At 53.5% G+C, this 68,564-nt stretch overlaps 3 protein-coding genes across 3 annotated transcripts in view; 1 reads left to right on the plus strand and 2 right to left on the minus strand.

Annotated features, from left to right (window-relative positions):
• NAXE (NAD(P)HX epimerase) overlaps positions 1-2,320 on the minus strand; it is a 2,465-nt gene extending 145 nt beyond the window's left edge. The window contains exons 1-6 of the mRNA XM_055324515.1: positions 2,125-2,320; positions 1,920-2,028; positions 1,721-1,831; positions 1,532-1,645; positions 435-582; positions 1-110 (exon numbers count right to left, since the gene is read on the minus strand). The exon at positions 1-110 is cut by the window's left edge and continues 145 nt beyond it. Of these exons, the coding sequence (XP_055180490.1) occupies positions 1-110; positions 435-582; positions 1,532-1,645; positions 1,721-1,831; positions 1,920-2,028; positions 2,125-2,306 (774 nt within the window). The 5' untranslated portion in view covers positions 2,307-2,320. The remainder of the gene's footprint in view (positions 111-434; positions 583-1,531; positions 1,646-1,720; positions 1,832-1,919; positions 2,029-2,124) is intronic.
• Positions 2,321-6,802: 4,482 nt separating this feature from the next.
• Positions 6,803-12,534, minus strand: TTC24 (tetratricopeptide repeat domain 24). Its single transcript, XM_055324382.1, has 9 exons — positions 11,838-12,534; positions 11,443-11,646; positions 10,735-10,863; positions 10,492-10,604; positions 10,056-10,154; positions 8,793-8,881; positions 8,534-8,640; positions 7,828-7,949; positions 6,803-7,045 (listed from the first exon to the last, which is right to left on the minus strand). The coding sequence occupies exons 1-9, from the start codon at positions 12,532-12,534 to the stop codon at positions 6,944-6,946; spliced, it is 1,662 nt and encodes a 553-aa protein (XP_055180357.1). The 3' UTR covers positions 6,803-6,943.
• A 5,106-nt stretch (positions 12,535-17,640) lies between these two features.
• Positions 17,641-53,484, plus strand: IQGAP3 (IQ motif containing GTPase activating protein 3). Its single transcript, XM_055324201.1, has 38 exons — positions 17,641-17,717; positions 20,194-20,281; positions 25,338-25,494; positions 26,089-26,166; positions 27,389-27,465; positions 28,398-28,465; positions 28,551-28,664; positions 28,878-29,056; positions 29,441-29,519; positions 30,023-30,186; positions 30,619-30,706; positions 32,332-32,495; positions 33,476-33,633; positions 34,947-35,068; positions 35,154-35,317; positions 36,250-36,340; positions 37,118-37,285; positions 37,380-37,519; positions 37,686-37,856; positions 40,642-40,725; positions 40,895-40,966; positions 41,067-41,136; positions 42,279-42,487; positions 43,179-43,331; positions 43,557-43,720; positions 44,058-44,282; positions 45,130-45,270; positions 45,952-46,036; positions 46,440-46,672; positions 46,911-47,043; positions 47,139-47,241; positions 47,796-47,922; positions 48,772-48,859; positions 49,413-49,625; positions 50,279-50,445; positions 50,690-50,791; positions 51,191-51,299; positions 52,360-53,484. The coding sequence occupies exons 1-38, from the start codon at positions 17,681-17,683 to the stop codon at positions 52,471-52,473; spliced, it is 4,899 nt and encodes a 1,632-aa protein (XP_055180176.1). The 5' UTR covers positions 17,641-17,680; the 3' UTR covers positions 52,474-53,484.
• Positions 53,485-68,564: the final 15,080 nt, after the last annotated feature.

Below are 68,564 nucleotides of genomic sequence, written 5' to 3' on the forward strand. Positions count from 1 at the left end.
CAGATAGTGGTAGCGACCAGTGAATTGGGTTGCAGACTTTTTGGGTGCTGTCAGGGAGATGAGCAAGTCTGGCTGGATCCCTCCAGAGTTTCCCTTCTCCACATCCCATCCTGAAAAGAAGGTGGTATTCAGGAGAGGAAAAGGCCAGATAGGTCTCCTCCTCTTCCATACCTTGCTCTACCCTAGTTCTGAAGGAGTGGGAGGCCCTGTGTCCCCACCCAAGAACTTGCATCCTTGAAGGTCCATGTACGCACACAAGGTCACTCCTAAACTCTGCTCCCTGGCCCTTTTGGGGAATCCATAAAGCAATGTTCTGCCCCTCTAGACACACCTACCTTTAACTTAGGCCTGAGCCTTGCCTATCTCAAGACAGGGCAGGGCTGCATCCACATCCTCATCCCCACTCTCACCCCCACCTTCCTTGGACACAACACCTGAAGGAATGTCGATGCTTGCAATGGGCACAGTGAGCCCATCCAGGACACTCAGGATGGTGCGGAATGGCTCTCGAACATCACCTTTGAAGCTGAAGCCAAAGATGGCATCCACCACTAGCTCATACAGCTCATCAATCAGCATGGGCTGTGGAGCAGAAAGGAGAAAGCACGTCAGAGCCAGGTGCTGCACAGTTTCCTCAACAGGAAAGGGCTGTCCCCTGCATGCACTATTTGCAGAAGCATAAATACTTCATCTCATTCAGATGGTATTCTGGGGCCTAGACATCAGTGCAAGTTGGTCACTGATTTAGGCTGAGTCCAGAGACGCTTTCTGTTCTCAGTGCCTGCCTGCCACTGAGAAGGTATAGTGTAGGACCACCTGAGGCTGGGACTCCGGACAAACCACTTGCCTTCTCTGGACCATCTCAGTCTCTTCATCTAAAGTGTGTTAAACTTAAAAAAAAAGTTCTAGGGATCCCTGGGTGGCTCCGCGGTTTGGTGCCTGCCTTTGGCCCAGGGCGCGATCCTGGAGTCCTGGGATCGAGTCCCACGTCGGGCTCCCGGCATGGAGCCTGCTTCTCCCTCTGCCTGTGTCTCTGCCTCTCTCTCTATGTCTATCATAAATAAATAAATAAATCTTTTTTTTTTTTTTTTAAAGTTCTTTCCCATCCTTAAACCCATGTCCCTGCAGGAAGGGTTTTTAGGATGTGGCAGTCACTTCAGCCCTTGAAAAGTGGATGAGTGCAGCGCCGGTGGCTCAGGACTTTAGTGCTGCCATCAGCCCAGGGCCTGATCCTGAACACCCGGGATCGAGTCCCACGTTGGGCTCCTTGCATGGAGCCTGCTTCTCCCTCTGCCTGTGTCTCTGCCTTTCTCTGTGTCTCTCGTGAATAAATGAAAATCGTAAAAAAATAAAAAAAAAGACAGCATGTTTACTGCTTGCAGGACAAGACCTGCCTTCGAAGGGAAAGGTCCTCCTGCTAGGAGTCCACCCTCCAAGGGAAGGTAAGCAAGTGAGCTCGGCCTGAGTACTCAAGGAAGAGCAGAACATGCACCGTGTTTCTGGAAGAGGGCACTCAGCGGGCACCACCTACCTCTGGGGGCATTTCACCGAGGAAAGGGATGTCCATTTTCTGACACTGGGTCACCAATGCGGTGAAGAGTGGCTTGTTCGGCCTTTTGGGATAATAAATGGTTGGCTGGTAGCCCTGGAGGAAAGGAGGGGGTCGTTGGAGCCCGGAGCCCAGAACCCCCGCCGCCCTGGCCCCCGCCCACATACTCACAAAGAGCTTGAGGTGCCGAGCGCAGACCAGGCCGTCTCCTCCGTTATTTCCAGGTCCGCAGATGACCAGGACCGCGGGGGGGCTCCGGGACATGGACGTGGGGGGGTAGGCCTGGGGTGGGGGGTCGCAGGGGGGTTAGAAGAGCTCCGGGCCAGACTAGCGCGCTGTCCCCGCCACTTGCCGTGCCCAGGCCACTGACCTTAGCAATGGCTGTGGCGCAGCTCAGCCCAGCCAGCTCCATTAGCTGGTCCACGCTGAACTGGTACTCGTTGAACAGCTCCTCGTCCACCGCCTGGGCCTCCTCCTGGCTGCGGACACCCACCGCCTCAGTCTGCGCCCCCGGGCGCCCGGCGCGCGGCCCGGCCCAGTCCCCGCCCCGGAGCAACCCGCCGAGCCTCGCCTACCTCAGGTACTTCACCGCAGGGCTCGCCATGCCTGCCGGCTCCCCGCCGCCGCCCGAGTGTGGTCGCCGCGCCTCCCACCACGCGGACCCCGCAGGGCAGGCTCCGGCCCGGCCCGGGACCCGCCTCAGGCGCGAGCCGGCTGCCAGAAGCCCGAGCCCGAGCAGCGCTCGCAGCGCGGACATGAAGCTCGCCCGGCGCATGCGCAGCGCCGGCAACGCCCCCTGGAGGTGGGGCCGCAGGCTCGCCCCGCCCCCTCGAGCGGGCGCCGGGCCGCGCACTCCCGGGGCCCGGACGCTTTGCTGAGGGCCGCGTTGGTAACAGTAGCTCCTGGGTCGCGGGCGGCCCCTTAGGGGCCGCTGGTGGCAGGGCGGGAGGCCCGGGTCCCGGCCCTGGGACTTCCGGCGGAGTGGACACCGGCACCCCTGCCTCCAGCGCCCTGTAGCTCGCGTTCTCCTTTACGCTTTAGGCTGGGCTGCTCCCGCGACTCGGTCCTCACCGGAGGGACAGCGTGGTGGGTAGGAGGGGTTCCCATCCCAGCGGGGCGTTAGAAACGAACGGGCTCGGTGCGGCGGAGCCGGTGCCCAGGCGCTGGGTCGTTTGTGCACCCGACCCTGAGCAGGTGGAGTCCGCCGAAGGAAAGAGGTGTCGTGCCGCGGAGCAGGGCTGTGCGGCCAGCGAGCAGCAAGCAGCAAGCGAGCGCAGAAGCTGGGAATAGCTCAGCCCCGAGGCCGGCTGCACTGCTGTGTACGTGTCGTTTAGGGCCCCCGCCCCAACTGCATTGGGGGCCGACCTGCCTCCGCCCGCCAGGATAGCACGCTGCTGCATTTCCTTAACCGGACGGAATGCCCATCCTCCTTTATCCGGATTATACCTGTGGAGAGGTGCCTGGCCGGCTCAGTCAGGAGCCTGCAGCTGGTCATCTCCGGGTCATGTGTTCTAGTACTTAGAATCTTTTTTTTTTTAAGATTTTATTTATTCATTCATTCATGAGAGACACAGAGAGAGAGAGAGGCAGAGACACAGGCAGAGGGAGAAGCAGGCTCCATGCGGGGAGCCCCACGTGGGACTCGATTCCGGGTCTCCAAGGTTGCGCCCTGGGCCAAAGGCAGGCGCCAAACCGCTGAGCCACCCAGGCTGCCCAGATTACTTAGAATCTTAAAAAATGAATAAAAGTAATCTCCACACCCAAGGTGGGGCTCAAACCCATGATCTAAGAGCAAGAGTCATAGGCTCTTCTGACTGAGCTTTCCAGGCAACCCCCAAAGACTTATTTCTAAAATACAGGGTGGGCACGCCTGGGTGGCTCAGTGGTTGAGCGTCTGCCTTTGGCTCAGGGCTGATCCCAGAGTCCGGGATTGAGTCCCACATCGAGCTCTTTGCATGGGGCCTGCTTCTCCTGTCTCTGCCTCTCTCTCTGTGTCTCTCACAAATAAAAAAATAAATAATCTTTAAATAAAATACGGGGTGAAGCATGCTTTTTTTGAGATGACATTTGGATATTTACATGTACCATGTGCTAAATGAATCAGTTCATCGTATCCTTGTGGCAACCCTGTTATTCCCATTATTCCCGTTTTACAGATAAGACAACAAAGACTCAGAGATATTGAATGACATGCCCAGTGATACAGTGGTAACTGCTGGTGGTAGAGGTAGGGTCCAAGCAGCTTGATCTAGAGTCTGCACTCTAAACCATTACTGCACTGCCCCCTTCCCAAGTGCGGAAATATGTAATTAAAGTGCTGTCGCTGCTGACTTCATTCTGAAGGATGTGAGAGTAAAATAGTGACACAGATATACCCCACTGCGTGCCCCCCAGAATGCATTAGACAACCACATGAGGGCTATCCCCAGGAAAGTGGAGCCAAAGACCTACTCCATCTCATTGCTGCCTTTCACACTTCTAGAGTTTTCTTCCAGGGAAATGCCTTAAAAACAAATCTAGGAAGGGCACATGAATTGAGCCCCTGCTGAGTTCCAGATGCTTATAAAAATCGTCCTGTTGGGGATCCCTGGGTGGCACAGCGGTTTGGCGCCTGCCTTTGGCCCAGGGCGCGATCCTGGAGACCCGGGATCGAATCCCACGTCGGGCTCCTGGTGCATGGAGCCTGCTTCTCCTTCTGCCTGTGTCTCCGCCTCTCTCTCTCTCTCTCTCTGTGACTATCGTAAATAAATAAAAATTAAAAAAAAATTGTCCTGTCTATCCTATGACATATTTTCACCCTCACATTATAGATGAGGAAATTGACTAGCACAGGGAAGTCATTTCCTAAGATAATACAGCTATTAAATGGTAGAGCCAGTGACAGTTGATACGGGGTTGGCCCGACCAAGTGACAGTATTCCCATGGCAGATGCTGCTACTTGTCCGTCAAAAATCCATTCTCCTCTCTTCCTTTGGCAGCAGAATCCCTGATTTATCTGGTCACGTGGCTGCCTAGTTCAACACTACACTTTCCAGTCTCCCTTGCAGCAGCTGCACATACATGTGATTACACTCTGACCAATGAGGTCTGAGCAAAGATGACGTGCCATGTCCTGCCTTTTAGAAAACGCGTTTTCCAGCACTTCCTCTTTTTCTTCCCCTGGCTAGGAGGAAGGTGCTCTGGCGCAGCCTGGCAGCCATTTTAGGCCAGGGCATGGGAATCCCGTGTGGAGGACTGCAGAGCACCCCTCATACTTCCCCAGCTCTGAGCTCTGAGCTCCAGGAAGCCACCACATTGCCCGGGGCTGCTTTCTTTCTTTCTTTTTTTTTTTAAACATTTTATTGGGGGATCCCTGGGTGGTTCAGTGGTTTAGCGCCTGCCTTTGGCCCAGGGCGTGATCCTGGAGTCCTGGGATCAAGTCCCGTGTCAGGCCCCTGGCATCGAGCCTGCTTCTCCTTCCGCCTGTGTCTCTGCCTCTCTCTCTCTCTCTCTCTCTCTATGTCTATCATAAATAATAAATAAATATTTTTAAAAAACATTTTATTTATTTATTCATGAGAGACACAGAGAGAGAGGCAGAGACACAGGCAGAGGGAGAAGCAGGCTCCCTGCAGGGAGCCCGATGTGGGACTCCATCCTGGGTCTCCAGGATCAGACCCTGGGCCAAAGGCAGGCACTAAACCACTGAGCCACCCAGGGATCCCCTGGGGCTGCTTTCATAAGAGAAGAACAAAGTTGTCTCTGCTTACAGGCACAGTTACATTGGGCTTTGTTACAGTAGGTGAACCTGCATCCAAATCAAGACATCTTGAACCCCTGACAGGATTCCAAGGAAGGTGAGCAGTTGTGTCCCCAGCTGTTAGCTCCATGCTGGACCCACAGGTCCTCTACAGATATTTCAATGAATCCTCAAAAATCTCATGGTGAGGTAAAGTAGTTCACAGTGTCGTAGAAGCCCTCCCCTCTGACATGACTAGGAATGAATTATTTTATTTCAACTTAAAACAAAAAAGTAGGGGCAGCCCAGATGGCTCAGCGGTTTAGCGCCGCCTTCAGCCCAGGGCCTGATTCTGGAGACCAGGGATCGAGTCCCACATCAGGCTCCCTGCATGGAGCCTGCTTCTCCCTCTGCCTGTGTCTCTGCCTCTCTCTCTCTGTGTGTGTGTCTCTCATGAATCGATAAATAAAATCTTAAAAAAAAAAAAAAGAAAAAGTACATTCATTTGCCATCTGTCCAAGTGTGGCCAGGGTCTTCTCTCTGAGGACGGGCCCATGATTGGAGCTCCCCATCCTTCCTGCATAAACCTCATTACAGATTGCCTACAATTTCCAGTCCGCTTCCTTAAGCTGGAACAACTGATGGCATGTTTGGAGCAATCTGAATGCAAAATTCATCTAGATTTTTACTATTTTGCCCCAAGATGTGATCATTGTCTTGCTCACATCTAATTCAATAGCAGTTTTTGAATTGACTCACCTTAATCAAGACCTCTAAGGATTCAACTTCATTTTCATACAAACAGTGCTTGTTTTCACACTTAGGTCATCAATTTATATAATATTTAATTAAAGCACAAAGTACAGTTACATATGGCATAAGCACATTTGGTACCAACACAATCAACTCTTGGTGAACATTAGCATAAGTAGGGGGTAGCAGAACCACACGGCATTCTAGAGGGTGCTCACTGTGCAGGTTTGAATCCCGGCTTCCCCATTCATTAGCTGTATGGCCTGGGAGGAAAGTCATTAACCTTTGTGCTGTCTTTGCCTCATCTGTGAAAGGGGGTCATCTGCTGCGAGGACTGCAGGAGAAAACATGCGTGAAGCACTCAGAACAGGGTGTGGTGTGTGCTGAGTGATCATCATGCCTTACAAAACATGGTGGCCACTGACAGCAGCGGTCCCAATGGGCCTGAGGCATTGCCTCCCCCACCCACAAGGAAGTGGAGAAAAGTGGAGCACATCAGTGGGTTAAGATGCATCCTCTGTAGTATTAGATCCTCATTTCCCCTTCAAGAAGATGGAGGTCAGTCAGGAGACAGTTCACAATGGCAAAATGTCCTGACTACTATGTCACAGCCAAGCTGACAAGAGCCTTCGCAATCAAGAGGTTTGGATCAGGAAGGAAAAAAGGGGAAATTCACTGTCCACTTTTACTTTTTCTTTTGCCCATTGAGTCTGAAACTCCCAACAAGGAGCAAACTGCACACCTTGGCACCCAGACTGCAAAGGCCCTGTTCAGCCTACACAGGAGCCCACTGTTTGGTGATGTTACATCACCTGTCCTTAGAGCACTGAACAACCAGGAAAAGGCTTGGTCCTGGAAACCCCTAATGTTTGTGCGTCAGGGAGGTACCAAGGAGGCCACGTTCACGGTCAGCTGAGTGGAGTCATATGATGGCACAGAAGCCAGACTCGGTGGGTCTCCTCTGAGAGTTCCCGCTGGGGGTCTCCCTGGACCAGCTGGATGACCTGCAGGAGGCAGGGAGGGGCTTGCCAGTGGGGCTGACTGGGGAAAGAGCAGAGGGCAGCTTCCCTGGCCTTTATGTCAGGTGCTGGGCCCCAGGGCAAGAGGGGGAGGCTTGAGCGCCCACCCCAACCCTCAACTGTGTTGAGGTCAGCAGGATTCTCCCTCTCTGGGAGGCATCCAGTCAGGCTGCACAGGAGACCGGGGACACCCCAGACTTCCAGAACTGGGTGAGTGCTGTTCTGATTGCTCAAGGCTAAAGACAAACAGGCTCCAAGCACCAGATCCCCCAGGCACTGGGCCAGACTTCCTCCCAGTTTTTTTTCTTTTAAGATTTTATTTATTCATGAGAGACATATATATATATATATATATAGAGAGAGAGAGAGAGAGAGGCAGAGACACACAGGCAGAGGGAGAAGCAGGCTCCATGCAGGGAGCTGGACGTGGGACTCAATCCCGGGTCTCCAGGATCACACACTGGGCACTGGGCTGAAGGCGGCGCTTAAGCCACTGAGCCACCCGGGCTGCCCGTTTTTTTTTTTTTTTTTTAAGATTTTATTTATTTATTCATGAGAGACACAGGAAGAGAGAGACGCAGAGACATAGACAAAGGGAGAAGCAGGCTCCATGCAGGGAGCTCGATGTGGGACACAATCCCGGGACTCCAGGATCACACCCTGGGCCAAAGGCTAAACTGCTGAGCCACCCAGGGATCTCCCCCTCCTCCCAGTTTGAATGGTGATCATGTTCCCTTAAAAGCATCTGAAGCCACAACTCCCCCACCCCTTTTATCTATCTCCAGGCCTCCTCTGCTTCCCCAGGAACCCACCTATTGGCTTGGGGGCCATTGGGCACCAGAGTGCCAGGCTGCTCCATTCGGAGGGGGTGTTGGCCTCCAAGTGGGAGATGGGCCCTGGGTCCTAGACCTGGGTGGGGAGGGACAGGCACATTTGTCACAGGCCTCTGCACCGAGAACATGGGGGAAAGAGAAAGCTTTGGGAGAAGAGCAAGGGTGGTGGGTGTTGGGATGGGTGCACTGGTCACTGACTCAGAGGAAGCACCAGAGACTACACTCTGTACAGGGCAGGTGTTCAGAGCAAGCCTGGGGGACTCCCTGCTGCTTTGGGGAGAACACTAGACAACAGCAAGTAGCCAAGAGCTCTGCCCCAGATGGCAAAGCCTTTGAGGAAAGAGGCTGGTAAATAGTGAACTAGGGCAAAAAATCACCCCATACTTGGCATGGAGTAGGCTTTCAATGAAACTTGGTACTCTAATTGCAAAGTTCTAGAGGCTAGGAAAGCCACGGAAGCCAGGAGGCAGAGGTGACTGTGGGAGGGTTTGGGGAAACTGGCCAGGGCCTGGAGACATGACCTGGGCAGGGGAGAGGGTCGTTGGGCCTAAGCGGCTGTTGGGGTCCTGGCTGTCCAGGAACCGAAGGGGCTGGGACAGGGAAAGCGCTCCCATTTTCAGGGAGGAGATGCCCAGCTGGGGATGGCCTTCTCCCACTCACACTCCAGTCTCTGTGCCCAAGATGCCACGGGGACATCCGCCGGCAGCTGGTCCTCTCTCTCCTCCTGGCTCTCCTCGCACGCTTCTTCTTCACACCTACCCCAAGACCTGGAGGGACAGAGAGCAAGGGGGAGAACGGAACCTAGGACAGGTCCCCTCCTCTGTGGGGTGCCTGCAGGCCCCAACCCCCCCACCGGGCAGCTGCACACCTCCAGTGTACCTCCTCCCCTACGCTGGAGCTCCGGCCCCACCCCACTTACCTGTGCCACACTTCCGCTCTGCCCCTTCCCACCCCAGCTGGGGGCCTGGCCACTCCACCTGGAGCCTGGGGTCTCCCTGGAGCCGAAGTCTGGGAATGGTGGGGAGCAAAGGAACCAGTGAGGGGTGTATCCATGGGCATATGTTCCCTCCACAGGCCATGCCCCACAGAGACAGACATGTTACAGACTGGGGTGTGCCACCCAGCTAAGAGTGGAAACCCACGGAGAGATCTACACTAGCGACTCTCAAATTAGAATCAGGCTCTGGGACCATCAGGCCTGGCTGGAGCCTGGTCTCCAACCCACCCTGCCTGGGGCCTCTGGAGGGAAAGTCACAGAAAGCTGGTGGCCGCCTTCAGATGGACCCCAGCTCTTCTACCCCCCCACCCATCCAGTTTTCTGCCTGGAGTAGACTAATTTAATTTTGCTTGCAAATTATAAATAGAGTATCCTGGTCTTTAAGAGAAGACATAAACCTCATTAAATAAACAGAATAAATATTAAATATTAAGGTATAATTTAAATTCCTGGGTGGGAGGTTGGTTCCCTGAGATATCTCAAGGTGAGGAGAAATTGGACCTGCTGAGAGGCTAGGAGGCAGACAGAGAGTTGGGGGGAGCCAGAGAGGAAGGGGACGGTGGAGACCCACACAAAGAAGCACCCCCCCAGGATGGCCTGGGAGGGGACCCTCCCTGGAGCACTGCCCCCACCCTGTGGCCTTTTGTGGAACTGCAGCCAAGGACTTAAGAGTTTCCACCTCCTCCAGGTAGGGCTCGGCGTCCTTTTTTTTTTTTTTTTTAAGATTTTATTTATTTATTCATAGACACACAGAGAGAGAGGTAGAGACACAGGGAGAGGGAGAAGCAGGCTCCATGCAGGGAGCCCGATGTGGGACTTGATCCCCGGTCTCCAGGATCACACCCCAGGCTGCAGGCGGAGCCAAACCGCTGCGCCACCAGGGCTGCCCTAGGGCTCAGCGTCCTTGATTGCATCCCTTGGCTTCAAGTGCTTGGTTAGTTACCACTGAGGCAAGGAGCTGGCACAGCCTAGTCCTGGGAGACGTGCCACAATCCCCTGGTCCCCTTCCCACCTCCCCGGTGTCCTTGGAAAAGTGATATACGTGTCCCCTCTGTGGGCTTCAGGGCAGAGAAACACACAGGGGTTCTCTGGTGCCGCATCTCTGCGGACCTGAGCTGTTTACCACCACTCCTTCTCTGGTCACCTCTCCCCACCCCCAGCTCCTCGTCTCAGGTGTCACCTCACCAGACTGTAGGTCGGTACAGGCCCCGCCTGGGCCAAGTGGGTTCTCATGGCATCTGCCAGCTTGGCCACCAGCCGATCCCGCACAGAGTCTGGCTCCTTCTGGGGAGTGGGTAGAGAATGGGGGATGGGAATGCCTGGGCTAGGAGCTCCTCTGGGGATTGGAGAAGCAAGAGACTGGAGAAGGGGAGGGAAGGCGGCTTTGTCTTCTCTCTACCCAACCCCCGGGCCCTTGCAGCACCCTGCTACCGCCTGCCCAGAACTGTGAACAGAGACCAAGGCCTCCTCACAACAGTACCCTGGGACCTAGCCCACGGTGTGCCCGATACATGTTTGCTGAGTGGAAGGATGGCAAGAAGACAGAAGGCAGGACTGTCAGCAGAGGAGGCTTCCTGGAGGCACAGCAGGAAGAGTGAGGTTCTGGGGTGGGTGGTCCTACCTGACTCCGGGCCAGTGCTTCCTTATAGTACCACAAGGCCTGGTTGTGCTGCCCCAGCCTGGCTGCTGCGGCCCCCAGCCCCTCACAGGCCTGCCACTGCCCCTTTGTGTCCCCTGGAGAAGAGAGCCCAGGAGGTCCTCTCATGGGTCCCTGCATCACCGGCCCTCCCTTCCAGCCATACCCCCACCAGCCCCCAAGGACCCTCAGCCTGGGCCCTTGCCACACCACCTGCTAATGCCTCACCAGTATCCCGGGCAGCCTGTAGGGCATGCAGGTAGTTGTCTCTGGCTGCTCTGTGGTTCCCCAGCTGACTCAGTGCAAATGCCAGGCTGCCGAAGCTGCGGCCCTGCTCCTGCCGCTGCCCCACGGAGCCTGAGGACAGAGCCGGCCCCATCCTAAGAGGGGTCTTTGGCTGCAACCAGGGGTGGCTCCCAGGAGTCCCGGTGCTCAGCCCTGGCACACCTCCAGGTGTACCACAGACACCTCCACTCTCAATAGCCTCTCTTCAGGCCTGAGTGCATGTGTCCCTCCCTGCTCCGCCCCACCCCTCACTAGTATGAGCCATGCAACAACCCTGCCAGGCAGGCAAAGCAGGTGTCAATAGTTCTCCTCTTACCTGTGTGGAAACTGAAGCTCAGAAAGCCACAATGAATGTCAAGTCACACAAGTATTTGGTGGGAGGAGGCGCTGGCCTCACTTCAGGCCTCCTCTTCCGGCTGGGGCTCTTCCAGCTGCCCACTGCTGCCTCCCCAATCCCAGGATTCAGCCTCTGAGCCCTCAACCCCCTGTCCCGCCTACCTACCCAATCTCCCACATTCCCAGCCCTTACCCCCTGCTTCGGGACTTCCCGGTCCCATGCCCGTCCCTAAAGGTCTGCCCACTCTTGGGCCTTGAGCCCCAGCTGGAGCCTTCTCTTAATCCGGATCCCTGGCTCCGGGCCCTGGTACCCACCATGCAGGTCAGCTGCCTTCCGGTGAACATCCCGGGCTTCCTGATAGTTGCCAAGGGCACTGTGGGCTGCTCCGAGATTTGTCAGCACCATGGCCTCCTCTCCTGGCCCCCGGCACAGGGGCAGGGCCCGCAGGAAGGCTTCAGCTGCTAGCGAGAACAGTTGGAGCTGGGAGTAGCTCAGGCCCAGGTCGTTATAGAGCTGCCCTGAGGGTGTGGCCAGGGGCACAGGTAGCCAGGTCAGATGCTGCTGAAGCTGTATTGTGGCCCCCTGTCCCACTCTCCCAGGGTCCTCCAACCCCCTACCCTCAGAAAAGTCCCTGTATGTACCCCACCTCTCAGTATCTCCTGGTCTGAATGTCCCCAGACCCCACACCTCCTCTGCCCAAGGGCCTCACCCAGCAGTCCCTGCTCAGGACTCCTCTCAGCAAGCCTCTGGCTCTCCTCCAGCACCTGTACTATGTCACCCACCCCGTGTTGCCCACTCTTCAGCATACAAGCTGCTGCAGCCCCCAATGCCAGGGCTGCATCCTGGGGCTGCCCTGCTTGGACGTAGGCCTGGCTTGCTTCCTGCAGACAGTGGGCTGCTAGTGCGGGCTGTCCCAGAGCCCGGTAGCAGGCTCCCATTTTTGCTTGGGCCTGCCCCTGGTCACCTAATGGGTGGTAGTGACCCAGGGCCCTGTGGTACCAGGCCAAAGCTTGGGGCAGCTTTCCCAGGGCCTGGTAGGCCAAAGCCACGTTGAAACATTGGTCCCCATGACCCCTGCCCTGTGCCTTCTCTTCAGGTTGGGCTCGCAGGAGCAGCTTGAGGCCTCTGGCTGGGTCCCCCGTCTCCACATAGGCGGCCCCCAGGTTGAAGGCACAGGCCCGGAGAACAGAGGTGTCCTGAGTTTGTGGGGCCTCAGAGGCCAGGATGAAGGCCCTCTGGAAGCTGGTCAAGGCTTCATGGTTCCGGCCAGCCAGTAGGGCTCCATGGCCAGCCCTGGTGAGGGCTTGGATGCTGGCCTCTTGCTGTGGCCACTTTTGCTTCTTTTTCTTCTTGGAGGTTGAGGGTTCAGGCTCTTGGGGGACATCTTCAGGGTTGGAGAAAGACATAATGCTAACAGTGGGGAGCAGAGGGGTCAGTGTGTCACCCTTGGCTTCCTCCACAGCAGGATCCCTGTGGAGTAATTCAGCCCTACTCCTGCCCTGCTGTGACCTCTGCCATCTGACTCTGTGTCATGGATCCTGCTGGGTGCCATATCAACCCTTACTCCAGTGTTCTGACTCATTCATTCTTAGTCTTTTGGGACCCAGGTCAAGGAACAGCTCCCAGAGAGCTTCCTCCCTCAACCATCTGTGTCTTTCTGGGCTCCCAGAATGCCTCACACCCATGTCCTTTATAGCACTTGTCATGCCAGGCTGAAATTGCTGACTTTCTTGTCTATCTCTACTAGATTTGGAGGAGTATGAGGGTCTGGCACATAATAAGTCCTCCATAAATGTTCATCGAATGAGATGGGCACAATAATGCGAGTGTACCTAATGCCACTGAGCGGTGCACTTAGAAATGGCTTAACAAGGAGTGCCTGGGTGGCTCAGAGGTTGAGCGTCTGCCTTTGGCTCAGGTCGTGTGATTCCGAGGACCTGGGATCAAGTCTCATGTCAGGCTCCATGCAGGGAGCCTGCTTCTCCCTCTGCCTATATCTCTGCCTCTCTCTGTGTGTCTCTCATGAATGAATAAATATTTTTAAAAAATGGCTTAACAAGGTAAAAGTCATGTTATATGTATGTTACCATGATACAAAAAAAAAAAAAAAATCCTCATTAGGATGCCCGGGTGGCTCAGAGGTTGAGTGTCTGCCTTTGGCTCAGGGTGTGATTCTGGGGTCCTGGGAGTGAGTCCCACATTGGGCTCCCCACAGGAAGCCTGCTTTTCCCTCTGTCTATGTCTCTGCTTCTCTCTGTGTGTCTCTCATGAAAAAAATAAATAAAATATTTTAACTAAATAAAATAAAAATTTTAAAAACCACCCCCCCCCAAAAAATCCTCATTGAAGGAATAAACAAATAGACAGGTGAACAGAGCACATGCAGGGCCTCACCCCCATCACCTCCTTCACACTGTTCTCCCATGGACACCCATCCGCTCACAATCTGGGCACTCCTGCGCCTGATCTCAAGGTGTAGATCAAGTGGGCTCAGCAGACACCTGGTGAGCGCCTGCTGCATACCAGGGGCCTGCAGGGCACTAGGGATACAAAGCTGAGCAGGCTATTGAATTGGCAAGGATTTGGCTTTCAGGAAGGAGGATGCTGCCTTTCATTCACTGCCCTCTCCCTATCTCAGGAGACCTCTTTCCCCATAGCTGGCCAGTCTGGTCTCACCAGCACCTGCTCTGGTCTCAAATATGCTTCCCTCATCAGTATGTATTTCCTATAAGGGTCTCTCCCCTAGGAAGGCAAAGCCTCTTCCTGATTTCTCCTCCCAGGAGATGCGGGAAGGGGTGGCAGACTCAGGCCTGGTCTCTCAGCACCTCCTCTTTTCTTTGTCCTTCCCCCTGTTTTTTAGAAGAGGCAGGCAGAGGTGATTGTCTTTTTAAAGAAATTTCCCTTGCAAGTAGGAATACCAGGAATCCTGCCTTCAAGGCCCTCCTTCCTGGGGCATTCTTGGCTACCCCCGTCAGGCGTTGGGGCCCAGCCATGGGAAGACTTACCTCCCTCCATCTTCTCTGCTCTCTGAGGCTGGATTTCTGGAATGGTCCCTTTGGCTTGGGTTACCTGGCCAAGCTCTGAGCTCAAAGCCCTGGGGTTACCAGACAGTCAGGTACCGCCCTTCACTCCAGGGGGATTTTTTGATGGACAGCTCAGGTGCCCTATCATAGTGCTGAATCACTGATGGCGGCTGGGGGCACAGTTACCTGGATTCCATTGCCCTTCCAGCCCCACCATTCCCCACCTCATCCCTGCACACACCCCTCAAGTCCTGCACTGTGAGCAGGGAATCACAGCATGATGGCTTGTTACTAGTTACAACCTCAGGGATCGTCTCTCCCATACTCTCACTTTACGGAGGAGGGGAATCAGAAGCAAGTGGGACTTGACTGAGGTCACAGAGCAGCCACCGAGCTGGGATCAGACCCCAGGTTTTCTGATTCCTGGCTAATTAGCCCAGGGTTCCTTCCACCCTACTATGATCACAAGCTGTAACGAGGACTGTCCTAGAATGAACCCTTTCTCACACACACGCCCAGAGGCACATACCTACACACTGTGCTCCTGTGTGGTACATCTCACATTTGGGAATGGGGTTAAAGGTTGATGGTCAGGACAGTCTGGAGATCAGAAGAGTCTTTCTGCCCCCGAATCTTCTTCCCAAGCAGAGCTCCACGTTCTGCTTAATGAGAGGACAGCAGATCCCAGGACAGTGGGCACCTATTGTACTAACTCACCCAGGATGGCCTGGAGCAGAAAGCCAATCTCCTCATTTACCCTGGGGGAGTAGAGGGGCCTTTGCCAGAAACAAAGTTATAGGAAGTAGCAGGGCTCCCTTGCACTGGCTAGTGTGCCGGCACAGTGCTGGGTGCCATAGATGGGGCTTGTGTCCAAGGCAGGCTTTCTCAGCTGCCTGCAGTTCCTACCCACGGGCTGACCTCCAGGATGCCACCTCCATATGGCCAGGGCCAACACTCAGCTCAGTCCGTGGCCACTCGGTAGGCTTCCCTTCCGGGGAAAGGTTTGGGGAGGGTGCAGGGACTGAAACGACTCTCGCTGAGGTTCCAATGACCTCTCAATGGCTTGGTGATCATTTCTGAATCATTTGCTTGTTTGATTTCCACTTTATCTGACATATCCTTGCCACTGTCTCCTCACTTGGCTTCCAGGATCCACTGTATCCTGGCTCTTTCTCTTCCTCTGACACTTCCTTCTCTGTCTCCTTTGCTGGGCCCTCTGTCTACCCCTTAAATGCAAATAGTTTCCAACCCTCAGCCCTTTGCTTTTTTCTTACTTTACATACACTTTCATGAACATTCCATCCACTCGTCTGATTTTCACACCACTGATCAGCCAATAATTTCTAAACATATGAAAAAAAATTTCTAAACATATGTCTCTAGACTTGGCTTTTGTCCAAGCGACATTCCTGTTTCCTGCTATCTGCCCATCCCCCATTCCCAGTGTTCACTGGTTCACCACCAACTAGTCCAAGAGCTAGAAACATGGGAGGCAGCCACGACCTCCCCTCCTCCAGCTTATTCCTACTCGTTCTACCTCTGAGACTTCTCCCCTGCATGCCCTCTCCTCTGCAGCATCCTAGCCACAGACGTGGAGGTGGTGGTAGCACATGGTGGTAAGGAACTCAAGCTTGAAGCTACACTATCTGAATTTGTGTCTTGGCTCCACCAGTTTAGCTGTGTGACATTTCTAAGCCTCATTTCCCTCATCACTATAATGAAGATAAAACAAGATGATGCTAAATATAGTACCAGCATACCATAGACAATCAGTGCATGTTATTGCTGTGTGTGGTATCTAACCCCAGCATGTGAGAAGTACATCTCTCCTCAGGCCCTGTTTCCAGTCCCTGTTGCACTGGGATGGAGAAGACAGTGTGAGTCAGTTTGGTTCACCCCCTCCCTTCTCCCAGGGTGGAGGCCAAGGTGGAGGGAGTATGGGATGCTCCGACTTGAGAGGGAAGGCCCATTGAGTCCTTAGTCATCTACTTACTCTCCACCTGGCCCTCTCAGGCCCAGGAGCCCTTAACCCAAGGAGAAATGGGGGTAGCTCATCCATGTACTTCCTTTCTAGCTGGGGTGGGGGTTTCTGTACATCAGGGCCTTGTTAGCAACTGTTCCTTGTCAGGTCCTATGCTGCCATTGGCCTTCCCAGAAAGCAGGGAGTGGGCTTCTATCACCAGCAGTCTAGATTCCCTCTACTTTTCTGCGTGGTGAGCGAAGGGGAGCCACTCTCTACAAACCCCACAACTCCCACAGTTTTGTCTCAGCCCTGCATCTCCTCTGTTCCTCGGAAGGTTTGGATGATTTCTGTGTTCTACCCCTCTAGTGCCTCCCCTGAGGCTATGAGCATAGGCTGCAGCTTGACTGGGGCACTGGTAGGAGGGAGGGAGGGCAAAAGGAGAAATACCAGGTGGGGGAAGCCCATTAGGTAATATAGCAAAACAAAATTTTAGGACAGGTGTCATTATAATTATTCTGACTAGTTCAGGCCTTACTAGCTCTCACCTGTGCTTCTGCCTTACACTCTGGGTTGGTCTTTGGCCCTAGTGTCACCTGGCTCCAAGCCTCTGCTGCAAAATGAATCTTTGTAAAATGTGAACCGGGACTCGACCTATATGTAAAGTGTTCTTGAGCTTGTGGCTGCTCCCCAGACCGCATCCTGCTCTTCAGCCTGCTGTCTGGCATTGCAGCTGCTGCCAGCGTGTCTCTAGAGGTGCTCTTCCCGCCTCTCCCTGTCCGAACTCTGTTCACCTACAGAACTGCACCAATTTTCGTTTCCTGGGCTCCCTCCTTGGTCACAAGTGCTGTTTGCGCTAAGATTCCTCTCTCCTTCAGGCTGATGAAGTCTTGTTCCCTTTCCAACAAACATCAGCTATCACCTCCACTAGAAAGTCCTCCTGTCCTTCGCTGCCCTTAACTTCATTACCGTAGTAACTTCATTGCTGTAGCGACCTCATTCCTCTGAATATCGCTGACCTCTCATGTATTTTGACTGTCACTCATTCCAGAATAGCAGGTTATATATAGGGCATCAACTATGCTGATTTTTTAAGATATTTTATTTTTTAAGCAATCTCTACACCCAATGGGGGCTTGAACCTACAACCCCTAGATCGAGAGTTGCGTGCTTTACCGACTAAGCCAGCCAGGCGCTCCTGACTATGGTAATTTCTCTCTGCATCCGCACCATCTAGTTCACGCAAGCTGGCCCGCAAGTTAGCGGGAGCCAAGAACGCAACAGGAGGCGCAGCGGAGTTCCTGAGAACACTAGGGCAAATGATGGAGGAGAGGGTAGAGGAGGATCCCTAGAGGAACAGCAGCCCACCGCCGCGCGGAGAGGGAGATGCCGCTCCCACTGTGCCGCAGCACCTTCTTCTCCGCACCTGGCGGCGTGCCTGCGCCTGCACCGTCTGGACTACACATCCCAGCTGCCCCCGCGGTTCGGGCCGGAAGTTCTGTCGGGCTGCTGCAACGACGAGGGCGGCGGCCCGGCGGCGGGAGATTCAAACCTGGAAGGAGGAGGAACATGGAGCCGCGGAGAGCGGGCGCGGGCTCGGCGCTGTGTGAGTGCAGAGGGGGCCAAGGAGGGGGTCCAAGGAAGGGGGCGGGCCTGCGCGGCGCGGGGAGGGAGCCCCCCGTCGGGTCTCCGGCGGGCCCAGGTGGAGCCGGAGCGGCGAGACGCCGGACTCCGCCGCGCTTCAGACCTTCCAGGGTTTTCTCCCTCGTGCCCGCCTTACGGGGGCTGGGGCTGGGCGGCTGTGGGTGGTGTGGATGGCCCCTGGAGCAGGCAGCAGCTACGGATGGCGGGCATGCTTGCCACGCGCCACCAGGGGCCGGGACTCCCGTCCGATGCCGCGGGGGAGACGGTGGCCCTCGAAGTGTGCCGGGGATGACCGGAAGTGACCGGCACGCTCCTCAGCCCTGTGTCGCAGCGCCAGCTCGCTGGGTCGGGGCCCATCGTCTGCGTTGGTAACAAGCACTGCTGTGCTGCTGCCTCGCCGCACGTAACCGTGCAGGTAGTCCGCGGACCACACTTGCAAAAACACTGTTTTGGAAAGACAGTGGGGTCAGAAGGATTGGACGGCAGAAAGGCTGCTGCTGCCTGACCTTCTGAACAAAGGCAAAATCTTCTTCCACCCCTTCCCCTTTCTTGCCATTAGGGCTCAAAAAAACAAAGTCCTTGTTCTCGGATCTGTTGAAGGAAAGTTAGTTCTAGACCTGTGAAGCGCAGGAAGATTTTTTTTTCAAATAAAAAAAAATTTTAAATAAGACTGTGTGGGGGACGCCTGGGTGGCTCAGCGGCTGAGCGTCTGCCTTCAGGTCAGGGTGTGGTGATGGGGTCTGGGATAGAGAGTCCCGTATCGGGTTTCCCGCGGGGAGCCTGCTTCTCCCTCTACCTGTGTCTCTGCCTCTCTGTGTGTGTCTCTCATGAGTAAATAAATAAAATCTTAAAAAAAAAAAAATGTGTGTGTGTAGGGAGGAAGCCCTGCCCGTCTCACACAGCCCTCAGTTCATAACTCCGAGGTGATGTCATTTGCTTACTGGTTTATTTTCCATGCTTAGCAACCAATGCTTGTAGACGTTGTGTGTGTGTGAACTTGCTTAACTGCCAATTCCAACAAGCCCCGCCCCTGGTCCAAATCATGTTGCAGGATGTGCAATATAGGCAAATAAGGGAAAGGGTGGGATTAACATTACGTGTTGCCTCAAAGACAGACGTGTCTCTTTCCGAGCCCTCTGTTTTGTTTATTCCTCGTGTGTGTACCTGCTCAGCCTTCTCTCCCCCCATCTGATTTTTTAAAAAGATTTTTTAATTTATTTATTCATGAGAGACACAGCAAGAGAGAGAGGCAGAGGGAGAAGCAGGCTCCATGCAGGGAGCCTGACGTGGGACTCAATCCCAGATCCTGGGATCACACCCTGGGCCAAAGGCAGACGCTCTACCACTGAGCCACCCAGCCCCCCCCCCCATCTGATTTTGTATTGTCTTCCAGAAGGCCACTCCAGAGGTGGGAGATGGGAGAAGGGGAGGTTGAAGGGAGGTGGAGGCTAAGGCAGAATAGTATGTTGACTCACCTAGGGGATTCCCCGCTCTCACGTTTGGGGGTCAGCCTATTGTCTGCATTTTATTTAGTGTGAAGATTGTTTTCCTCCTCAGATGACTTATACCCAAAAAAGTAAAGATATCCTTGTGATCTTGTAAGACTCTGTCCTACTTCATCCGAAGTGAGTGCCCTCCTTTTCCACATGGTTCTCTTTTTTTTCTTCTTCTTTTTTTTTTTTTTTTTAAGATTTTATGTATTCATTCATGAGAGACACAGAGAGAGAGGCAGAGACACAGGCAGAGACACAGGCAGAGACACAGGCAGGGACTCATCCCTGGTCTCCAGAATCACGCCCTGGGCTGAAGGTGGCGCTAAACCGCTGGGCCACCGGGGCTGCCCTCCACATGGTTCTCTTTGTTGAGCTGCCCCCTCCTGCTTCATTCTTTAAGATTTTACTGGTGGGAAGAACCCTTTGTCTCCTCTGCTGCTTGCCTGTCTGTGGCTGTAATCACACTTGTCACTTCAGGTTGGAATTTGTCACTTACACGTTTTTCTTTTCTAATGCTAATCTGTAAGGATCCACTGGCCCAGGGCCTGACAGATAGAAGGTAGGGTACGAATGCATGGAGATTGGATGATGAGTCCCAGTTGGTCCTGTTAGCCCCAGCTTCTGGGAGGGTGCCTGAGGAGGATGACACGGGCCAGGTCTTGGAGAACACAGAGACTACGTTCCCAGCCAAGAGGGGTCTGGACGGACAGGAAGGAGGGGTCAGGAGATGGCTGGAGGGAAAAAGAAAGGAGCTCCCCGTGAAGGGGTCCTGACCAGGGCAGCTTTACGAGATGGGGGCCAAAGATTGGAGCAAGGGGTGTTAGGAAGAGGGGGACAGACGTATGAGTGGTCTCTGGGCAGAGCTGCCCTAGCAAGTCTTTTGAGAAGCACTTCAGCACTCTGGCCCTTTGTCTAACACTTCTCACCTTGACCCTCACTCCTCAGATGAACGCCTCACAGCTGAGGAAATGGATGAGCAGAGGCGGCAGAATGTGGCCTATCAGTACCTGTGCCGGCTGGAGGAGGCCAAGCGGTGAGCAGATGGCTGCCCCCTTCTGGTCCCCCTTTCCCACCCTGCCCACCCCAGGCACCTACCCCCTCACCGATACAAAAGGACAAGAGTCCATTCTTTTCTCTCTCTCTCTCTAAGACTTTGTTTTGTTAGAGCAGTTTTGGGTTCAACATCAGGAGGAAGACAGATTTCCCGTGTAACCCCTGTGCCCACACATATACAACCTCCGCTGTCAGCATCTGCAGGAGTGGCGCGTTTGTTACAACTGATGAATTCACCTTGACACATAGTCTCCCAAAGCCCATACTTGACCTTAGGGATTACTCTTGGTGTCATGCACTCTGTGGGTTTGGACAAATGGCAAATGACACATATCCACCGTTAGAGTATCTTAGAGTGGTTTCATTGCCCTAAAAATCCTCTGCTCTGCCTCTTTGTCCTCCCATCTCACCCCTGGCAACCATTCCTCTTCTCCTGTCTCTAGAGTTTCTCCATAGTTGGACTCGTACAGCACAAGCCTTTTCAGACTGTCCTCTTTGACTTAGTAGTATATGTTTGATGTTCCTCCGGGTCTTCTCGGGGCTTGACAGCTTATTTCTTTTTAGTGCTGAGTGATATTCCGTTGTCTGGGTGGACCACAGTTTATTAATCCATCACCTACTGAAGGACATCTTGGTTGCTTCCAAGGTTTGGCAGTGAGGGATGAAGCTGCTATAACCATTTATGTGCAGGTTTTGTATGGACATGTGTTTTATTTTATTTTTTTAAAGATTTTATTTATTTATTCATGAGAGACACACACACAGAGAGGCAGAGACACAGGCAGAGGGGGAAGCAGGCTCCATGCAGGGAGCCCGACGTGGGACTCAATCCCAGGTCTCCAGGATCACACCCTGGGCCGAAGGCGGCACTAAACTGCTGAGCTACCTGGGCTGCCTTGGACATGTGTTTTAACTCCTTTGGGTAAATACCAAGGAGCATGGTTGCTGGATCATATGGTAGGAGTATGTTTAGTTTTGTGAGAAATTATTAACTTGTCTTCAACATGGCTGCACCATTTTGCATTCCCAGCAGCTGTGACTAAAAGCCTGTTGCTGCATTTCCTCTCAGCGTCGGGTATTGTCAGCGCGGCCCAGAGTTTGGTCGTTCTGATAGGTGTGCAGTGATATCTCATTGCTCTAATTTGCATTTCCCTGATAACGTATGATGTGGAGCATCTTTGCAGATGCTTAGTTCCCATTTGAGTGTCTTCTTTGGTGAGGTGTCTGTTAATGGGAGTCTGTGGCCCATGTTTTAATCCATTACTTTTTCTTTTATTGTTGAGTTTTAAGAGTTCTTTGTGTGTGTGTGTTTTTGTTTTAGTAATTTTTACGCCCAACATGGGGCTCGAACTCACAACTCTGAAATCAAGAATCACATGCTTCACTGACTGAGCCAGCCAGGTACCCCGTTCTTTTTGTATTTCAGATACTAGTCTTAGCAGATATGTGTTTTGCATATATTTTCTCCCACAGTGTGTTTTGTCTTCTCATTCTCTTTTCTAGAGTAGAAGTTTTTTTGTTTTTTTTTTTAAGATTTTATTTATTTATTCATGAAAGACACACAGAGATAGAGAGAGGCAGAGACACAGGCAGAGGGAGAAGCAGGCTCCATGCCAGGAGCTGGATGTGGGACTCGATCCCGGGACTCCAGGATTGCGCCCTGAGCCGAAGGCAGGCACTAAACCGCTGAGCCACCCAGGGATCCCCCTAGAGCAGAAGTTTTTCATTTTAATTAATTCCAGCTTATCAATTATTTCTTCCAATGATTGTGTCTTTGGTGTTGTGTCTAAAAAGTTATTGCCTAGGGTTGAGGTGGGGGATTATGGCCAGGGGCCCCTGGCTGGCTCAGGCTATGGAGCATGCAACTCTTGTTTTGTTTTGTTTTGTTTTTTAGATTGTATTTATTTATTTGACATTGCACAGGCAGGGGGAGCAGCAGATGGAGAGGGAGAAGCAGGTTACCCACTGAGCAGGGGAGTGCCAACCAGGTGTACCAAGCATGCAACTCTTGATCTCGGGGTCATGGGTTCAAGCCTGATGTTGGGCATAGATATTTTTTTTTTTTTTAATAAACTTAAAGGGCAGTCTGGGTGGCTCAGTGGTTGAGCGCCACCTTCAGCCCAGGGCCTGATCTTGGAGACCTGGAATTGAGTCCTGAGTCGGGCTTCCTGCATGGAGCCTGCTTCTCCCTCTGCCTATGTCTCTGCCTCTCTCTCTGTGTGTCTCATGAATAAATAAACAAAATCTTAAATAAATAAATAAACAAACAAATATACAAACAAACAAACTTGAAAAAGTAAAACAAAAGTCATTGCCACACTGAAGGTCACCTGGGTTTTCCCCTGTGTTCTCTTCTAGGAGTTTTACAGTTTGGCATCTTACATTTAAATTGATGATACATCTTGAGTTGATTTTTGTGACGGGGTAAAGTGTATGTCTGGATTTATTTCTTTTGCATGTAGATGTCCAGTTGTTCTAGTGCCATTTGTTGAAGAGATGATCTCTGCTCCATTGGATTGCCTTTGCTCCTTTGTCGAAGATCAGCTGACTGTTGTTATGTGGGTCTGTTTGTGGGCTCTCCATTCTGTTTGATACGTCTATCTGTTTTTTCACTGAGGCCATACTATCTTGATTACTGTGGCCAAGATGGGTGGTGTCAGTCCTCCAGCTTTGTTCTTTTCCTGCGATATGGTATTGACTATTCTGGATCTTTTGGCTCTCCATACAGACTTTAGAAACAGTACCTTTGATGTCCACAAAATAATTTGCTGGGAGTTTGTTTGGGATTGCACTGAATCCGTAGACCCAGTTGAGATGAACTAACATCTTGGCAGTATGGAGCCTTCCCATCCACGAGTGTGGGTTATCTTTCCATTTTTTTCTTTTTTTTTAAAGTATTTGGAACCCAGTCACAAGTCTCACAAGTCTGTTTTTTTTTTTTTAAGATTTTATTTATTCATGAGAGAGACACAGAGAGAGAGAGAAAGAGAGAGAGAGAGGCAGAGACACAAACAGAGGGAGAAGCAGGCTCCATGCAAGGAGCCTGATGTGGGACTCAATCCCGGGTCTCCAGGATCACACCCTGTAGCACTAAACCATTGTGCCACCGGGGCTGCCCTATCTTTCCATTTAGTTTGGTTTTCCTTTGACCTTATTCATTAGGGTTTCATAGTTTTCCTCAGAGGTCTTATATATGTTTTGTTGGATTCATACCTAAGTGTTTCATTTTTGGGGTGCTAACAGAAACAGTATTGCGTTTAATTTCAAATTCTAAATTCTTCACTGCAGTATATTGGACCGCAACTGACTTGTATAGTAACCTTATGTCCCATGGCCTTGTGTGGTCACTTATTAGGTCCCTGAGGCTGTGTCACCTTCTTTCAGATTTTCCACATAGACGGTCATGCCATCTGTGAGTAAAGGCAAAACCACATCCTTTTATCCCCGTACACACTTCAGTGTCTGTCTCTAAATGTATGGACATTTGCTCACATAATAACCACGATGCCATTTTAATACCCAGAGAAGTTATCCATTAATCTTTGGAAAATCAACACCAAGCCATTTTCAAATTTTCTTGATTGTCTGAAAAAATAACCTGTTTTTCAGTTGGCTTATTCAAATAAGGATCTAAAAAAGCTCACATGTTATGTTTGGTTGCTGTGTCTCTTGAATCTTCTTCAATCCAGAATAGCCCACTCCCCTTTCCAGTTCTTTATGTCATAACTGGGTGAAGAAACTGGCTCATGTGCCCTGCATTCTGGATTTGTCTGTTTGCTTTCTTGTGTCAAACAGTTTGTTTCTCTGTACCCCATGTTTCCTGCAAAGGGATGTTGGCTCTAAAGGCAGCATAAAATGCTTAGTTCTTTCCTCTTTTTAAAAAAATTTTTAAAAAAGATTTTATATATCCATCCATGAGAGACACACAGAGAGAGAGAGAGAGAGAGAGGCAGAGACACAGGCAGAGAGAGAAGCAGGCTCCACGTAGGGAGCCCGATGCGGGACTCGATCCCAGGACTCCAGGATCACACCCCAGGCCAAAGGCAGGCGCTCAACCGCTGAGCCACCCAGGCGTCCCTAGTTCTTTCCTCTTTTTTTTTTTTTTTAAGATTTTTATTTATTTATTCATGAGAGACACAGAGAGAGAAAGGCAGAGACACGGGCAGAGAGAGAAGCAGGATCCGTGTAAGGAGCCTAATATGGGACTAGATCCTGGGTCTCCGGGATCACGACCTGAGCTGAAGGCAGACGCTTAACTGCTGAGCCACCCAGGTGTCCCTAGTTCTTTCCTCTTAATCAATAGTATATTTTTAATGTTCTCTAGAAAAGCAGATCACATGAGTAGACAGGAAATCAGTGGGGAAGTTTGGAGAACCCCTCTGAAGACCCCAATGCTCTCTCACACCACCATATTAACAATAGGCTTCCTGGGTCTACTCCCAGTGTGTTCACACTTGTTAGCTCAAGCAGCCCCTGCCGCTGCCTCCTTGGTGGGGGTGCAGCCCACGCTGTCTTCAGTGTGCAGGTCACACAGCAAGGCTCTGAGGGGTGAGGTGGAGGAGATGGTGTGCAAGGCAGATCTTCTGGTTCTGTGGCCTTTCTGTCCTTTTGTGCTGCTGCCATCAACCCACAACTTCTATCGTCATCAAAGCTGGGTTAGGGCTGTGTAGGTCATTCAGACAGATGTTACCCTCTAGGCCTGGGTTCTCAGAAAACACGCAAAATGAGAAAAGTGAGCAGATTTGGTATGGTGGGATAGGTGTGCCAACCAGACTGAGGCAGGGTCTAGCATGCAACAGGTAAGGGCCTCTCCAAAGCTGCGCCAGTTCAGGATCTGTCAGGGGATTTTCAGGGATGGGCAGGGGCTGAGGACTGGCCATTCCAGTGTTTGGGGCAGCTTGGGATCAGGTGGGGACAGCCAGACAGGGGCAGAAAGGGGAGTGGAGAGTAGGGCAGGAGCAGAGGCAAGACTTGAAGGCCCCTCTCTGCCCAGGGAGGGGCGGGTGACAGGCACTCTCCTGCTCTTGCACTTTCAGCTGGATGGAGGCCTGCCTGAAGGAGGAGCTTCCTTCCCCGGTGGAGCTGGAGGAGAGCCTCCGGAACGGAGTATTGCTGGCCAAGCTGGGCCACTGTTTTGCACCTGCTGTGGTTCCCTTGAAGAAGATCTATGATGCGGAGCAGTTGCGGTATCAGGTAGGGAAGGGAGAGCTCTACCTTCCAGCTGCTTCTTCCCAAACTTCCCCTTCTCCCCAAAGCTGTGAGAGCAGGGTGACCACATAATTTATTGTCCAAGCCTGGACATGTTTGAGGATGAAAGGGGGTGCTAGCAATACCTGCATGGGGCCCACAGGAGTGGTGGGTGTCCCCCAGCCGGACACTGTGTGCTGTCTTTAGCAGCAAGGGACTCCTGCTAGGTGGGCCCTGAGATGCCCCTGAAGGACACTTCTAAGCAGACTTTTCTGTCCACGTGGACACTCAGAGGCTTGTGGCCTTGCCACCCTGATGGTACCCCTGGGCCCGCTGCCCCTTCCCTGTGCTGGGCCAACCCAGCCTGTCTCTTCCTGTGTCACCTCCAAACTCCTCTTTACTAGGAAGCCTCCCTGGGTTGTTAATCCCACCTTCTCAGATGTCCTGCTGTGTCAGTCATTCCTGGTGGTTTCTGTCTGTGTTTCTCTGGCCCAAGGGGCTAGGGGACAGAATATGGGAAACCAGGGTGCTCTAGGCTCTGCCCACAGGGAACCCTGAGAACTGTGGAAATAGATTCTTATCTCTTTCCTTCCCTTTCAGGCAACCGGCTTGCACTTCCGGCACACCGACAATATCAACTTTTGGCTGTCGGCAATAGCCCATGTTGGCCTGCCTTCGGTAACACTGGGCCTCAAGATTGGGGTTCATCTTTACTCTCCACCAGCACCTCACCCCTACATGCACACTTTGTCTCTCTGGCGCCCTCTGCCCCCACCACGTGTCTCTTAAACTAGCGTAATCGGAGGATTTTGATTGCAGATGCCCATCTCTCAACCATGCTCCTTGGCTCTGCCTCTCCTTCCTGTGGATGAGGGACGTGGAGGGAGGAGGAGGCTCCCTGACCTAAGCTGTGTTGTTCCCATTAGTGAGCCCCCATGTGGTGCAGGAGATGGACTCATGTTAGCCAGCCTTCTTCCCACCAGTTTCATGGCATGAAGCAAGGGCATGCCATAGGCTGCATCCCTCAGTGGTGGATTCAGATGCCTAGGCTCAAGGCCCCTGCTGGACACCTGTTGCATGTTCTCTCACTCTTTAGACCTCGTGTTTCTTGGTTCTAAAATGGGCATGGTGACCCCTGCCCTGTCTGCCTGGTAAGGTTGTCAGAAGGACCAGATGATCTGCACAGTTCTCCTTTGTGCATTGTAAAGAGCAGTACAAGTTAAGGCATGATAGGACTTTACAGGGTTTCTTCTTCCAGGGAACTGTGAGACTAGGGGGCGGCAGTAAAGAAAGTCTTGGTGGGAGGCAGGAGCAATAGAGGCCATCTGTCCTCAGTGAGACTGGAACACCATTAAGTCTCTAGATTTGGTCCTTCTTGTGAATCTAAAGTAGCCAAGAAGTTTTGGGGTCAGACCCATCATAGTCCCCAGGTAATGTGGGACACCATGCTTCAGAGGACTCGGTTCTTTGAGAGGCTCCCGCTGATCAGAGGCCTCTGGCTTAGAGACAGGGATGCATGCCCTGCCCCCTCTGTGATCCTTGACAGTGTGTGCCTCATGGGCCCTCTGTGGGGCGAGAGTCCAAGGCAAGGGGCAATAGGCTGGGTAGGGAGCCTCTTTCTCCTGGAGGATATGGCCTGCATCCTATAGCCTTGATAACCCTGCCTGGGGCTGTGTCTATCGCTGGGCTTTTGTTCAGTCTGTGGCCCCTGGGCCCTTCTGTAACACTTAGTGTGTGGGGGCAGTGCTGGCTGTAAATAGCTGGGGTGATTGACCCAGAAGCCCCAAGTGACAAAGGAGCACAGACCCAGGTAGGAGAGGAAGACCACTGCTCAGCCCAGCCTTCTGTAGCTGGTACTATGACCTGTCCAAAGGCAGTAACCAGCTGGCTTCCCCTCCAGACCTTCTTCCCGGAGACCACAGACATCTATGACAAGAAGAACATGCCCCGGGTGGTCTACTGCATCCATGCACTTAGGTGAGAGACCCCAGACTTTTGTCATCGAGTTTCCTCTCAGTGGATGCAACCATTGGTTGGTAACAAATGTTGGAGTGGGAAGGGGGGTGGGTACTCCATGAAGATCACTTCTTAGGAGAGTGAGACTTCAGATTTTTGTAGTTGTGTTTAGATTTATGTGCATTTTTAAAGAAGATTTTATTTATTAGAGAGAGAGCACGTGTGCATGTGCACAAGCAAGGGGGAGGGGCAGAGGGCAGAGGGAAAAGCAGGCTTTCCACCGAGCAGGGGGCCCAACATGGGGCTCCCTCCCAGGACCCCTGGATCATGACCTGAGCCCAAGGCAGACGCTTCACCAACTGAGCCCCCCAGGGGCCCTGATGTGCATGTTTGTGGACATGTCTGTTTTGTGACCTGTGGGGCTGAAGGAAAGGGCAAGAGGAGGGAAGGGTCTTTGCTTGTGACTGGGGAACAAAGAAATCAAAACGGGACCCATCAAGAGTGTCACATGCAAGTCATTTAGTTTGAATGGTGACAGCTGTGTGGTACTACCCATGGCCAGCCCTTGGCAACAAGCTGGCTGAACCTTAAAGTACCCAACCCGTTCCTTGGTCAGCATGTTGCCTCTTCTTGACTTTATGTTCTATGTCCTTTCAAGGGGATGGGTGTGCTTGGCCCTGCAGTCTCTGCTTACTATGCCCTCTGTCTCTGAACGGTGACCTGCTCCTGCCACGTACACTTCTCTGTGAGGTCCTGATCCCCCCCACCTCTTGAGCATCCCATTTATCTTCTGTAGCACTTATCTCAGGCTGGCTTCCAATAACGTCGCTCCCTGTGGACGGGAGGGCCTTGGTGGCAGCTACAGTGGTCCCCACATTCCAAGTCCCCACGTCCAGACCTACGTGTTCAGCGTGTCACCATAAAGAGGCCCAAAGCCTTCCCTTCTCTTCCAGTCTCTTCCTTTTCCGCCTGGGACTGGCGCCTCAGATACATGATCTGTATGGGAAAGTGAAATTCTCAGGTGAGCCCCCTCCTTCCGCAGCTGCTCATGTGGGCATGGTCTCGGGGACTCTGGCTCTGAGGAAAGGCATCTGTGCTCTTTGCAGCCGAGGAGCTCAGCAACATGGCCTCTGAACTGGCCAAATATGGCCTCCAGCTGCCTGCCTTCAGCAAGATTGGGGGAATTCTGGCCAATGAGCTGTCGGTGGATGAGGCTGCAGGTAGGGTCTGGGCTCTACCATGCAAGGGGTGGGCTCAGTGAGAATAGGAGGATGCCGAGCCTCGGATGGATTCTGGATGCCTCTCATCTGTTGGCAGGGCTGCCAGGCCTCCCGGATGGAAAAGGGGGTTGATGTCATTGGCCTGCGGCTGGTTGTACTGTAGTGGCCTGGGGTTTGTCTGGCCCCCTGACCTTGTTTCCACACTCCTTCCAGTCCATGCAGCTGTCCTTGCCATCAACGAGGCTGTGGAGCGAGGGGTGGTTAAGGATACCCTGGCTGCCTTGCAGAATCCCAGTGCTCTGCTGGTGAATCTTCAAGAGCCTCTGGCACCCATCTACCAGGAGCTGCTGGCCCAGGCCAAGGCGGAGAAGGCTGCCAGTGCCCAGACCCACGTAAGGAGGAGCCTCAGGTGCTAAGAGCCAGGTGGCCTAAAAAACCTCCAGGGGATAGGACTCCTATCTGTCCTGTCACCACGCCCCAGAGTTGCTAAGAGAAACTGTCGCTTATGGGTTATCGTAGAGAAACAAGAGAAGCACCTGGGAGGATAATGAGGATTCAGAGGAGAAGGCAGGAAGGGCTTCTGGGGGCTGGACGTTCAGGACAGGATGATACCAGACAGAAGATGCTGAAGGTGGGCTTGGAGCCCTGGGTTCTCCAGATTCCTTCTGACCACACTGACCTTTGGCCTGGGAAGGCCCCAGAGGAGAAAAAAGGTATAGTCAGGGAGGGAGGAGCAGAAGATGGGGCTGGTTTCCCAGGTCTCACTCTTTGTGCAGGATGGCGGGGAGAGCTGGGACCTGTATGACTGCTTCCTGACTCAGGCTGAGATCCAGGGCAACATCAACCACGTCAACGGTAAAAAAGAGATGGCCAAGAGGGCTTTGGGGTGCTCTCGGGGGTGGCTCTCAGCCCAGAGGCCCTATGGCCTTGCTTAGGCCAACCCTTGTCTCAGGGAATGATCCAAGGCAAAAAGCAGCATGTACTGTTTTATGGCTATGTGTCTAGAGAGGTGTCCCCATCTAGGGAGTTCTGTTTGAATGGAGATCTGTGGAGAGGGTAGAGGCAAAGGGCAGGCCTTCCAGCCCCAAGGGCAACTGGACTAGCGTCCTCAAAAAGGAGATGTGAGGAATGGATGGAGGAGAGGAGGTGGCAGGAAGTGCTAGAAGGCTCAGGATGGAGGGGGCATCTGCCTGTTTGGGGCAGTATGTCCTCAGGGTCTAGGGACCCTGTGTGGGAAGGCTGTGGAGATCCCACTGAGGATTTGGGACTGGAGTGGGGTGGAGGGAGCTCTGGACTGGCAGGAAGAATAGGGCTGGGTTTTCACACGTTGTCCACTGTGGAGTCTTGGTCTTTTGCAGTCCATGCAGCTCTAGAAGTTGTTGATGATGCGCTAGAAAGACAGAGCCCTGACGCCTTGCTGGAGGCCCTTCTGGACCCTGTCCTGGCCCTGCGAGGGGTCAGGAAAGACTTCACCAACTGGTACTTGGAACAGCTGAGCTCAGACAGAGAACAGAAAGCGCAGGTCAGGCTCTATTACCTGCCACCTGCTCAATCGGCTGTGGGATGGGGGTGAGCCTCTTCCATAGGCGTCACCTCTGTCACCTCCTGGTATTCAGTCAGTGCTGACTATGTGTGTAAATGATTACATCACCGCAAAGCCTAGTGGCCTAGACTGACTGGGGTGGAGGGGTACCCAGGGGCAGCCCGATGAGCAGTGACAGGCTCCCCTGTTACCAAAGAAGGGCCTCAGCTTGTCAGTCCCGTCTTCACGGCTGTTGGCTTTCTCCCTGATGTGATGTCCGTGTTGTCTGGGTAGTTATTTCAATGCCTGCTGGGTAAGGAGGAGACAAAGGCTTGAGGCAGGGTGTTGGGGGGAGCTGAGAGCGTGTGTTGGCAGCTCCTACAGGCGTTCATGGCCCAGCACTCCCTTCTGTTTCATTCCTTCCCTCCCCAGGAGTTGGGCCTGCTGGATCTTCTGGAAAAGGAGGAGGTCCAAGCTGGTATAGCTACAGCCAACATGAAGGGTGATGAGGAACAAGCCAGTAAGTCACCTCCAGGCTGAGGTGTGGACGGGGCCCATCACTGCCGCCTCTGACCCTTGACTGGCTTCTATGCAGGGTGGTGCAGAGTGCCATCGGAGTTTGCAACCCCAGCCTAGTGTGGGGTTGTATGCCCAGGCCCAGGCTGCCTGGAGGCACATCACAGTTAGGTTCATGAAGGCTCTGGGGGTGACGACAGTCCATCCTGCCTGCTGGCTCTGGGGCTCTGGGGCTCTGTCCCTGTAAGTGGACACTTTCAACCTGCTTGAATCCATTGGCTTCTCAAATGTAGCGATTTCCCAGATGAGAGAAAAAATCGTGATCCCACTCAGTTCTCCTTAAAAATCGACGTGTACAAATATAATTCTTTATTGGAAGAGCATGTTGGTGATGTGTTCTGCCTGGGGGTCAGCCCACCCACAGCAGGAGCTAGGCCACGCAGAGTGCAGGGACCCAAGCCCTAGCCCAGGGCCGCCAGCCCTGTTCTAGCCGCTAGCTGCTTGTGGTCGCTCAGCTCTCTCATTGCCGGAGTGCACAGGCCTGATGCTCACGTCTTTGCTGCGCATCTGCAGGTCTTCCTGGGCTCCTCTGTGCTTCAGCCTCAACTTTGGTCCCATCTGCTCAGTGAGGCAGATGAGACCTACAGGTCTCCCTCCCCCTTCCAACCCTGCTAGCTGCCCAGACAGGCTGCACTTCCCCGGCAGCCTGGCCTGCCCCACCACCAGGCCCCTGGTTGTCTGGGTTTTGTTTCTTGCACACTGTCACCCATGAAGAGCGGGCAACAGCATCCTCCAGCACTGCCTCCACTGCTTCCGTCCTCCCTCTCCCACCAGGACCCCTCCTCTCCCAACTGCCAGAGCTCTGGGGGAGGGAAGGCAGCGCTGACGTGGACTGACTGGTCTTCATATCCTCATTTCTCCCCAGTAGATCTATCTCCTTGATGGCAGCACCCAGATCTGCCTGGCATTTTACAAGCCCTTGCATTTGAGACGCACACATGCCCCACTTACTCCTGCGTTTTGTGCCCAAATGGCTCCACTTTGGGACTGGTTGTTTATCCCTCCTTGCTGTCAGCAGGATTTGGCCCCTGGGGCCCCTTGACTGACTGCTTCTTAGCTACACTCCACAGTCTCTTGCCTGTCTTGTCACCTCCACCAGGGCGGCCATTCTGTTACCTGCCAAGCTGCGGATCTCTAGGCCTGACAAATTGCTTTTTCCAGTGCTTTGTACAGTGACCTGGCACTTTTTCCTCCTAAATACTTAGAAACTTTTTTTGAATTTAGCAGAAGACAGAGTAGTTGTAGTTTTTTGAGATTTATTTATTTGAGAGACAGAGAGCATGCGTGTCCACGCACAGGAGGGGGCAGCGGGAGAGGACCCAAGCAGACTCCCCGCTGAGCACTGACTCAAGGTTCGATCCCACGACTCTGAGATCATGACCTGAGCTGAAACCAAGAGTTGGATGCTAACTGACTGCACCACCCAGCCGCCTCAAGGCAGAACAACTTTGAAGGAGCAGTTGCAAAGCCATTTCCCCTCAGAGACCCCTAGCAGCAGCTGGTTAGCCAGGAAAGTAGGATGGGCCCCAGGTGCCCAGCCTGTACAGGCCTCTCCCTCCTCCCCTGCAGTGCTCCAGGCCGTGTGCAGGATCAATAGAGCCATCCAGAAGGGAGTTGCAGCCGATACTGTGAAGGAGCTGATGTGCCCAGAAGCCCAACTGCCTCCAGTGTATCCCTCTGCCTCGGCTGTGTACCAGCAGGAGCTGACGGCACTCCAGCAGCAGCGGGGAGGGGTGAGCCCCAGGAGCCGTGGGGGGCCCAGGACAGTCAGTGCAGAGCACCCTCAGAGGGATCCAGATAGTTGCAGGGAGGGAGAAGTGGATATTGTCAGGGACAGAGGACTTCAGACTAGGGAATGGAAGGACCAGAGCTGGGACTAAGCCTGGGAAGGCTTCCTAGAAGAGAGGACACCTGTGAAGAATCAGACCCACAGCAGGGAATTTTAGAGCATGACCCCGGGCATAGCCCTCAGGAAGGGCGCTGTCTCCACATTGGCAAGTGGTATGAGGCACAGAAGGCAAGTACCAGCAGGTAAACATAGGAACCCAGGCCATGGATGTCAAAAGTGGGGGTAACTTCTAGCTCTGTGCCTCCTTGCCATGTGTCCTCAGGCAAGCAGGTTACTTGTCTGCTCCTCAGCTCATATGTGAAGTGGGAGCAGTAACATACCACATGGGATTGTGAGGATTCAACAGTCACTGTATGCATTAGCGATGAGCCTGGCATGTAAGCTCAGCTGCTGGAATTCTTGGTGGCCATCTTCTGTCTGTGGAGGACTGGATGGTGCTCAGGCATGGAGAGCAGCACATGCTGGGGTTTAGAAAGCGGGAAGCCTGGGCCGAGAAGTGGAGCCAGGGCCTTGCACACTTCCCAGTGTGGCTAGGAACCAGAAGGGGGGCCACAGTTAAGCGTGGGCCCTGGAACCGGGGGGCTAGGTTTAACTTCCCTTCCTGTGGGCCCATCTGTGAATGAGGGGTTTTGATAGCCCCCCCCCCCCCACTGGCTTGTTATAAAGTCAAGTGAAAATATGTGAGGCGCTTACACACTGGGCACACAGGGAGCTCGTTCTCAGGTAGCAGATACAATTAGTCAGTGAGTGAATGAATCCGCTGGGGCTTGGGATAGAGACCGGGATGTTGGGGAGCCTTGGGGGCAGGATGGCGGTGGCCCCAAGCCTTCACTGCCCCATGGGAATCGGCGCTCCCTGTTACAGGAGCTGGGCCATGAGGAGCTCTTTGTGGCTATGGAGATGCTGTCAGCTGTGGTCCTGATCAATAGGGCCCTGGAGGCTGGCGATGGCGACAGCTGCTGGAGTAGCCTGGTGAACCCCACCACGGGCCTGGCCGAGGTGGAAAGAGAGAATGCTCACCGGTGAGAACTGTTTAACCACTTGTCTAGGAGGAAGCAGGTGGAGGCAAGACTCCATTCTGCTTGGAGACCAGCCTTCTGGGCCTGCCCTGCCCCTGGGCCCAGCCTCCCTCTTGGTCTGTCCACAGCTCCTCGGCCTGTGGCTCATCCTGGGAGTGGGGGGCTCAGTCATCCCCTCTTCCTCCATGTTGTGTGCTTCCTAGTGGAGGTCTGAGTACCACCCGGTGTCAGGTACTGTCCCAGGTACTAGGAAACAGCAGTGAACAAAACGAAGTTCCTGCTCTCATCCAACCAACATGCTAATGGAAGGGGACCGGAAGGGGGGATAAGCCATGACCAAAACCAAAAGGGGCCAAGGGTACAAAGGGTAGGATATGCTGGGGGTTATGGAAGGCCCTGTTGGTAAGGGGTCTTGGAGAGACCTCAGGGCCTCTGATTACTAGGGGGCCGTACAGGGCACAGGCCCAGAGCCAGTTGTGTACTTGGTGTGTCCAGGGAAGCCAGGAAGCCACGAGGCAGGGTAACACGAGGAGAGCGACAGGGTGAGCTACACCATAGCTGTGGCTTTCCCTCTGAGTGAGAAGGTTGCAGTGCAGAGAGGCCGATTCAAGCTACTATTGCCAGACTCACTGTGGTTGCTGTGCTGAGGACAGGCTCTGGGGTGGACAGAGGCAGCCTCTAGGCCAAGTGTGAGGGACCCTTGGCCAAAGGTGGTGGCTGTCGAAGCGGCGAAGGGGAGTCCGGATTTGGATCTGTTTCCAAAGCAGATCTGCCTGGATTTGGCTGTGTGTGGACCTGGGCTATGAGAGGGAGAGTGGTTGGTTGTGACCTGTGGACCTGGGCTGAGAGTGGTCAGGTGTGACATCAAGATCTTTGTCCTCAGAGGTTGGAGTGAATGTTGACCAAAGGGGTAGGACTGGGAGATTCAGGCTGTTGGGGGGGCAGTGGTTTGGGGGGTCAGGTGTGAGTGGTCAGGTGTGGGTGCTCATCGGGCAATCTTGGGCAGGTGGGCAGAGGCAGCTGGTGTTCACAAGTGGGCTGCAGGTGTGCTCTGGGAGACATTAGGACACGACACCTCAAGCCCTGAGGTCAGGATCAGATATGGAGACAGAGCGGTGGGAGGCTCGGGCTGTGAGGGTGGGGAGGAGCCAGCACAGGCTTTGAAAGAAAGACCAACAAGGTGAGAAGGGAACCAGGAAAATGTAATGAGTGGGAAGCCAAGCAACATGTTCTGACTTGCCCTGACTTCTGGCTGCTGTCGTCCCTGCTGCTCACCTACTTCCGACCCCCATCCCCCCCCCCCACCCCACCGCCAGTTACTTTGATGCTCTGGTGGAGCTGCGACAGGAGCGCATGCCAGACGGGGTCACCCTGAGCTGGAATGACCTGCAGGCCACCGTGTACCAGGTCAATGCCCAGGTCCAGGAAGAGACCGACCGTGAGTGGAGTCCAGGGTGGATGGGGGCAGCCCATCCCTGACTGTACCTCTGGGCCCTCTGCCCACCTAGATCTGTCTTTCCTAGAGATCCTTGCGGTCAGCCTCATCAATGAGGCTCTGGACCATGGCAGCCCCAAGAAGACCCTGTCTGCCCTTCTGCTTCCCTCGGCTGGCCTGGACAATGTCAGCCTTGCTGTCGCCCCTCGGTATCATCTCCTCCTTGTGGCAGCCAAGAGGCAGAAGGCCCAGGTGAGGGCTGGAGTGTCTGGGTTGGTCGCTGGAGCAGGAAGAGCATCCCCTGTGGGTAGAGCTGTGCCCAGGATGCACCTTGGGAGGGCCCAGTCTGATGACACAGTTCCTTCTGGGGGTGGAGGTAGGAGGGGCCATGGGGCGGGGGGCACCGGCCCGAGCTCCAGCTGCCAGCATGCTGGGAATGATGGGGCCTTATGGTGGGTTGACCCTGTGCGTGGCTCTCACAGTTTACTCCCCTGCAGATGTGTGGTGATATCGAACTTCTCTCTGGGTCAGGGCTTTAGGGAGACAGTAGGACAGCAGTATGATTGGGTTCTTCCTCTGCCGGGCATTGTTTGTGTGCCTTACAAATGTGGTGGGTTCAGGAGAAAGTGCTTTAGAATGCGGCCTGGAACATAGTGCTTGATCAAATGTTTGTCTAGAAAGTTCCATCTGGTAATGAGTGTCAGGAGTGAGCAGAGTCTGGGGTTGGGGTGAGGTGAGCCATAGGGGTGAGGGGACCAGCCTGACCATGTGGCAGGCACAGGCTCACTCAACCCATGCTCGCATATAATCCAGGCCCCACCTGGTTTGGTAGAAGGATTCGGAGCAGGAATGGGCCAGACAGGGTGGAGGTTGGGGTTGGGGTCAGGGTCATCCTGAGAAGGAGGGTGTGTGTTGGCACAGGTGAATGGGGCGCTGAGGCACAAGGGCAGGAAAGTGAGTTGCTCGGAGGATGGAAGAGGATTCTGGGAGCTCTGTGGCCAAGCTGAGTTGATGCTTGGCCAGCCTGAAGGCAGGCCTGGAGAGCGCCTTCTGAGCCTGGCAGCAGCCCTAGGAAGCAACAAGGCCACGCCAGCATGCGGCAGGTGGGAGGAGTGGACACTGCTGTCCTGCCTGTACCTTGGTCCTTGGGCAGCTGAGTCTGGAGCCATCTCTCAACTTCTTAGGCGACAGGAGACCCTGGGGCAGTGCTCTGGCTGGAAGAGATCTGCCAGGAGGTGCTTAGAGCCAACCAGGACACAGACGCTGCGCAGAGAAGTATGTGGGAGTCCAGGGGAGGTGGGCTCATCACCCCCTCTGTGGGGAGGTGGTCCAGAACCAGATCAGGGCCTCGCTGCTTCCCTGGACAATAGCTCTCCTAGTAGCTGGGCAGGAGAGTCTTGGGGGCTGAGGGCCCACGGTTCACTCGTGCTTCCATCCACACCACAACCTTCCACGGGTACTTGCCCCAAAGTGTGAGCGTGTGACATCAGGTGGTAGCCAAAGGTCTGTCCTGTCTTGTGTTGGTAGCTGGAGTTTGGGGTCCCGATGTCAGCTCTGGCTTTGAGGACAAGCAGACAAGATCAGTGTGCACCCACACCAGCGTTTCTGAAACCACACCAGCTGGTGTGGGTGCTGGTTGTGTCCATCCATAGTGTCTGGAGTCCCTTTGTCCACCTGTCTGACATGAAGGCAGCTGCTGCACTTCTTGGACTTTATTTTCTTCTTTAGAAACCGTCTTGAGGTTCTCTGTTTGTATTCTGCCTTTGAGCTCCTGTACAAGCGTTGGAGCTGTCCTCTTAACCCAGCCCAGCAGGCCCCATGATGCCTCCCTCCAGGAAGCCTTCCTTGACTGCTGCTTTTCCCTCCAGGCACAGCTACATGCTGCTATTTTCATCTGTCTACATCCACACTAGGAGGTTCCCTGTCCTTCCATCAGATAGGGGGTTTGTTGTCCCCTTTTCCTGAATCCCTCCCCCGTGGACAGGACAGAGCCCATGGGAGGGACTTGGGAAAGGGTAAGGACCAACCACTCCCTCCCCATGCCCCTGGCAGTGGCTCTCGGTGTGGCCGCCATCAATCAGGCCATCAAGGAAGGCAAGGCAGCCCAGACAGAGCAGGTGCTAAGGAACCCCACTGTGGCCCTCCGAGGGGTGGTTCCCAACTGTGCTGACAGCTATCAGCGGGCCCTGGAAAGTGCCATGGCAAGGAAGCGGTACCCAGGTAATGGCCCCAGCCTCACCCTCTGCTCCTCTGCCTGCCCCAGCCACCTCTTGGCCTCCTCTGAGCCTTCTCTCCTTACTTGGCTTCTGCTCAGGAGACACAGCTTTCTGGGTCCAGCACAACATGAAGGATGGCTCTACCTACTACTTCCACCTGCAGACCTTCCAGGGCACCTGGGAGCGGCCCTCTGGCTGTCGCCTTAATATGTCCCACCTGACTCGGGAGGAGATCCAGGTTGGCAGAGCCCCTGTGAGGGAGAGGGCCAGAGAGGGGACTCCCTGTGGCAGAGGCTCCCGCTGGCTGGGGTGCTGGCTGCACCCCTGTAGGGGAGGGAGAGAGTTCCCTGCAGCAGAGGCCTCACCCGTTGGAGTGCCACAAGTTCTCTCTCTCACTTCCACAGTCAGCCATCACCAAGGTTACCGCTGCCCATGACCGCCAACAGCTCTGGAAGGCCAACGTCGGCTTTGTTATCCAGTTCCAGGCCCGTCTGCGTGGCTTCCTTGTCCGGGAGAAGTTTGCTGAGCAGTCCCACTTTCTGAGGACCTGGCTGCCAGCAGTCATCAAGATCCAGGTGGCAAGCTCTGGCCTTCAGAGTTGTCAGGGCCTGGGCTTATCTGAGCTTCAGGGTTTCCTTCCTTCCTGCTTTGTGCTGAGTAGAGTGAGGATGATCTTCTGGCCTCTGAGCAGTAGGGGTTATAAGCATGCCATGTAGAGCCTAGATTGCCTGGGTCTGAGTCCCAGCTCCACCACAAGTAGCTAGCTGTGTGACCTCGACAGGCACTTACTCTCAGCCAGTGTCCCCATCTGCAGAGTGGGAACATAACCATTGTGACATGCTCCATATGGGGTGCTCATGAGGATTAAGGAAGGCAGTGGCATCTGAACAGTGCCTGGCGGGCAGGCAAGAACATGGGCAGGTGCCAGTTACTGTCCCCAGGGCAAGAACTGCTTTGTCAACTCCCTGCGGGGAGGTAAGAGTGAGATTTGGTAAGCCATCGGGCGTCGGACACAGGAAGAGGATACCCTGGGGGCTAAACAGGAAAGGGTGGACCAGCCACAAGGGGAAGAGCCCCTGTCTTTTCTCTCCAGCTAGCCCTTTCCATTCATATTCTGACCTGTGGTTGGTCCAGTGCGGCCTTGGGGCAGGACCCACAAGTGACTGGGAAGATGTGCCTCCACCAACCATTTTACAAGCCAGGAAAGATGGGAGTTGAGCAGAGACCTCCTCAGGTAGATGTGACCTGCAGGTTGTGCAGAAGTGTGAGAAGTTCCTTTTGAATGAACACTGCATACCTCGTATATAAGGATGCCACCTGGCCCAAGGCAAGGACAGGAGATGGATGGGAGACACACTGAGGAGTGACCACATCTCCTCTGGCAGGACCTAGGGAATGGCTGACAGTGGATGCTGTGGTGGTGGGGACACAGAGGCAACCCCAAGAGCGGCGTGTGGGAGGGATGGGCACATGGCTCTGGAGTCCGAGTCATCACGTGTGTGGGTTTGTGATGGAGGGCTCAAGCTTTACAGTCAGAGGCTGGAATTTGCCTCGGGTACTTCTGGGTCGTACGGCCTTGGGCAACTCTCCTGAGTCTACTCCAACACAGTTTCCTTAATCACAGTGATGCATTGATTGTGCAGGTTTAGCAAGAAAGTTTGTAATGCTAGGTGCAATGAGCACTCCACTGGTGGTAGCCATTATCACATGTTAAATTGCAGGGCGTCGGTCCCAGAACTCAGTGCAGAACCTTAGTGATTACCATTTAGTGGTCTGATCATAAGGATTCCTCCCTCTTGAGCCTGGGCTGGGATTTCACACCCAAATTAAAGAGCTGAAAAGCCACAGTAATAGTGGGAGAGGGGAAGGGGTTAGAAGGCACATGTGCTGCCAATGCTGGAGCTGTATGGGCTCTGGCCTGGGTTCTGGGAACCAGGGAAAGGGAGAGGTGGCCCAGAACATCAGGCCACCTGTCCTCCAGCTGTAGGGAAAAGTCAGGAATGGGGCTGCTGGGGTGTGCTGAGACTTGAACCTCTCCTGGAAGCCCTGAGCCTAGCTGAACCCTCAGATCAGGTCCTGACCTCTGACCAGTCCAGACTGGGAGGCCTCTTCTCTAAGCGGGAGCTGTGTATGGGCTGCTGGGGGAAGAGCTGAGAGGGGTTCCTCCACTCCTCACCACAGTAGCTGTCCAGAGGGACAGCCTGCCCCTGGAGAAGGAGACGAAGCTGTGCTGAGGGAAGGTGGGGGGTGGGTCTTTCTGGCCTCCAGACTAGGGGGGACAGCTGCTGTCCTGAGGGCACACTGCCTCTTACATCCTGGCTCAACAGAGTGACAGGGTTAGCCCCAGGGGTGGAGCCCGGCCAGGAGAGCTGGCTTTAGGAAGGGCTGGGGGGATAGTTGGTCAAAAGGAGATGCTCTAGACACACCAGCCCGTTATGGATTCCGTGCTGGAGGATTGTCCAGGCCTGAGCATCCAGGAGATGTTTCATGTGGGCCCTAAATGACACGAAAGATTTCAGGGGTAGAAGGGGCTGGGAATCAGGGTGAAGGCTATAAACAAAGGTTCAGAGAAGAAAGTGCAATGTCTGATGTGGCTCAAGTCGCTAAGGAACCAGTGGAGAGTCATGTGGGGTCAGATGGGTTGAGAGCTGGTAGCGCTGGGGCTGAGAGTTGTAGTCAAGGTGATACTTTAGGAAAACAGCTACACGAGCTTCTGTGAAAGGGGAGAGGCCTCTAATGGGAGGAAGGAAGCCCTCGGGTTCCTTTTAGAGACCAGAGAGGGTGTGGTTACAGAGAAGCCAGTCACCCTAGCCCTTCACGTGGACCAGCCAGGGCCGGGGCACCATGGAGGGAGGGTGGATGGGCGGGTGTGGGAGGGGTGCTGGCTTGGCAAACAGGAGTGTGGGCGAGGGGAGCCTCTGTGGCCTGCAGCCCACGTGGCATTGGCAGAGGTGGTAGGTGCACCATTCAGCACCTGCACACGCCTTCCACCCATGCCCCTGTGTGTGAGGAACAATGGAGCGTGTGAGTGCATTGAGGGGGGATACAGTGCACGCTCTGGTGAAGTTGGTGAATATGTGGAGACTCACTAATATCTTTAAACTTGTGTCTTACCGTTGGGTTTCCATGAGGAGGTGTTAGCTTGAGTGCATGGGTTTGATTGCTTGTATGTGCATGTGTGTGTGCTGGGACCAGGGAGAGTGGCAGAGAGCATGCTTGGCTAGTGCAGATATCTGGTTTCCCCATGAGGGTAGATGTTCTCTGAGAACAGGTTTCCCCTCCGCCTCCTCTGCCCTGCTCCCCTGGATGGTCTCTGGCCAGCAGGGACCAACAGGGGTTGTCCTCTCTCCTGGCACACAGGCTCACTGGCGGGGTTACAGGCAGCGGAAGACATACCTGGAACGTCTGCAGTATTTCAGAGCAAACTTGGATGCTGTCATCAAGGTAGCTGCCACAGCTTGGGGTGGGGGGTAGGGGTGGGCAGTGCTGTTTCCTGAGGGCCCCCTGGGAACAATTGTTAGTCCTCTTACCTCGCCACCTCTGGAGACAGCTGGGCTGGCCCGGGTCCAAGGGCCAGGCCCCGAGCCTGGAGCTCTGAGATGTGTGTCCTCAGATCCAGGCCTGGGTCCGGATGTGGGCAGCTTGCAGGCGATACCGGAGACGTCTGGGATACTTCCAGAAGAATGTGAGTGTCCTGCTGCTGCCCCGTCCCCGTGCCCAGCCTCCACCCAGGAGACCAGAACAAGGGCAGTCAACAAGCCTTTCCCCACCTGTGTTCATGGCAGGTTAACGCCATTGTGAAGATCCAGGCATATTTCCGAGCCCGAAAGGCCCGGGATGACTACAGGGTGTTAGGTACGCTGCCTGGTCTCCTCTCTTCATTGTGAGTAAGCTGCCGGGTCTCCCTCCTCTGTGCGAGCCATGGCTTTCGATAGTCAAAGGGAGTGGGCAAGGGAGCCACCCCAGCCCATGGTTACAAATTGGGCTTTGGAGAAATTGTCCTCCCAGCCCCTTCCCTCACCAACAGGTGATGTCTTCAACCTTGTGTGTGCCTCAGGACCTGGGGTGCCTGTGGGACTGAGGATATGTCTCTGCCTTTGGGGGTCCCCTAGTATGGTGGGAGAGACAGGAGCTAAGACATCTGTGCAGGAACATCGTTGAATGGGGCCTATTCCCAAAGCCTCCGCCCACCCCAGTAACAGCCAACCCTGTCGCCCCGAAGGCTTCCCTCGCCAGGTGCTTGCTGTCCCAGGCTTACATCATCTTCCTGTTGCTACCCACCAATGCGAACAAGGGAAGGGTCTTCTCTCCCTAGAGGGCCAGCCTTATCTTGCGGCCTAGGGCTGCACCAGCTCCAGCCCATGAGGGCCAGTGTGCAGAAACCTTCTATGTGCTGGGACCTGAGTGCCAGCACCCAGTGGTGTCCCTCATCTGCCCCCTAGTCCTCACAGGGGGCTGCACATCTAAAGCCTCAAAGAGGTCCTACTGGGCCACTCTTGGCTCCCGTTCTTAAAGTCCAGGAGCCCAGCTTTGGAGGTCCTCCTTTTTGCATCCACGTCCAAGTTTGTCTCCAGCTCTTCGGTTCTGGAAGATGTGGGCCCTTTCCCTCCTGGGCCCGAGGTGACACTCCTGGGCTTTCAATAGAATGCCCTGCACCTTGCTCTCTCCCTTACCCCGTCCCCTCTGTGCCTGTCCTGCCCATGGGGGTGCTGTCTGTTCCTCTGACTGGGCATGCAGCCTATCTGAGGAGGGGGGTCTGTCAGAGGGAGCTAGGGCCCTGGTGTGGGCCCTGGCTATCACATAAGGAGCGTGGGGACAGGACAGGCCAAGAGGCAGCCCACCACTCCCCAGCCACAAGCAGAACCAGTTAAAGGGCTAGGTGTTGCAGGTCTGCTAGCCTCAAGCAGGACGGGGACCAAAAGGTGGTAACAGGCAGGAAGCTGGTGAGGAAGCCTCTGAGGACGTGGCTATCCTGACGCCTCTTCCCGTCCTGCCAGTCCACTCACCCCATCCCACTGTCAGCGTGGTGTGCAGATTTGCCCACCTCTTGAATCAAAGCCAGGAGGACTTCATGGTGGAGGCAGAGCTGCTGAAGCTCCAGGAGGAGGTGGTCAGAAAGATCCGGTCCAACCAGCAGCTGCAGCAGGACCTTGACCTCATGGACATCAAGATTGGCCTGCTGGTAAAGAATCGGATCACCCTGCAGGTGAGGGGCCTGCCGCCACCAGCACATCCTCTGGGAGGTGGTGCTGGCTGTCCTAGTTGCTTATGGTAATTTCTGCCTGTCTGGATTTTACTACCTGGCTTAGGTCCTCGCTCCAGTGGTGCTCTGTCGGGGGGCAGGTGACAGGGCCGAAAGAGCCCTGGCTATGAAATGAGGGAGCCCAGCTCTGCTGCTACCTTGTGATGGGGCTGTGAGCTGCCCACTTAGTCTCTAAGTCTGTTTCCTCCTTGGGAAACAGGAATAATCAGAGGGTATGTCTTGCTGGGTCAGCTTAGAGGTAGACACAAAAGCTCCTCAGACTGAATGTCCACACAAAGGTGCAGAAGTGGTAGTGTGACAGCTCCAGCTCAGGCAAGTGCAGCAGTCTCAGAAGAAATAGTAGCAAAACCCACAGACCCAACGTCAGGGCCTGGCAACCCAGTTCTCTGCAGGGACTCACCCTGTGAGAGCGGAGGTGGTTGGGGGGAGGGGGAGCCACACTGTAGAACCATCTCTCTCTCTCTCTCTCTCTCTCTCTCTCTCTCTCTCTCTCTCTCTCTTTCTCTCTCTCTCTCTCTCTCTCTCGGCTCATGTGCCACGAATGTCTGGAACGGCCAAAAGCTTGGCCCCTTGAGGCACTGACTCTGACCACATGCTCTGGCACTCCACTGGCCCACTCTCCCTGCACCTGCAGGAGGTGGTCTCGCACTGCAAGAAGCTGACCAAGAAGAATAAGGAGCAGCTGTCGGGGATGATGGTTCTGGACAAGCAGAAGGGATTGAAGTCGCTGAGCAAAGAGAAAAGGCGGAAACTAGAAGCTTACCAACATCTCTTCTACCTGCTGCAGGTGAACAGAAGGCTGTGGGAGGAGAGGACCTCACTACCCTCAGAGGGCCTTTCTCTGCACACACAGCATCCTTCCGCTGCCCTAATGCCTCAACCCCAGATGCCCCTTCCTCTTGCCCCTCCTGTCAGTCCTCCGAAGAAGTTTCTGTCAAGAGAGCCTCTTTTTGTTCACTCGCTGGTCCTCGAGGCCCGGCAGAAACCATTCCTGTCTTCCTGTCACTTGTAGACCCAGCCTATCTACCTGGCCAAGCTGACCTTCTACATGCCACAGAACAAAACCACCAAGTTCATGGAGTCTGTGATTTTCAGCCTGTACAACTATGCCTCCAATCGCCGTGAGGCCTATCTGCTGTTGCAGCTGTTCAAGACCATGCTCCAGGAGGAGATCAGGTAGGGTTCCCATGTCCAGAGGGACGGGAGGGGAGCAGGCTGAGAGGCCACTGTTGGCTCCTTCACCAGCTAACAGTCTGCTGAGGTTTGAGGGTGGAAATGGAACCAGAAGGCCTCTTCTCCCAGCTCACAAGGAGTGCCCGCAGGATGTCTCTGAGGACAGAATGGAGGGGGGATGTGGGCGGAGGGGTTAGTGCACAGCTGAGGTTGCGCTGTCGGGACGAGTCTTAGGAGGTTACCAGAATAGGCTTCGAAGAACCAAAATCTCCAAAAGGAAAAGCAGCGATTTGTCCTACACGGGGCGAGACACTAACTTCCATGACTTCTTGCACCATAGGTCAAAGGTAGAGCAGCCCCAGGACATGGTGACGGGTAACCCCACAGTCGTGAGGCTGGTGGTGAGGTTTTACCGGAATGGGCGGGGCCAGAGTGCCCTGCGGGAGATCCTGGGCAGAGTCATCCAAGAGGTGCTGGAGGACAAGAGGCTGAGCGTCCACACAGACCCCATTCATCTCTACAAGAGCTGGATCAACCAGAGTGAGGCCCAGACAGGACAGCGCAGGTGAGTAGCTGGCACAGGGTGAGCTGTCTTTGACCTGCTTGCTCTGGGGCCTCCCTGGGACAGCATACAAATGAGCACACAGGTGTCTGAATATTGCCACCAGCCCCATGGGATGAAAGAATGTAGCCTTCTAGATAGTCCCTCTGATAATTAACATGGAACTGGAATAAACGACACCAGACCTGGTGTGCTTGACACAGAATGAACACAGATGAATATGCAAATGTATCTAATTGCTATGTCCTGCTGGCAAATGATATATCCGATTTGCCAGAAGTTGGGATATGGATTCCTCATTGATAGGGGATAGCTGAATATTCAGATTTCCAGATGAATAGACCAATAAGGCAGTGGAAGAGCCAGGTTGGCCCTGGGCTCAGGCGGGGGCATTGGTTGGGTGCACGGGACCTTGAGAAGTGGGGCTGCTGAGGAGCACCTCACACTGGTGGCTGCTCCGGTGACATGTGGGCTTCTATGTCAGAGGTGCAAGGCTGTGGGCGTCTTCCCGATTGCCCCAACTGACAAAGACTAGATCTAGGACAGCCCTGGCTTCCAGCTCCCCTTAGGAGCCCTCATACAGACTGCAGGGTGTCCATCCCTCCTACATGCATCCACTTGCTTTGGGCCCTGCAACTCTTTCTTTACCTTCCACCCACATTGCTCTGTTCCCTTTGAGTCCTTTCTCTTGTTCTGGCCTGGTCCCCTTAAGCATGCTGGGCTGCCTTTAGCATGTGTGCACCTGCGAGGGGGATTCCTGTTGTTAGATGAAGAGTTCCAGACGTGGGGCTTTGGGGGAGGGGGCACCATGGGAGGGGCTCTGGCTGATACTTTGTCTCACTGCCCACAGCCACCTCCCCTATGATGTCACCCCAGAGCAGGCCTTGAGCCACCCCGAGGTACAAAGACGACTGGACATCTCCCTCCACAGCCTCCTGGCCGTGACCAACAAGTTCCTTGTCGCCATCATGTCCTCTGTAGACCGGATTCCGTACGTGCATCAGCCCCACCCTGGCCAGGCCAGCATGATTTGTAAACCTCTGTCTCTGAACCCTGGGGGGTGGAAGAAGATTGAATTTATAGGTGGCATGTCCATTATAGGAATCGTGATAATAAAGTCGAGCACGTTTGGATACCACACTACTATTATACACTACTTCAACAGACATAATTTCACAATTCTCACAAAAACCCTGAGCTAGAGAGAGGAGGGGATTGTATAAGCCACCATCTGGTTCATGCTGGAGGCAGGACTGGAGCTCCTACCTCTGTGTCCTGCTCTCCTTCGGTCCTGCCCCCAGCCCAGCCCAGCCCCTCCTGGGTGCTCTGGGATGCCTAAGGAGGTTGGTGTCCTCAGAGTCTCCCAGGCTGCCTTGGGACAGGGTTCTGGCTGTGTCACATGCCCAGGATATATAGCCTCTCGGTGAAGGTGCCTCTCAGGTGAGGGCAAAATGAATCCTGGGCTGTGGGGTGTTCCCAGGGGACACTGGCCAGGCTAAAGGCTGCATGTCAACTTAGTGGGTGACAGAGACCTCGCCCTGGGTACTGACATGAGTACCCAGGTAGTTGGGGGGCTGGTATGCCACATCTGAGCCAGTAAATAGGCAGCATACATGCACTGAGCTCCGGCCGAGATGGGCAGGACCACAGTGCACATGTACTCTGTCCCCAGGTACGGGATGCGGTATGTGGCCAAGGTCCTGAGGACAACTCTGGCAGAAAAGTTCCCTGACAACTCGGAGAACGAGGTCTACAAGGCAAGCACTGTCTGCCCTCCCCAGACTCCAGAGCTGTCCTCTGCCCTGTTGTGTCTGTGAACCCCCAGACAGAGACAAAAGAATAGAAAATCCTATGCTGTAAAAATCCAAGTGGAAAAACATTCTCCACCCAGCTCACCTGCCAGCAGGTGGACAGACAGCTAGGACATGAGCTAACAGGGTGGACAGCCCTGGACTTGTCAGGAGATCCAGGTTCTGGTCCTAACTCCTGCTTACATTTTGCTGTGTGACCTTGAGCAGGTTGCCAGCCTGCTCAGGTGTTTTCTATGAAAGGATGGGGTTGGCTCAGGTGGTACCTCGAAGCCAGGGTTGCTGGGGAGCCGGACAGGGGCCTCCAAGGCGGATCCCAGGACGCTTCTGGGATAGTGTCCTCTGCCCTCAGGTGGTAGGGAACCTCCTGTACTACCGCTTCCTAAACCCAGCCATAGTGGCCCCCGACGCCTTCGACATTGTGGCCATGGCAGCGGGTGGTGCCCTGGCCACCCCACAGCGCCACACGCTTGGGGCTGTGGCTCAAGTCCTCCAGCATGCTGCGGCTGGCAAAGTCTTCTCTGGGGAGAGTCGGCATCTGCGGGCCTTAAACGACTACCTGGAGGAGACACACCTCAAGTTCAGGTCTTGGTCCTGTCCAATTATCCCATCCTTGTCCCCTCTTCCTCCTCTTCTTTCTCTGGTCATGCCCCACCTCCCTCCCTGGAGTCCTTGGGGAAGCAGAGTCTGCAGATAAAGCACATAGTGAGCCAGAGGGTGGATTGTTGGGCTGGAGAGGACCCTGGGGGGGGAGAGGTGGGGGGGACAGCATGTGGGGGTGCTGCCCGCTTCACCCCCTCTCACACCCTTCCTCTGGAGATAGGAGGTTCGTGTGCCGAGCCTGCCAAGTCCCAGAGCCAGAAGAGCGCTTTGCAATGGACGAGTACTCCGACATGGTAGCTGTGGCCAAACCTGTGGTGTACATCACCGTCGGGGAACTGGTCAACACGCACAGGGTGAGGGGCACAGTGAGGGGTCACTGGGTGGGTAGGCTGGACCTGGAGGAAGGCCCTGCTGAAACCTGCATCTGCTGGCCTTCTCCAACCCACAGCTATTGCTAGAGCACCAGGACTGGATTGCCCCCGATCACTGTGATCCCCTGCATGAGCTCCTGGAGGACCTTGGGGAGTTGCCCACCGTCCCTGACCTCATTGGTGTGTACCATGCTGGGCAAGGGGGGGCCAGCTGGGGAGCCTGCAGGGAAGGATGGACAGGCAGGAAAGCATGCTCTGGCTGGGATTCTCGTTAAGTCGGGGATATGTGCCAGGAAGCCGGTCCACACACCCCCTCCTCCCTCTGGTCCTAAGTTGGAAATGTGGACACGAGCTGATAGGAAGAAAGTGGACACGCAGGAGGGAGACCCAGTGGTATCATGTAAATGGCTGATCAAATCGTGGGAGAGAGATGTGGATGGATGTAGGTCTGCTGTGAGCCTCAAGGGTTCCCCTGACAAGAGCTGTGGAACAAGAGGAGTGGTCCAGGGTGGGGGTGGTGACAAATGGGGAGGTAGGAACTCCAGGCCCCTGGGCCAAGGGTGTCAGTCAAGGGCTGAGCTCTGGGCAACAGCCCTCCCATCAGTGCTGAGGGCTGAGGGCCAGGGTGCTGCCTCAGGCAGTGTGGACATACCTCTCCTGGCACAGAGGTGCACGGAGCAGATGGCTAGCATGGCCGTCTGTGAACGCCGGTCACATCTCTTGCCCCACCTCAGGGGAGGGCGTAGCTGCAGATGGGAATCTAGACCTGAGCAAGCTGGAGGTGTCCCTGACACTCGCCAACAAGTTCGAAGGGCTGGAGACAGACACCGGCAATGCCAATGCCCAGAGCCTGCTTCTGAGGTGGGTGAGAGCATCCTAGGATGGTGACTCGACCATCTTCCTGGGGTCCTGGTCTTCGGACAGTTCTCCCTGAGGCTTCTCTGGCACCGCCCTTGCCGGGCCTATGTGTCCCCCTCAGCCTTTGCTCTGTGCTTTGGCTGAAGGCTGGGGGAGACTTGTGATGTTGGTGATACCTGATGTTGGCATATTGTCATGCTTTTTACCAGTTTGCCCAAGGGACAACTGTGAGGTCAGGGATGGTTTCCCTGCTTTATGGTTTAGAGACGCTCGGGGTAAAGTGGCCCGATGGAAGTGATGGTCAGAAGAGGGGCCTGGAGCTTCCATCCTCAGTTCTGAGAGGGAGGGCGGCACCCAGCAGTGCTGGCTGCATCTGGGCAGAAGAGGAGCCAAGCTACCACCTTAATCCTGCGCCAGCAGGGCAGCCCCCCTATTCCTCCAGGGAATCAGTGAGCCAGGTGATCAGCTTTGTCCTGCCACCCAAGGCCTTCTAGGGTGGGGCCAGGCAAGAACACACAGCCAAGGCCACCAAGAGGAAGGTGACTGTCAGGCGCCCTAAGGGCTCAGCAGAAGGGACATGGGCACTGGGGAAGGTCCCCCAGAGGAGGAGGGGCATCCTCCAGCCCAAGGACTGGGACAGCAGTTTGTGGGAGGCTGTCAGTGGAAGGAAGGTTGAGGCAGCACAGCATGTGCACTGAGACCCCTCAGCCCACCTTGGTGTCTCCTTCCTCCCTCACTCACTCTCTTGGCTTAAGTGTCCCTGGCAGCCATGACTTGGGGTGAGGTCCACTCACTCTCAGCTCCTGGGCAGCCCCATGTCCAGACCCTTCCCCATTCCTCTGCTCCTAACAGCACCAAGCAGATGCTAGCTGACATCATGCAGTTCCAGCCTAGGGACTCGCTGGAGGAGATGCTCTCCCTCCCGCTATCTAGAGAGCAGGTGAGTAGCCAGGCGGCTTGGGAGTACTGTCTGGACACTGGGGCTCCACTGTGCCCATGCTCCCTGCTGTACCACAGTACTGGTCCCCACATCTGTCCTGGGCACTGGATGGCCCAGTGGCAGTCTGGGTAGCCACCCTGAAGAGTGCTGGAGGGCTGGCTGCTTCAGGAGTGTGCCCCAGAGCCTGGAGGCAGGAGAAGCTAGTGAGTGGGTAGAGATCTGATTAGGCAGCAAAGACCAAGCCAAGGGCTTCCCTGAGAAAGCGTGAGGATGGCCGGTAGAGGTGCTTCCCAAAACAGCACAAAAGAGGAACACCCCAAACACCCTGGGGCCATCGCAGGATTAGGAGGTGGCTACCAGAGTGGGTTCAGAAGGCTTTCTGCTATGACTTCTTTGGTCCCCCATGGGCCCCTCCTCCCTTGCGGTGACTCACAGGCCCCTCTGGGTCTCTGATGCTACACTTCCCATGTTCTTCCTGGAGCCATCTGGTGGGGGTAGGGGGGCAGAATGTCAGAACCTGCTAGGTCCCTCCAGCTCCTCTGCCCCCCCCCAGGAAGCGGCCCACCAGCAGCTGATGTGCCAGCGTCAAGCCTGTGAGACCCAGATCCCAGAGCCCCTGCGGCGGCACCGCTCGCTAACCGCGCACAGCCTCCTGCCGCTGGCGGACAAGCGACGGCGCGTCCTGCGTAACCTGCGGCAGCTGGAAGGCCTGGGGCTGGTCAGTGCCCGTGACGGCTACCAAGGGCTGGTGGATGGACTGGCCAAGGTAGCTACCGGGGGTGGGGTCCGTGGGGGCGCGGGCAGGGAGAGTGGTTTGGGAGGGGCAGGTTCAGGTGGGGCATGGCGAGTGGGCGGGGCTTGTGGGCGTAGGAGAGTGGGTTAGGCCTTGAGGTTGTGGGTGGGTGTAGGCAGCTGAGTGGGGGGGAAGGGGGAGGTAGGTGGAGAGGCCGGTGGTGGTTAGGTGTAGGTGAGTGCGTGGGGGGATGAGCGAGGCCTTGTGGGTGTAGGCAAGGGTGGGGGGTGGGGGGTAGGCACACAGGTGCCTCAAGGGCAGGCCTCACCCTGGCAAGTGTCCACCCAAAATTGTCACCAGCTACTGAAGCCAATAGACCTCCACAGGGTCCTCTCTGAAGGGGGGGGGGGGGGGGCTCAGGGAAAGGCATATTCTTACACCTCTTTTTTTACTAAAAACAAGGAGCCTTAAGACAGGTACTCCTTGGTGTGGGTAAGGCCAGGACAAGTCCTTTGAGGGTTTGGGATAGAGCCTTGAGATTGAGGTCCTCCTAGGAAAAGCAGCTGTGAAACCGGCCTCTTCTGCTTCTCCTGAGGACCCTCCTGGGGGTGCCCTGGGCTTTATCAGGCCCTGAGTTGCTCCTGTCAGAGGAGGCAGCTCACTTGGCCTTGGCCCTCCCACCCCAGGACATCTGCAGCCAGCACAGGCACCGCCAGTGGCGGAAGGCAGAGCTGGGAAAGCTGCAGGCCACGCTCCAGGGCCTGGATGCCAAGATGGCCTTCTATGAGGAACAGGGTGACTACTACAGTCAGTACATCCGCACCTGCCTGGGCCACCTGGCCCCCCGCGCCAAGTAGGTGCTGCATGCTCCCAAGGTGACCTGTAACCTCTGCCCCATTCCACCGGGTTTGAAAGGGACACTGTTCCAGGGCAATGCGGCCCCTGTCTGAGTGTGGCCTTCCAGCCTCTCAGGCAGCCCTGGGCTCCATCAGGGAGGGTCCTTGGGCTCTGATTTCCTTCCTGCAGACCCTGAAGGGACCAGTGTCCTTGGTGTGAAGGACTCACTTAGACCAATTCTCTGCCACCTTTTGAATCAGGACTTCTGGGAAAGGGAAGAAGCAGCCATCACTCCATTATACCGCTGCCCAGCTCCAGGAGAAGGGGGTCCTGGTGGAAATTGAGGACCTTCCCCACTCTCAGTATGTGTCTCTAGCGGGCAGTATGTCGGGCCCTGCTGTGCCCCAGCGTAGGGAGGGAGGAGAAGCACAGCCCCTGTCTTGGGGCAGTGGGGGTGGCAGGGCGACAGGGCACCTTCAGGCAGAAAGCTAAGGCCAGTGGACATGGCCCAGCCCAGTCCAAGACAGCCCAAGGCAAAGGATGCTGGGGACACTTCCTAGAGGAGCGACAGCTGATGAGGGCCAGGTAGATAGAAGATATGCAGCGAGCCGAGCAGGCAAGACAGACAGTTGTGCCTACAGGAGCGTGGAGGGGAAGTCTGGGCTCGGTGACACACAGCACTGTCATGCTGAGCTGCTGTGGGTGGAGGAGCAGGGCTGTGGCTCTGGAAAGAGGCCCTGGTTCAAATCCATCCCTAACAGCTTCAGAAACGTGATCTTTGACATCACCCCTGGAGATGAGGCAGGAAAGTTTGAAGTCAATGCCAGGTTCCTGGGTGTGGACATGGAGCGGTTTCAGCTTCACTACCAGGTGAGGGGCCTCTCATGGGCCCACAAGCTACCTGCTGGGCTTGGGTGCTGGCCTGAGGACAGTAGGCCCACTTCACTTCCTAAGCCTCAGGACATCAGCTCCGCTCCCCCCAGTCGAGTGGAGAGGTCTTACAGCCCAAGCCCCTCTGTTCCCCTACACAGACCCCACTGCCAAGCTGCAGGCTGTGCCTTTGGGCCGGTGATGCCAGAGCAGGATGAGTCCTCAGAGCCCTAGCCCGTGCCCATGCTGGGCTCTGTACAGCCCTGAAGCGTTATCCCTTTACGGCTCTGAGGTTGATGCCTCAGGCCAGCATAGGTTGATGCCTATCACAGGCCAGCATTCAGGGAAGCAGTGATTTTTTTAATTAATTAATTAATTTATTTATTAACGTATTTAATTTTAGATTTTATTTATTTGGGAGCAGCCCAGGTGGCTCAGCAGTTTAGCGCCGCCTTCAGCCTGGGGCATGATCCTGGAGACCCGGGATTGAGTCCCACGTCGGGCTCCCTGCATGGAGCCTGCTTCTCCCTCTGCCTGTGTCTCTGCCTCTCTCTCTCTCTCTCTCTCTCTCTCTCTCTCTCTCTGTCTCTCATGAATGAATAAATAAAATCTTAAAAAAAAATTTTATTTATTTGAGAGAGAGCACATGCATACACGAGCAGGGTGAGGGTCAGACGTAGAAGGAGAAGCAGGCTCCCCCCTGAGCAGGGAGCCCAATGTAGTGCTCGAACGCAGGACCTTGAGATCATGACCTGAGCCAAAGGCAGATGCTTAACCAACTGAGCCACCCAGGTACCCCAGAAAGCAGTGATTTTAAACCCAAATCTTTCTGTCCTGCTCTTTGGCCTTTTGAAGAAGAAAATGGATTTTGAGCCATGGTTGTACTTGAGCTGACATGTGTTCAAGTCACTGTGCCTCTCTTGGCCTTGGTGTCCTCCTCTGTAAAATGAGATTTCAGTGGCCAATGCCATTGGATGGGTGTGTAAGGCTCCAGAGTGATAGCCTGGCTAGGCTACTGCCAGGAGCCCTCACCCCTGCCCGCCCCTGCCCCTCTCCCCAGGACCTCCTGCAGCTCCAGTATGAAGGCGTAGCTGTTATGAAGCTCTTCAACAAAGCCAAGGTCAATGTCAACCTCCTCATCTTCCTCCTCAACAAGAAACTCCTGCGGCAGTGACAGACTAGGTGGGCGCTCCCCAAAGGCCTCTTACCCTCCTGGATGCTTGTCTTGACACTAACTCACTGCCATACTTCCCTGCAGCCCCCCAGGGCTCAGAACTGGGTGGAGCTACCAGGAGTCCCACCCTTCCCCCCCCAGCTGGGAGGAGCTTGCCTACCTGGCCACAGATAGGGTCTCCTGCCAAAGGGAGCCTCACCACAGAGTCTGGCTGTGTGGCTAAGTCCCAGAACCCCACAGTCTCCCAGCCAGATGGTAGGATATGAACTCCAGACCTGCCCTTTGGTCTGGGAAGGCTGCTACTCTTGCATCTGCTATGCCCTCCAGTGGTCACCCCAATATTACAAGCACTGCGGGTCCCCTCTGCCTCCCCTTTCCCAGCACACCCCCAAGCCAGGACACGGCCTTCTCTCCCTACTCCCACTCCATTGGCATGGGTGCTCCTGCCCCACTGCCCTTTGGGTCACTGTGCTGCTGTGACACCTCACAGCCCTCCAGCCCCTGCCCTCACACCCAGGACAGACAACACTGCTATCCTTTATGGCGCCTTGGGCAACATGACCCCCGTTAACCTCAAATCTCATTGCTTTGTGGATGGTCTGTTTTATATGTGTGTCCCTCGGGTATTTATCCCCCTTCCCCCCATACACACACTGGTGGGTCTCTGTGCAGCTTTAATCATGGTTTGAATTCTTTCTCCTTTTTGAGCTCAGAGGAATTGTCCTTTCCCATATTCAGACTACCGGTCCTGCCAGTGCCTCAGGCCATGTACTTCAGGGCACCTTGGGTTAGGGAGGGAAGGTCCCCTGTGTGTTTAAGACTCAATCTACTGCCTATGGTACAGAACATCTTTCCCCCTCGGAACTCTGGCCCCTTGGAGTGGACTCTTCTGAGCCGTTGCAGTCCATTTGTATTCTTGTCCCTGCCACTGTGTCTCATGTCCCCACACGCACCTGACCTCCTGTCCCTCTGCTCCCAGTATCATTTGAATAAACACAGCTATCACCCCCACCTGTGCCATTCAGCTTTTGCTTCACTTCATGCAGAGCGGAACCTTGAGTTCTAGGACAGCTCTGCCCTGAGCTCATCGGGCAGTCCTCCCTGCAGCCCCCCAGTGCCCACCTGCCTCCCGTGGAGGCCATTCTGCCTGCCTGAGCTCCTAAAAGCTGGACGAGATGTGGCATGCACTCCTCTGTCTCCTCCCCCAGGGGACAGCAAGGAGGAAGGAATGCTTGGGTTTTGATGCACAGTGGCCAGGATCTGAAGACAAAACCAACAGGAGGAGAAACCAGTCCTAGTTCTGCCCAGCCCACTCTGCACACATTTCTAACAGGTTCTCTTACTGGGCTTCCTTCTGTGACACCAAAGGTGCTGTCACCACAGCACCTTAGGTATATTGTAGCTTGTGCGCTCTGACCAAAATCTCTTCTCCATGACAAAAGCCCCCCTCCTTTCCTCTTTGCTTTCAGGGAACATGGACAGAGTCTGGGGAGGAGGGGGTGGTACAGAGACACCTGCCCTGACATCTCAACTCCCAAGAAGCCCCTACTGGGCACCCCCAAGTTTGCCGGGTACAGCCTGCCCACCTTGTCACTCAGAACCTATTTCACTGTCACATCCTCTCCTTCCTGTGACATGTCACCGCAAAGACTTCAAGTACTGCCTTGCTCTGGGTGACAGTGACACATATAGTAGATCCACGTTTCTACACATGATCAGTCATCACTGAAAATCTCACACCAAGCACTCCAGCACTGTCCCTTTGTGACACTTTCTGGCCACCACATGACCTCAGCCACATATACCACTAATGAAACGCCATGATAACAAAAAAACGTCACAGTAGCTACTGTCATGCTGGGGTGGTACCATGAAGATAAGCAACCCCTCCCTTTGTGTAATGGATGGAACTGAAACTCCCAGGTTTGGGTGACTGACCAAGGCTACAGCAGGCCATCAAGGGCAGAGCAGGGCTCTAAACCCAGACCCTCCCAGTCCATGTTGATATTTCCCTGCATTTGTGTCTTTTTTCTTTTTTTTTTTTTTAAGATTTTATTTATTTATTCGTGACAGACACAGAGAGAAAGGGACACAGGCAGAGGGAGAAGCAGGCTCCATACAGAGAGCCCGACGTGGGACTCGATCCCGGGACTCCAGGATCAGGCCCTGGGCTGAAGGCGGTGCTAAACTGCTGAGCCACCCGGGCTGCCCACATTTGTGTCTTTTCTGAGAAACGTTTCTACTCCCTTCAGTGCACGCTCTCAGACCTCTCTCCCTGAGGCCTACTGCTCAACCTATTGATGGTCCCTGACGAATGTCAATTCTTAGTGTCTTCCTAACTGTGGAGGGCCAATCTGAGACACCGGCATTTATCTCCTATGGGGCGAGGGTGGGGGGTGCGGGGTGCAATCTCGTTGGAGGACAATTTGACAACAAAAACATAAGTGCAGGTTGCCAAGACCATTCAATGGGGAAAGAGCAGTCTTTCTACCAAATGTGTGTTGGAACAACTGAATATCCATATAGGAAAGAATGAAGCCAGACCCCCCCTTACACCATATTCAAACATTGAAACAGATCATAGGCCAAAATGTAAGAGCCAAAACTATGAAACTCTTAGAGAAAACGTAAATTTTCATGACTTTGATCCAGGAATGGTTTCTGAGGACACCAGAGTTAAAAGAGGCCAAAACTAGATAACGTGGACTCTGTCAAAGTTAAAAACTCATGTTTCAAAGGACACCTTCAAGAAATGAAAAAAAAAAAAAAAAAACCCATAGAAAGGGAGAAGATACTTGCAAAGCATCTATCTTATCAGGGACTGATTTCTAGAATGTATAAAGAGCTCTTACAACTCAAAAGACAACCCAATTAAATGGGCAAGAATTTTAATGGTCATTTCTCAAAAAGATATACAAATAGCTAATAAGCACATGAAAAGATGCTCAATATTATTACTTATTAGTAAAATGCAAATTAGATTTTAATGAGATAATACCATCTCCTACTAGGATGGCTAAAGTAAAACCCGTAGTAACAAGGGTTGGTGAGGATGTGGAGACATTAGAGCTCTTACTTTCTGGGGCAGTTGGTTGTAAAATGTTTTCCGCTTTGGAAAACAATTTAGCATTTCCTCAAAACGTTAAACCTACAAGCCAGCAATTGCCCCTCCTAGATAAATACCCAAGAACATTGGAAGCATACGACCACACACAAGTCTGTACACACATGTCCATCAGCTGATGAATGACTCAGCAAAAGGTGGTGTGTCCACACCAACGGGACACTGTTCAGTCCTCAAAAGGGATGCAGTGGGAAAACCTACAAAGTGCGAGTCAGACACACAAGGTCACATACGTGTGATTCCATTTATACAAATGTCTAGGGTGGGCAAATCCATAAGACAGAAAGTAGATTCATGGTTGCCAGAGTCTGGGGAAAAAGGAGTATGGAGTGACAGTGTGTGGCTGTGAGGTTTCTTTTGGGGTGGTCCAAATGTTCTGTAATTAAGGAGTGATGGCTGCACAATCTGAGCACAGTAAAACCACTTGATTTTATCCCTTAAAAGGATGAATTTTTTGGTATGTGAATTATATTTCAAGAAAGCTATTACTTTGGGACACGTGGGTGGCTCAGTCGGTGAAGCATTTCCTTTTGGCTCAGGTCATGATCCTGGGTCCTGGGATTGAGTCCTGCATCTGGCTCCCTGCTCAGTGGGGAGCCTACTTCTCCCTCTCCCTCTGCTGCTCCTGATGCTGTGCTCTCTCTGTCAAATAAATAAAATTTTAAAAAGAAAGAAGAAAGTAAATTATTACTGTTTCGGACGATAAAAGCACACATCCAGCAAGGAGCGTGTCCTATGATGGGACCTGGCCGGGGGCAGAGAGCTGCAGAGTACCCGTCCGGTATTGTGTGTGGCAGCAGTGATCTCAGTAGATCTCAATGATCTCAGTGGCCCCACGATGGGACCTTGTGCCGCCTGTAGACACAACGAGCCAGATGCAAATGTGCTAGTGTGAGGAGCTGTCCACAGTGTCCATTGTTTGAAATGACACATGAGAAATGTGGCCATGGTCCCCTTTGGGGAGTAGGGATGAGGGGAAATGTCTTTCTGCCCTGTGCTGCCAGTGAGCTTCTCACGCTCAGGGAAGGGAAGCATGCCCACACCCACTCCAGAACTGAGGTGTGGGCATGTGCAGGGGGGCTGGAGGGGCCGTGTCCCTTGTTCTAGAGCAGTGGCTCCTGGCCTGCTAGCAGCTGCATGCAGAAACACAGCAAGCTGATGGAAGCCTACCGCCAGTGTGCAGCTATTTCACCCCTGGAACCTAAAAATTAAAGATTGAGCCCATATTGTAAAGGTCTTTCTCATTTCATTTTTCTGGTGACTAGTTTTTGTGCTCTTTCACACAAATATCAGTCCAGGCGTGCCTGGCTGGCTCCACAGGTGGAGTGGTGACTCTCGATCCCAGGGTCATGAGTTCAAGCCCCACGTTGGGTGAGGAGCCTATGCAGAAATATGAAAAAGTAAAATTTCTTCAAAAACACTCATGTCTCTATGGGTCCCACGTATTTAATGCAGTTAACATCACTGCAATGTTCTGTGGCTGCCTGCAGTTTCACTATTAAAGTCGGTAATGGCTGTCTGTGTCCAAGAGCTTTCTAACTTACCTCCTTAGAAGAGGATGCTGGAACAGAAATGACTAGATCCAAGAACAGGACCTTTTTTTAAAAAGTTTATTTGAGTCGGGATCCCTGGGTGGCGCAGCGGTTTGGCGCCTGCCTTTGGCCCAGGGCGCGATCCTGGAGATCCGGGATCGAATCCCACGTCGGGCTCCCGGTGCATGGAGCCTGCTTCTCCCTCTGCCTGTGTCTCTGCCTCTCTCTCTCTCTCTGACTATCATAAATAAAAAAATAAAAAATAAAAAAAAGTTTATTTGAGTCATCTCTACGCCCAACAGGAGCTTGAACTCACAACCCCAAGATCAAGAGTCACATGCTCTCCAGACAGCCTGCCAGGTGCCCCAAGAGCATGAACTTTTAAAAAATTGTGAGTTTTTTTCACAGTGACATATTTATTGTAGAGAGTCTAGGAAACATTTATAAACCAAAAACATTACAAAATAACCACTTGTAACATTTTGATGTCTTTTCTTCCAACCGTATTTGTAATTAGAATTGTGCTACACATCTTATTTTATAAACTGCTTTTTCTATTTGCATTGTAAACACCTTCTCATATTAAATGGGATATACCAAAGGTGCCTGACTGGCTCAGTCGGTAGGGCATGTGACCCTTGATCTTACGGTCTTGAGTTTAAGTCTCAAGTTGGGCATAGACTTACCTAAAAAAAAAAAAAAAAAACGTTTTTTTAAGATTTTATTTACTTATTTGACAGAGAGAGCACAAGCAGGGGGAGTAGCAGAGGGAGAGGGAGAAGCAGGCTGCCTGCTGAGCAGGGAGCCCCATGTAGGGCTTGACCCTGGAAACCTGACCTGAGCTGAAGGGACATTTCACCACCAGAGCCATCAGGTGCCCCTGGATGGTCTATGTTCTCATAGAAGAATGCTGTGTGACATACCCTTTGTGGCGGTTGCCTGTTGGCATTGTCCTCTGTGGGTCTCTTCCTTTCAGGAACAGATCTCCCTCCCTCCACACAACTGTGGGGGTGACAGTTGGCGGATCTGCCTCTAGCTGCCTAGGACCATGGGCTTGGGACTTCCTTCCTCTGGTCCCTGGGAACTTGAATTCTGAGGGCAGCACCCAGAAAGGGAAGCTGGTTGGGGCTGAATCACTCGCTGGCAGCACCCTGCAGAGACGGCCACCAGCTTCTGGCACCAGAGTCCCCAGAGGGGTCAGACTGCCATCTCTCCCAGGTCAGGTCACTCCACTTCTAACAAACCACGGGGCACCCTCCGCCCAGCTCCCTGTTTGCTGAATTTCCTGAGCCCGACGTTTTGTTGCTCACAGAGATTACTTCCTAATTTATCCTCACACCTAAATCTTTGCCCTTGTTTATTTTCTTGGACGATATTTCTAAAAGGGAAGTTGCTGCATCAAAGGGTGTGCGCTTTATAAAGGATTTTTCTACATGTGGCCTCACGTCCAGAAAATCTGTACCAATTAACAGAAAGGGGAGAGGCAGGGGTACATGTCCTGGGGCCAACTACCCTGTGGGCCTTGCGGAAGCGCTCCTTTGCCTTTCCACCAGGGCAGCAGACGGAGACTCCTCTCTTCACAAGGAACACACATGTCCCAAAAGTATGGCTGGCCAATGGCAGTGTGGCAGCCTGGCCTGGACCCTGGGTGGGGGAGACAGGACATCCATGGGAGGCCGGAGACACCGAATAAAGTCTGGGGTTAATAGTAATAGGTTTTAATACTGGTCTCTCTGTTTTGAGCAACATAGCACAGAAATGCCAGCTGTTAACCTGCGGGCAAGCAGGTGATGGCACACACGAATGCCCTGCACTGCTTTGGCAACCTTTCCATAAATGTAAAACTATTCCAAAATTACAAGTTTGTTTAAAACTGCATTGCACCAATGTACAGTCCCACTCGAGGGGCACACAAGTGTTAGTCTTACATAATAACCTTGCTGGCAGCGAGTGTTTTAGAACTTCAGGCCTTCAGTGAATGCTGAGTGTGTGCCCTCTGCATGCCCGTTGCCAGCTCAGGTGCCCGGGACAAGGTAAAGCAGACAAGGATCAGCGCCCTCCGCAGCTGGCAGCCACTGGACAGAGGCAGACATTTCCCATCAGAAGCAAGAAGTGTGGGATGCCTGGGCAGCTCAGTGGTTGGGCGCCTGTCTTTGGCTCAGGTCGTGATCCCGGGATCCGGGATCGAGTCCCATATCAGGCTTCCCGAGAGGCGTCAGCTTCTCCCTCTGCCTGTGTCTCTGCCATCCATCCTCTCTCTCAGTCTGTGTCTGTCATGAATAAATAAATAAATCTTTAAAAAAGAAGAAGAAGAAGAGAGAAGAAGAAGAAGAAGAAGAAGAAGAAGAAGAAGAAGAAGAGGAGAGAAGTAAGTGCTTCCAGGAAAGGCCAGGGCAGACCCAGGGAAGGAAAGGAGGGATGGGCTCCCGTGTTGAACAGCATGACCAGGGGAAGCCCCATGGGGGAAAGACACCCCAGCTCTCGCTGGACGGCGGAGAAGCAGAGCTGAGTGCGTACCTGGGGAAAGGCACGCGAGGTCAGGTGAAAGCACAGGCTGCGCAAGGCCTTCTGGGCGTGAACAAAATGAGGCACAGGCCTCCCGATGCTCACCTGACACTCACAGCCGACTGGCTCTCCTGCCCCCATAGCCCCTTGCCGTCGGGGGCTGTGCTGGGACAAGGGAACCTGAGCACAAGGGCAGCACTGCTTCCAGGCTCAGTCAACAAAAATCTTGCACGTGGTCCTCTCATCCTCCTTTTCCTGGTGCAGTGTCTGTCCCAGAGGGAACAGCAGTGACTTGACCGTCAGCTGGGCTCCCTGAACTACTGCCCCCACTAACCTGTGTGGGACCAAAGTCCTGAGCTGAGTCACCAGCTGGTGGCACCCTACACAGACAGCCACTGATGGGCTCTGAGGCTTTTATCTATTTATTTCTTTTTAAAGATTTGTATTTATTGATTCATGAGAGACACACAGAGAGAGGCAGAGAGGGACACAGACAAAGGGAGAAGCAGGATCCCCGAGGGGAGCCTGATGAAGGATTTGACCCTAGGATCCCAGGAACATGCCCTGAACTGAAGGCAGACACTCAACCACTGAGCCCCCTGGCGCCCCTTATTTCTTTATTCTTAGTCATCTCTATGCCCAATGTGGGGCTTGAATTCATGACCCTGAGCTCAAGCACACGCGCTCTTCTGACTGAGGCAGCCAGGCGCCACTGCCGCTGAGACTCTTGCTCCTCAGATCCGGGGGTGCCCATCACAGCAGCACAGCTTAGCTCCGGGCCCATACAGAAGGACGTGGCTTCTACTATGTGAAATGAGCTAATTGTGAATTTGAAAAACATAAGCATTATTGTTTAATTTTACTTTATTAGATGATTAATGAACATAGACTGTATTCTCTAAGATGAGCATAACAAGATCCCCCCATATCCCTCGCTCTTATTGCGATGCTGGTAGCCCTGGCATTGAGGGGTAGCATCAATGTCTCTCCCCTCGAATCTGGGCAGGTCTGTAATCACAGTGACAGTGAGGTTCTGTGACTTCTATAGCGACGTACAAAATGCCATGACTTCCACCTGGTCCTGGTGGGACACCTGCTCTCAGAACCCAGCTGCCATGTCATGAGGATGCCGAGGCCTCATGGAGAAGTCAGGTGTCCGTGTCCTAGGGACATTTGCAGTGGATGCCCCTGCGGACACCTGGTCATGTGAGGAAGATTCACATGGGGCCACCAGCCACAGGAGAGACCTGGGGAGAGAGCCGCCCCGCTGAGGTCAGCCAGGCCCAGAGCCACAATCAGAATCATCATGTTGTTATTGCTGTTTTGAGCCATAAGAGGTTTTTTTTAAGATTTATTTATTTATTTTGTGGGGGCAAAAGGAGAGAGAGAGAATCTCCAGTAGACTCCCTGCTGAGCACAGGGCCTGATACGGGGCTCGATCTTGTGACCCTAAATCACGACCTGAACTGAAATCACAAATGGATGCTTAACCAACTGAGAGCCACCCAGGCGCCCCTTGAGCCACTAAGTTTTAAGGCAGTTTGTTACATAACAACAAATAATTGCAAGAGTGAAGCTGACATCTTCACTATTTTTATGTTATAAATATATGTTTATATATACATATATACACACACACATATATATATGTATATGTATTTTTAAAGATTTTATTTTTAAGTAATCTCTATACCCAATGTGGGCTCGAACCCACAACCCTGAGATCAAGAGTCGCATGCTCCAGCGACTGAACTGGCCAGGTGCCCCAACTTTTATCTAACATATTGAAGTCTTTTCACACCATGATGCCACCTCCTTGACAGGGTTGCCTTTTCTCTTTCCACATAAAAGTGTGGAAACAGGACAAGGCCATGGATGGAACTACCAGAGATGTTCCTCAAAGCTGACTCAAATCTATTAAATTTTTTTTTTATTTATGATAGGCACACAGTGAGAGAGAGAGAGGCAGAGACACAGGCAGAGGGAGAAGCAGGCTCCGTGCACCGGGAACCCGACGTGGGATTCGATCCCGGGTCTCCAGGATCGCACCCTGGGCCAAAGGCAGGCGCTAAACCGCTGCGCCACCCAGGGATCCCTCAAATCTATTAACAACATCTTCTGGGCATAGCTGTTCAACTCACATGCAGCAGGTATTCAAGAAATATCTGTATGCTGTCCTTGGGGGGCAGGGGTGGAAATGGGGGGATGTTGGTCCAAAATCACAAACTTCCAGTTATAAGAGGAGAACGTTCTGGGGATGTGGTACCCAGCATGGTGACTATAGTAAGGAACACTGTATCATATACCTGAAAGTTGATGAGGAGTAGATCCTAAATGTCCTCACCAGACACCTGCACATGGTGATGGAGGGGTTGGCCAACCCTATTGTGGTTAATCATTTCTTTCTATATATACATACATTGTATACAATATATTACATTGTATACCTTTTATTTATATAATGTTATATGTCAGTTATATCTCAATAAAGTTGGAAAAATAATAACTGTCTACATTCCTACATCTTATTTAAAATATAATAAAAAGGGCAGCCCGGATGGCTCAGCAGTTTAGCTCTGCCTTCAGCCCAGGGCCTGATCCCGCAGACTTGGGATCGAGTCCCACGTAGGGGTCCCTGCATGGAGCCTGCTTCTCCCTCTGCCTGTGTCTCTGCCTCTCTCTCTCTGTCTCTCTCATGAATAAATAAATAAAATATTTAAAAATATATATAATATAATTAAAAAAATATATATATATATATAACCAACACAGGGCGCCTAGGCTGGCTCAGTTGGAAGAAAATGTGATTCAACTCTTGATCTTGGGGTCCGTGAGCAGACTCCCATGGGAGCCCCACATGGGATGGGTGTAGAAATTACTAAAAAAATTAAACTTGGGCAGCCTGGGTGGCTCAGCGGTTTAGCCCCGCCTTCAGCCCAGGGCCTGATCCTGGAGACCCGGGATCAAGTCCCACGTCGGGCTCCCTGCAGGGAGCCTGCTTCTCCCTCTGCCTGTGTCTCTGCCACTCTCTCTCTCTCTCTCTCTCTCTCTCTGTATCTCTCATTAATAAGTAAAAAAAAAATTAAACTTAAGAGGCACCTGGGTGGCTCAGTCAGTTAAGTATTTGCCTTCAGCTCAGGTCATGATCTCAAGGTCCTGGGTTCGAGCCTCTCATGGGGCTCCCTGCTCAGCGGGGAGTCTGCTTCTCCCTGTGCCCCTCCCCCCTGCTCATGCTCTCTCACTCACTGGCTCTCTCTCAAATAAATAAAAAAATTATTTAAACATTTAAAAATAAACTTAGGGCAGCCCTGGTGGTGCAGCGGTTTAGTGCTGCCTGCAGGCTGGGGTGTGATCCTGGAGACCCAGGATCGAGTCCCACATGGGGCTCCCTGCATGGGGCCTGCTTCTCCCTCTGCCTGTGTCTTTGCCTCTCTCTCTCGCTCTGTGTCTCTCATGAATAAATAAAAAATAAAATCTTAAAAAATAAATAAATAAAAATAAACTTAAAAAATTAAATAATAAAATAAAATATAACCAACCTAATTAAATGTGTTCATTAAATTCAGATGCATTGTGCAATATTCTCCAGAAATACCTACCAATCTATCAAACTTTTTATTATGAAGGGCTTACAGCAAAGTTTTACTTGGCTTCTCTTCCTTTTTTCGTCTCTTCAGTTTCCTTTTCATTCAACAAAATAATGTATATATCATCTCCCAGGAAAAAGTCAAGTCATATCCATAGGAAGGTATAGGAAAACACACTTGCACCCCATCTTCTCCACAGGGAAGCCCTGTTGATATTTAGATATAGATCTTTCTGGGCATTTTTCCTCTTTATTTATCTTCACATATACAAACATACTGTGGCGAAACGTACTTTTCACAAACGGGCATGACATTTCCTATCCCACATGCTCTTCCAACACCTTGAGGTGCCCCAGCAGGTGGGGGCTCTGACTGCTGCCTCAGCAAGCCCCGAGCTGCCTCACTAATGTGTGACAGAAGTGATGCCCGGTCACTCCCAAGGCTAGGTACTAAGAAGCAATATCGATCCTCCCTGGCTTTCTATGCTATGACACATAATTTCTGGAGTCCTGAGCCACCTTGTAAGAATTCTGTCTACCCTGAATCCTCTGTGCTGGAAAGTCCACAGAGAGGGACTACAGAGAGACGTTATCATAGATTTCCGGACCCCACCTGTTGGAGTGTTCCCAAGTGCCCAAATGAGTGGCCAGAGTGCAGACACATGAGGATGCCCTCACCCCTGGCCCAGTCAGAACAGAGCAGCCCAAGGTACTGAGTAAAAACCACCCAACAGAACCCAATCAATCCCTGAAACTACAATGTAATATGATAGTTGTTTTTCTAAGCTGCTAAATTGACAGAGTTGCTTATTACACAAATACTCATACATGCTTATTTACATAAGTAGCCTGTGGTGGTATCGATTGCTCTGAGACTGGCCTTTTTCAAAAGTAGGCTCCACGCCCAACATGGGGCTCCAACTCACGACCCCAAGATCAAGAGTCACGTGTTCTACTGACTGAGGCAGCCAGGTATCCCTGAAACTTGCTTTCTTTGTTCAACAATTTTTTTTTTAATTTTTTTTTTTCTTTGTTCAACAATTTGTTTCCGACCACTGTGTGTCTCTGGGCCTGGCCCCACTGCTTGCTTTGCAAGGCTGTGTGGCATTCCATAGCACAGACACTCCATGATGGAGCACAGAGGGTTTCTTTTGTCTGGGACTGGGTCTTCAAAGGAAGGCTTACTTGGGAGCCCACCATATAAAACAAGTGAAAGAAGCCACTGGCCTCTCACGCACCGTTCCTCACTAACCTCCCTGGAGGGAGGGCCTTTGAGGAGCTCCTACCTATTGGTGACACCTTTAAAGATCCCTCCTGGGCACAGAGTCCATGCACAGGGCACAGCAGTGATGCTTGGTCTGTCCTCTTTTCCCTTCCATCTGAGATATAACTGACATATAATTGTATACTATCTGCAGGCATATGATGTAAGGCTTTGATATTTGTGTGTGCTATGACATGATCACAATTAGTCCAGCTGACACCTATCACCACACAGTTACTGTTTCTCCGGTGATGAGAAGTGCTTCTTGGGATCCCTGGATGGCTGAGTGGTTGAGCCCCTGCCTTCGGCCCAGGGCATGATCCTGGAGACTGGGGATCGAGTCCCACATTGGGCTCCCTGCATGGAGCCTGCTTCTCTCTCTGCCTCTCTCTCTCCCTCTTTCTGTGTCTCTCATGAATGAATAAATAAAATCTTAAAAAGAGAGAGAGAGAGAGAGAGAGAGAGAGAGAGAGAGAAGTGCTTCTTGGTTTCAAATGTGCATTCAAATCACCCATACATTTGGCAACTGCGAGTTGTGATTAGCAGGTAGGCAGTGCGCTGCGCTTCTGGGAAGTTCTTTTCTTTTCTTTTTTTTAAGATTTTATTTATTGATTCATGAGAGACATAGAGAGAGAGGCAGAGACATAGGCAGAGGGAGAAGCAGGCTCCCTGTGGGGAGCCTGCTGCAGGATTTGAACCCAGGACTGGGGTCATGACCTGAGCCAAAGGCAAACCTTCAACCACTGAGCCACCCAGGTGTCCCTTCTGGGCAGTTCTGTCCACCCGCCGGCTGGGGTCCATGCCTGCCAAGTGGTCTGGGGTGGCCTACCCAAGCCCGCTCCCACTTTCTTCTCTGATCTCCCGAAACTGTGGTGCGGTTCAAACCTGGAGTTGTGAGAATCTAGCTTCCCAGTTCCCCTGGAGTCTCCTGTTCTCACCTCCAGCCTTGGTACTTCTTTCTCCAAACTGCCTCCCGGGCCAGCCAAGGTCACGGCCCCGGTCTGCAAGCTGGGGTGGTGAGGCTGAGCTCCCCTGCCACGCACACAGGAAGTTATGAACCCATGAACCGATGGGTGGGGACTCTATTCTCACCATTCTAGAATTTCTATTCTCTGGTCTCCACTTCAAACATCTGTCTTAGGAGAAACGGGAATACAGGTGTCTGCAACTGTATCCTCTCTGTTGTCATTACTCACTTCTCCAGCAGAGGACGCTTTGGGGGGCCCTTTCTTGATAAATGGCTCCATGTGTGACTTCCCCGCTGCCACTGCCATGAGAGAGAGGGAGACACTTCAGAGACCTTCCACGAACCGCAGTGAGGCTCAGGGCTCACCCAAAGCATAGCCAGTGCTCCGACAACAAGTTTGCATGGGCCCATCAGCTGGCCCTTAGTCACACGGGATCTCCTTCTGTGGGGGGTAGAGGAGAGGGGCTTTGGTGAAACTCCTTACACACATCGTTTAGCTTTTTTATTGTAATCTCTAAGATTATCAGCTTCCCACTATCACTGCAGAGAGCCAGGCTCAGAGAGGGTCAACAGCTTGCCGAAGGTCACACAGCTGGAAATGGCTGAGCTGGGATGGTATCTCAGGTCAGCCTGACCAGGCTTCTCTGCTGGCTATCTCTAAGCCTGAGCAACTTTGAGGTCCCTATGTAGCACACAGAGCTCCTTTTTTTTTTCAAATATTTTATTTATTTATTCATGAGAGACATAGGCAGAGGGGGAAGCAGGTTCCCCGTGGGGAACCCAATGTGGGACTCAATCCCAGGACTCCAGGATCACGACCTGAGCCAAAGGCAGACACTCAACCACTGAGCCACCCAGGCGTCACAGCATACAGAGTTCTGACTACCTTCGTCTTCTTTATTAGCACTTGCAACTTAGAGTTCATAAGGGGACTAACTGTGCACTGGGGCTTCCCCTCTTTGCAGACTCCTGGGTCCCTCCCCTGTCCCTGTGACCCCACACTCAGGGCAACAGTGAAACCATTTCCTCCTGTGACCCTTGACAGGGCAACAGACAGGCCTGGCTTTGAATCCAGAGCCCCTTCTTGCTATAGGACTAGGAACATGCTCCTTAACCTCTCTGGGCTTCTGTTCCATCCTCTGTACAAGGAGGATGAGAATTCTGTAACCAATGGGCTGTTTGTTATATGATGATGACAATGACACATCTCAGGCCTTCCAGAGTGTCTGGCATGGAGCAGGCTTGAAAAAAAGCCAAACTTGTCCCCTTGACCTCCAGCTTCCTCTCCTCCTGGGTAAGCAATCAGGAGGGCCCTGTGTCTTCCAGGCAACATGACCCTCTGGGGCCAGTCTGGGGTGTGTGAGGTGGGTGGATGGCAAACCCCCAGGCCTCATGGAGAGGAGGGGGCCAAAGCACACCCAGTTCCTTGCAGAATTCGGGACCACACCAGGAGAGGCAGCAAGAGTTCCCAGCCAGTACGTGTAGCCTGTGTTGCAGAGAGTCTGGGGGCACAATAACTGCTCGTCTCATGAAGGTGCTGCCTCTGGGTGGGAGCTAAGCCACTGGCAGAGCCAGCAGATGAGAGTGGTGACAGCCCTGTGTCAAAACTGTGGACAGCCTGAGCTGCTTCCCTAGCCTGGCAGAGATGCAGCTGGGTGGGGATCAGGGCTCAAAGGACAAAGGACAGAGTCTTTCCTATGGATGGTTACCTCTGTCGAAGTCCTAACCACCTAAAAATACACTGAAAATCACAGGAAATCCAGTGGAGAAGTTCAGCTCTGAGAACACTGGGACTTCCGGGCAATCCCTTCTCTGGGCAGCCCCCCTCTCACTGGGAGCTGATGGAGCTTCCCTCCCCAGCAAGCTGCCAGCCTGGAGCACCTGCACGTCCACAGGGGCTGCCACCTTTCACTGGACAGGGCAAGCCCCCCACCCCTCCAACTACCATTGAAAGATGCTTAACCCGTCTTTCTTCCCCTAGGCTCCCGAGTCACAGCGTCCTGTCCCAGCAGAGGACCACACTCTCATTAACACAACACTGGATGACAGCACATCCCTCCTCTGCAACTGTCATGAGGAGGATGGGAGAGGGAGCCTTGAGCTTTGTCCACCCTGCTCCTTTCCTGTCTCCTGCCTCCCCCGCCCCTTCGATCCTGCCAGGGCCCCCCCTTGCCCTCCAGGTACCCAGCCTCTGTTACCTAGCAACGGCCAGCCTCTTCCCCAACCTCAGCACCCTCCCTGGTTGCTCTGGTAGAGCTGTGGCTGCAGTAGGGCGGGGAGGGCTGCCACGAAATGTAGGGGAACAAGCCCCCCAACATTACATCAACAGGGCTGACTGTAAAGCCCAGGGCCCCGCACTGACTCTTGGAAAGTCCTGCCCTGCTACCCTGCCCAAGCTTCTGCCAGGATGCTGCTGCCCCTCTCACATAGGATGTCCCACCCTACATCTGCCCTGGGTCTCTGGGTCCACCCTGGGGTCTCTTCCTCTCTTGGGGTCAAAGCCTGTGTCCTCTGGTCCATCCTGGGACTCTGCCTCCAAAGGCAGAGGTCTCAGAGGCCTGCCCAGCCCATCCTTGGGTCCCTCCTGCTCAGACTGAGCAATAGACAGTCATCTACATCAATCCCTTTGCTCCCCACATTGCCATAGCAACCATGGCCACACCTCTTGATAGCACCTTCCTAGGAAAGGCCTAGGTGGGAGGGGGTCATGGAACAGGCCCCCCGGGATACCCTGCACCTGCCCTGGGCTTCCGTTTCAATGAAAACTGACACTGAACTTCTGGCCAACCAGGAGAGGATTAGGCCCTGAAAAACAAATTGTATTCCCTCTGTCCCTCTAGCCACCATATCAGAGTCCCCAAGAGAAGCTCCCGAAGAAGCCCAGCACTGGTTAGGTGGGTTCCCGACTCCTGAAAGGCCCCCTAGCCCTCTGCTGACAGAGTGCCTTCCTGGGGGCACTGTGTCCATCTTCTTGTCAGAGTCCACCTGGCTTGGCGTCTTTACCTGCACTACCTGCCACCCCCCCACCCTCTGCCCAGTCCTGGATGCTTGGGTCTGATAATAGGATCTGCGGGGGAAAGAAGCAGGACTAGAAAGCGGTCAGCAAAGGGTTG

Source organism: Nyctereutes procyonoides, unplaced genomic scaffold (assembly GCF_905146905.1).
Source record: "Nyctereutes procyonoides isolate TBG_1078 unplaced genomic scaffold, NYPRO_anot_genome, whole genome shotgun sequence".
Lineage (NCBI taxonomy): Eukaryota > Metazoa > Chordata > Mammalia > Carnivora > Canidae > Nyctereutes > Nyctereutes procyonoides.

Coding starts and splice junctions, on each gene's coding strand:
- TTC24 (XM_055324382.1), bottom strand. CDS start 12,534: ATGTCTTTCTCCAACCCTGAAGATGTCCCCCAAGAGCCTGAACCCTCA. Junction 10,605..10,734: donor ACAGGCTGCCCGGGATACTG/GTGAGGCATTAG, acceptor TCTCTTCTCCAG/GGGACACAAAGGGGCAGTGG. Junction 8,882..10,055: donor CTGTACCGACCTACAGTCTG/GTGAGGTGACAC, acceptor CACCATTCCCAG/ACTTCGGCTCCAGGGAGACC.
- IQGAP3 (XM_055324201.1), top strand. CDS start 17,681: ATGGAGCCGCGGAGAGCGGGCGCGGGCTCGGCGCTGT. Junction 48,860..49,412: donor TCCCGCTATCTAGAGAGCAG/GTGAGTAGCCAG, acceptor GCCCCCCCCCAG/GAAGCGGCCCACCAGCAGCT. Junction 49,626..50,278: donor TGGTGGATGGACTGGCCAAG/GTAGCTACCGGG, acceptor CTCCCACCCCAG/GACATCTGCAGCCAGCACAG.